Source organism: Lepidochelys kempii, chromosome 14 (assembly GCF_965140265.1).
Source record: "Lepidochelys kempii isolate rLepKem1 chromosome 14, rLepKem1.hap2, whole genome shotgun sequence".
Taxonomy (NCBI): Eukaryota; Metazoa; Chordata; order Testudines; family Cheloniidae; genus Lepidochelys; species Lepidochelys kempii.
Window position 1 is genome coordinate 29730699 of NC_133269.1, and position 69899 is coordinate 29800597.

The window sequence follows — 69899 nt, forward strand, 5'->3', positions numbered from 1 at the left end:
AATTCCCAGTTAAATCATCCCAGCCAGGGCTTTGTCAAGCCTGACCTTAAAAACCTCTAAGGAAGGAGATTCTACCACCTCCCTAGGTAACGCATTCCAGTGTTTCACCACCCTCTTAGTGAAAAAGTTTTTCCTAATATCCAATCTAAACCTCCCCCACTGCAACTTGAGTCCATTACTCCTCGTTCTGTCATCTGCTACCATTGAGAACAGTCTAGAGCCATCCTCTTTGGAACCCCCTTTCAGGTAGTTGAAAGCAGCTATCAAATCCCCCCTCATTCTTCTCTTCTGCAGGCTAAACAATCCCAGCTCCCTCAGCCTCTCCTCATAAGTCATGTGTTCCAGTCCCCTAATCATTTTTGTTGCCCTTCGCTGGACTCTCTCCAATTTATCCACATCCTTCTTGAAGTGTGGGGCCCAAAACTGGACACAGTACTCCAGATGAGGCCTCACCAATGTCGAATAGAGGGGAACGATCACGTCCCTCGATCTGCTCGCTATGCCCCTACTTATACATCCCAAAATGCCATTGGCCTTCTTGGCAACAAGGGCACACTGCTGACTCATATCCAGCTTCTCGTCCACTGTCACCCCTAGGTCCTTTTCCGCAGAACTGCTGCCTAGCCATTCGGTCCCTAGTCTGTAGCTGTGCATTGAGTTCTTCCGTCCTAAGTGCAGGACCCTGCACTTATCCTTATTGAACCTCATCAGATTTCTTTTGGCCCAATCCTCCAATTTGTCTAGGTCCTTCTGTATCCTATCCCTGCCCTCCAGCGTATCTACCACTCCTCCCAGTTTAGTATCATCCGCAAATTTGCTTGTGTTGCTGGAACTTGTGTTGCTGGAACTGCCAGTACAATTTTTGCTAGTTGATATAGCGTGAGCATGACATTTTTCCAATGTTCCCAGTAGTTCGGTATGTTTCTTTCTTATGGAGATGTGGCCCATCTGCGAATAAATCAGGAGTTGGCCCAATCCTTTTTTGGGGCTTTCCTTCATCCAGATATCGCTTCCTGTTTGGAGATTTCACAAGAAGTTCCAATTCATCTTTCAATTTCAGACATGTCTGACATTGGTTCTGTAACATCATTATTTCTGACTCAGACATTTCCATCTACATCCATGTTCTGGTGTAATGAAATTTTGCCTTGACTTTGTCCGGTGCTGACAGTGGGGACTGATATCTAGCATCAAGATATATGTATGAGAGAAACTATCTATCTGGGGTAGGGGTGGGAGGGTTGGAGGCGGGTATCAGACAGTGCCCTGGAGGGGTGGGAGTGGGCCCTGCACCTGGCTTCAGTGGGGAAGGGAGTTTGGAGCATGAACCCTACCTCAAGTGGAGCAACTAGAGGGAGGAGCTGCCCCAGGGGCTGGGGATGGTGGGAGGAGGCCTGTCTAAGGGGAGAAGGTTGGGGAGCCATTACCTTTGCCCTTGGACTTGAACAGTTATGAACTTCAGGGCCCAGGGAGCATCCCACCCCTTCTGTCCCCACGGAGCCTTCTCAGAGGTGGCTCATCTACCTCTGGTCCCCCTTCTGCCTCCCATGGTGTGCAGGCAGCTCCCAAGCTTCCCCTCTCCCTCCCTGGTCTGGTGGTCATCCCCTGTCTCTTCTCACTATCCTGGTGCCCGCTGTTCTGGGGCAATCACCAGCCTATTGGCTAGTTTGCTGTGTCTCTTAAATGAAACTAAGATCTCTGTTGGTTTTTTGTTTTTGTTTTTTTAAATAATGAGCTTAAAAAATGCTGAATCTTTATTTTAACTGGTAACACCACTGCTTTTTGTTCAGTTCCGTTGAGGTTGAGTTGGGAAAACAAATTTATGATTCAGATTCAATTCTAGTTAATGTATGAAATACCGGTTTGAACTGGTTCTCCGATTCCACTATGAGTCCAGATGGGCATATGAGATCAGCATTGGCCTGACTGTCCCTGGGGGCTGCAGGAGCAGCACAGGGCGGCTTGGTCATTAGTTGTCCCCAGCAGAGGGCTCTGGTAATTGCTAAGGCCAAAGAGGTCAGTCAGTGTCAGTCTCTCTCTGTGCTCAGGATACTGGAACCCTAGAGCTAGCTGGGCTTCCTGGGGCAGATGCTGCTGCCTCCATTGTGATCTGGGAGCCCGGGCTGAGCAGCTGCTGCTGCAGAGTGGATCTGTGCTGGGACAGACCATCACTAAGGCCCTCTCTGTGCCCAGCCGAGGGAGTGCTTCCTCCTGTGGCTGGAACTATACCCCGGGGGCAGCTCCGGGCTTTGCTGGCATCGACTCCTGAGTCAGAGACTCCAGGTGATGAAATTGACCTCTGGGGGTAAGTGCAGGGGGCAGGCAGGAAAGTGACTCTGCACAAATGGCCCCTTGTTGGCCCATCTCTGCTCCCGGGTGTCTGCGAGTCCCAGAGCTGCTGCCCCCAACACACCCAGGCTCACACTCCTGTTAGCAGTGACAGTAGCTATTGGAGAGGAAACGCTCACAGGAATGGCAGGACAGGAATCAGCTCTTCCATGCAGAAGGGAGAGGGGAGAGACTGAAAGTGGCAGCAGGAGCAAAAAGTGAGGAGGGAGGTTCCAACCCAGTTTCCAATTCAGATTGACTTTCCTGGGAAGAAGGTGAGGAGCAGAAAGAGGAAAAGCCAAGTCCTGCCTCTGCCTAGTCCCCGCGCTGCTGGGGGAATGTGCTGCCCTGGAGACAGTGTCAGGGGGGATTCCCCAAAGTGGAGCTTTTGATTCTGCTCTTTTCTAGCATTTGGCTTAGAGACTCTGTTCCTGGGAGGGTTTAAAAGTGTCTCGTGGATTTAGTCCTGGTGGGAAGGGTCAGGTCTGTGTTGTACAAAGGTAACTGAGGTTTTCCCAGCATGGCAGAGTCTAGAGTTTCAGAGTAACAGCCATGTTAGTCTGAAGCTTATGCTGAAATAAATTGGTAAGTCTCTAAGGTGCCACAAGTACTCCTTTTCTTTTTGAGAGTCTAGAGTGTCTTGTCTGCAGGGAAAGAGCCTGGGAGGAATCGAGGTGTGAAATGGACTAATGCTAATTCAAAAACCTCCCCAGTTGCCCTTCTCACCCTGACAGGCTGGAGAATAACGACCCGTTTTGCTCCAGATCATCCCATCTTCCTAGGGTCCTGGGCAGGGAAATGGCTGTGGTGGATCCAGCTCAGGTAGGGGATTTTGGGGGGAACTGCTGGGGAAGGTTGTTGTAAAGGGGGAGGGGGAGGAAATACACAGGGTGAGATAGGGAGGGGGACAGAGTGCGATAAACCTGCTGGGACATGCTCAGCCTAGGGCCTGATTTATTAACAGGCCCATTGTGGGACCAGGGGGTGAAGAGTCCCCCATTTCTGAAACAGGAAACAACCCCCTGGATAGGGCTGGGGAAACAGGCTAGAGTGCTGGAGCCTGAACCCATCGGCAGAGACTGCGATGAAATACAGAGGGAAGGTGTTGGGATTCCTGTCCCCTGCACATAGCTCTGTTTCCCATGTTAGCCTGTGCCTTGTAGGTGTGTGGCAAATGTGAAAACCCTGCCCTCCTCTGCTGAGAGGGACAAGGAGCCCTCACCACCTCTCTGGTCCCTGCAGCCTCCTGGCCACTCTGAGCGGGGGGAGTGATATTCTCCTCTCGCGCTCCCAGAGCTGTCGTATTATTGTGCTTCTTCCCACAATAGTGGGATTGTGGCTGGGGCAGCAGGTACTGAGTGGGGAGCACCTGTTTTTTCAGATGCCGGTGACCTTTGAGGAGGTGGCTGTGTACTTCACCGAGGGGCAGGGAGCTCTGCTGGAACCCGGTCAGAGAGCCCTCTACAGGGACGTCATGCAGGAGAATTATGAGACTGTGACCTCGCTGGGTAAGGATTCCTGTCCCCTCAGCGATTTGAAGCCAGGGGCTTGCATTTCTGCATCTGGTCAGGTTCTTCCCTGATCAGTTACATTAGAGGGGAATGGGTCACATAGTCCACAGCTCCAGTGTGTGAGAGAGCCGTTCACCTCCAAACCCCTTACAATGGTATAGGGGAGTCATGAACCTGATGGACATGTTAATTCATCCCCATCCCATCAGCTTTCACAGGGGCAGGAGCAATGTGTTAACCTATCTGCACTAATTCTCACTCACACACAAGATCTCTATGCACCTCCTTCCTGGGAGTAGTTCCATCTGTGGGGAGGACTCTGGGCTCTGGATGTTTAGATGTATGCAGGGGTATAACACCAGAGCTGTGTGTGCCTCAGAAAGTCCCCCAGAGCACACATCCTGATAACTCCTAGAGAGGGGTTGACAACTCCCCCTCCCCCAGACATCGGCCTCTCCCAAGGGGACTCAGTGACCATGTTCCCATCTGTTCAGATCCCACAACCCTCCAGCAAATCATGGGGTCAGTTTAAACTCAAGATGTGCCCTTTGTGACAAATAGTCCACCGATCCTCAGTGCTCTCTTATCATGCCTGATTTCATCCCCTGAGCAGGACTCCCCATTCCCAAACCTGATCTGATCATCCAGCTGGAAGCAGGGGAAGAGCCGTGGGTCCCAGATCTCCCAGCCTCCAAGAAAAGGAAGATCATAAGAGACACCTGCACAAGTAAGGAGTCAGTGACTCTGACAAAGAAACTATATGGCAAGTGAAGGAAAAAGCTGAAAATCCGAGCCCCCTCAGTTCTGCCTCATCTCACCTAGGTCAGGCTGTGTTCAGCAGGTGTCAGGTCATCATGGCAGATACAGCTCATAGATTCCCACCCACCCTTTTAGCTGTCAGGAGTTTTTTCCATGACTTCACTTCCCTGTGAATGTTTGGATGGGATTTGGGAGCAGAATACAAATTCTCAGTCTCCCCAACAGTTGCTGAGTTGTGTTTTCCCTCTTTGTTTTCCCCTTTCTGTCCTTTGTACTAACCCAGGCAATGACTCCTGCCTATATTCTCTCTCTCCCCCAGCAGGTGATGAGACAATGAATGAGAACGAGGACGAGAATCCACTGCAGGAATGTCCTGAACAAGTGGAACTGCAGGGGACCTTATTGAGACAAGGTGAAGGGAATTTTTCCCAGTGCTTGGAACAGAGAAAAGCCTGGAGTAATTGGCACAGGTCAGAGAGGAAGCTGGGAAACTGCCAAAGGAATAAAGTGTATGAATCTATTGAATGTGGGGAAGGAGGCAAGGATCCCAAAGAAACCACAATTCAGCAGACAAATGAGAATGAAAAGAACGCCTATAAATGCTTGGACTGTGGGAAAAGCTTCAGTCATCGCTCAAATCTTACTAGACATGGGAGAATCCACACTGGAGAGAGACTTTATAAATGCTTAGACTGTGGGAAAAGCTTCAGTCGGAGCTCAAATCTTATTAGCCATAGGATAATCCACACTGGAGAGAAACCCTATAAATGCTTGGACTGTGGGAAGAGCTTCAGTCAGCGCTCAGGCCTTATTAACCATGGCGGAGTCCACATGGAAGAGAACCCCTATAAATGCTTGGACTGTGGGAAAAGCTTCAGTCATCGCTCAAATCTTACTAGACATGGGAGAATCCACATGGGAGAGAGACTTTATAAATGCTTAGACTGTGGGAAAAGCTTCAGTCGGAGCTCAAATCTTATTAGCCATAGGATAATCCACACTGGAGAGAAACCCTATAAATGCTTGGACTGTGGGAAGAGCTTCAGTCGGAGCTCAAATCTTATTAGCCATAGGATAATCCACACTGGAGAGAAACCCTTTAAATGCTTAGACTGTGGGAAGAGCTTCAGTCAGCGCTCAGGCCTCATTAGCCATAGGATAATCCACACTGGAGAGAACCCCTATAAATGCTTAGACTGTGGGAAAAGCTTCAGTCGAAGCTCAAATCTTATTAGCCATAGGATAATTCACACTAGAGAGAAACCCTATAAATGCTTGGACTGTGGGAAGAGCTTCAGTCAGCGCTCAGGCCTTATTAACCATGGTAGAATTCACATGAGCAAGAACTCCTATAAACGCTTGGACTGTGGGAAGAGCTTTAATCAGCGCTCAGGCCTTATTAGCCATGAGAGAACCCACACAGGAGAGAGACCCTATAAATGCTTGGACTGTGGGAAAAGCTTCAGTCGGAGCTCAAATCTTACTGCTCATAGGAGACTGCACACTGGGGAGAGACCCTATAAGTGTTTGGACTGTGGGAAAAGCTTCAGTCGGAAGGCACATCTTATTAGACATGGGAGACTCCACACTGGTGAGAAACCCTATAAATCTGTGGTTCTCAAACTTTAACAACCCGAGGACCCCCCCTTTAATTGAAAAATTTTCAAGGACCCCCGCAAGCCCACTGCTCAGCCACAGGCTCCGATCCCACTCCACCCCTTCTCCCAAGCCCCCACCCCTGCCCCTCCTCTTCCCTGCCTCTTTCTGCCTCCTCCCCCAAGTGCACTCTGTCCCCACTCCTCCCTCTCCTACACACTGCTGAACAGCTGTTTTGTGGCATACAGGAGTGACTGGGAGGGAGGGGGAGGAGTTAATCAGCGGGGACAGCATCCTCGGACATGACTCGTTGACCCACTGGAGTACCCTTACGGACCCCTGGACCCCAGTTTGAGAAACCCTGCTATAAATGCCTGTACTTCAGGAAGAGCTTCATTTATTGCTCAAGTCTTAATTAACCGCGAGAGAAACCATGCAGGAGAGAGACCCTATAAATGCTTGGACTGAGGTAAAAGCTTCATTCAGCACTCGGGCCTTATTAACCATGGGAGAATCCATATGCGGGAGAGACCCTAAAAATGCCTGCAGTGTGAGAAAAGTTTCAATGCACCATCAGCCCTTATTATACATCAGAGAACCCATAGAGGAGAAGAACCCTATAAATACTTGGATTGTGGGACAAGCTTTAATCATTTCACATCTGAGAACACACACAGGAGATAAAACCTGTAAGTGCCTGCACTGTGGGAAAAGCTTCAGTGAGAGCTCAAATGTGGACACAAGAATAAATGGATATAAACTGGCAATCAGGAAGTTTAGACTTGAAATTAGACAAAGGTTTCTAACCATCAGAGGAGTGAAGTTCTGGAACAGCCTTCCAAGGGAAGCAGTTGGGGCAAAAGACCTATTTGGCTTCAAGATTAAACTTGATAAGTTTATGGAGGAGATGGTACGATGGGATAACATGATTTTGGCAATTAATTGATCTTTAACTATTCATGGTAAATAGGCCCAATGCCCTGTGATGGAATGTTAGATGGGATGGGATCTGAGTTACTACAGAGAATTCTTTCCTGGGTATCTGGTTGGTGAGTCTTGCCCACATGCTTAGGGTTCAGCTGATCGCCATATTTGGGGTCAGGAAGGAATTTTCCTCCAGGGCAGATTGGAAGAGGCTCTGTGGGTTTTTCACCTTCCTCTGCAGCATGGGACACGGGTCACTTGCTGTAGGATTCTCTGCACCTTGAAGTCTTTAAACCATGATTTGAGGACTTCAATAGCTCAGACATAGGTGAGAGGTTTATTGCAGGAGTGGGTGGGTGAGATTCGGTGGCCTGCTTGTGCAGGAGGTCAGACTAGATGATCATAATGGTCCCTTCTGACCTTAATATCTATGAAATCTTATTATACGTAAGACAATCCACACAAGGGAGAAATCCCATAAATGCTTAGGTGATGGGGAAAAGCTTCAGTCCTAGATCATACCTTACTAAACATTTCAGAATCCACATGGCACAGTATCTACAAAATGCCTCAACTGTGGAGAAATTTTAATTTGAAGATCAAACCTTACTTCGCATCAGACAATCCACATGGGAGAGAGAACCCATAAATACTTGGATTCTGGGAAAAGCTTCAATAACTGCAGGGAAAGATTCAGTCTAACTCACACATTATTCCCCATCAGATAATTCACAGAAGAAAGAGCTTGAATGTGGGGGTACCTTCTTTTGGTGCTCACACGGCATCAAGCATCAGCAAATCCAAACAGGGAGGAGCCCTCTCAGATCTGCTTAGCATGGAAAATGCTTCAGTTGGAGCTAACACCCCATTGAACATCAGAGACTCCGCCACACAGGAGAGAAATTCTCTCAGTGCCCTGACTAGGGTTGACCATAGTAAAAACTCCATTTCCTAATTCCCACACACAGCAGTGGCATTTGGCTCCCAGGTATCCAACTGCCCATCTCTGGGGACAGGTTCCAGCAGCAGCTGACCCTTAGCTGTTCAGGGACCCTCTGGCTTTGCTTGGTCTAAGAAAACCCCAGGCGGAGGAGGAGAAGTCCTTATCAGCCCCTCTTCCCTGCTGCAGTCCTGGCTGCTGAACTGATGGGCCTTCCTGCCTCCTGGGAACCTGCTGAGGAATGGGAGAGAGAAACTCCTCCGGAAGCTCCCTCTGCCTGGATGAAGTTCTCTTCTTTCCTTTCCCTTCCCTGATGTGATGCCCCTCCCATGGAGGCTAGGAGAGGGATATTTGAGCCAGGCCCAACATTCACCCTGAACACCTGTCCCCACCCCCATTTTCCTGCAGCCCCTGAGCTGGTTTCCTCCACTTACCTGGAGCTGGTACCTGCAGAGTGAGTATCCCTGGGGCTGACAACTCTTCCCCTCCCTAAATTCCTGAAGGTGCTGGATTCCGGGGAATCAAATGTGAAGGGACCAGGAGGGATGGGTTTTGGGGAGGAAACTGCTCTATCGGCATATAGAGATAAGCCCAACGGATGTGAAGGGCTTCAAAATATGCTTGCTTGGAAACTAACCCCAATAAACATTTCATTGTTTGCACTTCGGACTTCTGGTCTGCTTTCTGTCTATGTGACAAGAACCAGGGGAGAGGGTGAAGGGAAAGCCCTCTACCAGGGAGTTTGAGTATCACTGGTATTTAAATGTCAGATTCAGGTACCTAAAGTGAAAGTAGTAGCTGGGCACCAAAATCTTTTTGTGGCTTTAGCCCCTGGTACCTAACCTGTTTTGGAAACCCCGCTAGACCCCCATTTGCTTCATCAGGTGCCTAATACCTTTAAAAATCCAACTCTAAGTCATTTTTGAAAAAATGCTTTTGAAAAACTTACCCAAAATGTAATAGGCTTTCAAAATCAGTTTAATATAATCTGGGTCCATAAGCAGTAAAATACCTTCATCGGAACAGTATGGGGCTTTGAATGGTGTCACTCCATGGCAGGGTCTGACAGTCAGTGCTAAATGTCTGAACAGACCCATTGTTAATGATTATTGCTAAAGCCAGTAACATTGACTTTTCTCATAAAATGTGTTCAGCACTCTAGAAGAAAGTGCTGTAATTGTGGAGAACACGCTGTATTTGTCGCACATAACAGAAGTTGAATACCTGCTTTAGGTGCAGAGTTTCATTCTCTCAGCAATCGGGAGATGCTGTCCCCTCCCCTCATCATTCCTCTTGGGGCATCACTCGTAGCCCTTTAGATTTCAGGGTCGCTCCTCACATTTATAAAATCATTACATTGGCTGTTCTGCATATTGAGACTGTAAACTCTTTCCCTTAGGAGCTGTCTCTCATGATGTGTATATACAGTGCCTAGCACAATATAGACTTAGTCTTCTGTGGAGCTTCTGGCTACTGCTGTATTACAAATAACCATGGTATTCACTAAGACACAATTATTTTGTAACCAGAAAAGAATGAATTTGGGGAAAGTTGTGGTATGAGGAACAGGCCGAATATCAACAGAGAGAGACTCCCAAACCCAGCAATCTCTAGTTCCAGTCCTGCAAAATCTTAGTCACATATTTAATTGTACTGCTATCAATAGCCCCATTGATTTAAATGTGTCTGAATAAGGCAGGTGGTAAGGCTGAGAGAGGTGGGGTCTTGGTCAGAAACACAGCTCAGAGATCAGAAAAGCTTTAGCCATAATAGCTAGATAATATGGCTAAAGCGATTCTGAAAGCACCAATAGCTTACTTTGACAGGATGTAGCACAGATTTATTGAGGACTTAAGGAGACAAAAGATCTTTTGCCAGAAGGGTCCTTTTTATTTTATATAACCTTTCTTTTCCCTTTGTCATGAGATCTTTGTGTTGTGTGAATAATGAAAACTATCAATATCTTTCAGCACAAACACTAGGGATGAGTCCTAGATTCACACTCCGAGGGGCCGAGACTGAACAGGGCCTGGAGTTGCTACCTGAGCTCTTCAGGGATGTGAGATAGAGTCAGGAGGGAGTGAGGGTGGGAGGTGAGGGGAACAGAGCTGGAAAACTGCAGACTTTTCTCTTGAGAACCAGACAGCTGAGGCTGAGAACTGTGAACTTGCTACACCAATACCAGAGAGAGAGACAGGAATTGCCCTGTGACTGGTGGGTGAAGCCGTAGTTTGTCCACCTCTACGATAGTATCTGTTCCCCAGTGTTCTGTTCCCAGCTGTGATACCACAGAGCGTTTACCCTGTGTCCCCCTTCCCAGCTCTGATGCCGCAGAGCCTTTACCCCGTGTCTCCCTTCCCAGCTCTGACGCCGCAGAGCCTTGCCTGTGTCCCTGTTCCCTAATTTTTGTTCCCGTTCCCCCCCTTAGCAAACATGATTCCAATTTCCCTTCCCTCCCACTTCTTGTTTGACCCCAGTTTATATAGTAATATTCTTAGCTATACCTTAAACAATCATTTTACTGAAATTTAACTAACCAATCCTAATGTATTGTAACATGATTATGTAACCAATTATATCCCATTACCCTAATTAACTTACTGTAAGGGGACTGATGCCCCCTTACTAACATTCAGTGGGGGTGTTTTAGTTGCTAGCTCCCAGTACTAAAAAGGAGGAAGGGTCGATGGGAAACCAGGACCCTGAGACTGACAGTCTCCAGGAACAATGGGGAGACGCCAATGCTCCAGGTCAGCCTGAATGACAGGGCGGGCAGGCAAATCAGGGAGACAGGAGGCCAGGGAGGTCCCGTCCTCTGTGTGAGCTGGAATTGCCTGGGTCAGACAGAGTGGGGCTGAACTAAGGAGAAAGCTGGGGTGCAAGCTGAGCTGGGGAGCAGAGCTGTGCCAGATCCAGAGAGAGCAGACCGTGTCCTGGGAGTAGAGCTGCAGCCCCAAAGCCAGAGGCACAGCCCAGAGAGAGCAGACTTGCCCTGGGAACAGAGCTGCAGCAACCAGAGCCAGAGGGGCCAGAAAAGCAGCCCAGGAAGCAGGTCAGTGCTAAGAGCAGAGTCACAGAAGCAGCCTGCAGAGCAGACCTGTCCTGGGAGCAGAGCTGTAGCAACCAGAGGCAGAGAGGCCAAAGAAGCAGCCCGGGGAGCTGGAGACAGAGCCCAGCAGCAGTGCTGAAACAGAGTGGTGGAGCTGGGGCTGGAGCAGTCCGGAGCTGGGTGTGGTGAGCAGCTGGGGAGAGCGAGGGGGACCTTGGGCAGCAGGCCTAGCAGAGGGAGACACCTCAGCCAAGAGGCTCTGCAGGCCAGGCTTGGATCGTAACCCTGACAGGGCGGGGACAACACTGGGAAGACGGGTCCTACCACTTAGAGCTTGAGAGCATGAGGCCACCACCAGAGCAAGTGTCCAACCCAGAGCATCCCTACAGCACAGCCAGGGCCTGAGAAGGTGGCCTGGGACTTACAAGGAACAGACTGTGAACTGCCCTGATATTCCAGAGATACTGTTTGTTGATGTTCCAAGCCACAGAGCGGGTTGATGTGTTTCCTTTAAGCTTTCCCATTTCTCCTTATTCTTTTTAAAATTAATTGTTGATTAAATAACTTGCATTTGCTTTAACTTGTATGTAATGGTCAGTGGGTCAGAGAAGTGCCCAGTGCAGAGTCCTCAAGGGCAGGGAGGCCACTGGGTAAAAGAAATGGGAGCAAGGACTCAGATCCTTTTGCTAGCCTACTTCACCGGGGTAGTGCAGAAGCAAGGAAAGTTCCTCACAATAGCGGGACTATTCCCCTGCTTACATTACACCTAGCAAAATTAACTATACAGCAGACAGAAACAATTAGACAACCACACAGATTAACAATAGAAAAGTGGGGGCCATAAAGATAAAACAATACAGAAATGAGGGTTTCACAACCACAACCATCGATAAGTGATTTCTTGCAAGACAGGATGCTATTAAACTAAGTTTTCTTTAACCATTATAAGATCTGTTACTTTATCTGGTGATAATGGGCACTATCAGGACAGCATTGTCTTCCTAACAGCCCAATACCACTTTATTTCAGTGTGACTGGTTTGGAATGTGAGGATGCGACCGGTGGCTTCCCAGCTTATGGCTGCCTCTGCTGCTTAGCCAAAGGCCTTAGCCTAAGAACAGGGCCTCAGACTGTCACAGTGAGAGAAGGACCTTACACCGGCAGACAGTGATTTTGATTCTTTGTTTTTTATACCCCCTGTAACTAGCTAAGTGATAAAAATACACCTAAGTTCTTAAAGTATATAGGCCTTTACAGGCAGGCGTGAATATCTATATTCTAAGCCCCTCCCCCTCTGCTGCTGCCTAACTCTGAAGGTGTCTAAAGATCCTATTCACCTAAATTTTGGCTGTTAAAATCCCCCAGATGCCTAAATCCCTCAGGTGCTTCTCAAACTAAGTTTTCCCTGGCCTGTCTCGCATGTGGCTGCCCCACTGCCCGCTCAGGTTTGTTCCAAGCATGTGCCCCATTTCACAGGGTGTGGGGAGAGCTGAGGCCAAATTTGGTATTGCAACCCACGTGGCACAATGCCACTCACTCAGCTCCCTCCCTCCAGTATCATAATGGGGATAGGACACTGGGGCCTATCCAGAGTGCGTAGAGCAGCAGCCCTGGAACCAGACCAGCTGGTGCTTCACCACCAACATCCAGGTGAAGCATGGGGAGTGGCTGTTAGTGCCCACATGGGGAAAGGAGCCAGGAGGGGGGCAGCGGGGGACTGGCAGGGGGCAGACATGGGAGGGGGTTGCCTAGAGCTCAGGGATGGGTTAATCCAGCCCTGCGAATACCCAGAGGAACCTGGTGGCAAAGCACTGATAGCTACATGGCCTGAGTTAGGGGAGCAGAGCTTGTAGCTCAGGCCCAGGGCTAGTAGCCAGTGAGCCTGGTGTGGAGACAAGGGGCTGTCTCTGACAAACTGCTCCCTTTGCCCGTCTGTTACCGAAGTGAATCATACAGAGAGTCAGTGTCACTGAGAAATGTGTTCTCTGCATCTCTGGGCTGCCTCACTAGGATCAGGAGCCATCACTCCTTGTCCCCATTGATATTGTGGACTCTCTAGAACAATCCCCAGTCTCCATAGAAACCTCCCTTTTCCTCCTTGCCTGGTATCTGGATGTCTCTTTTATGCCCATCTTTGACATGGTGGCTTCTATGCCCGATGCCCCCTTAATGCTGAGAGAAGCTGCCTGTGCCCAGGGGAACTGGGGCCCCAGGAGGCAGGGTCTGGGGCAGGGGGCTGCAGTGCAATCCCTTGATCAGTAGGACCCAGGAGCAGCTGGGATGTGGCTCTGGGAGTGATCGCTGGGGTCACTCAGTCCAGGCAGCAGGAAGTGAATCGCTCTCGCTGCAGTGACTGAGGTGCTGTGGGAGCCCACGCTCCTTGCAAGATCCCTGAGCCCTGGTGGCTGCTACTGGGACCCTGGAGCCCTGGCTGCAGCCGGGAGAGAGGAATCTCGAGCAGTAACATTCCCGCTGCTCCTCAGGAGCCTCTCCCGGTGCAGAGACCCCAGCCTGGCCAGGACCCCCCACCCCGGGCCCCAGCCCCTGCTCCCGGGGAGGGCACCGCTTGGAGGGAAGGTAAGCGCGTATTAAGATACTTGGGGAGGCTGTTTCCCCAAAATAAAAAAGGCTGCCCATGCAAGGGGCAAATGCCCAATGCAGCACAGATCAGCTCCCTTTGAAGGAGTGCCAGCTGCTGCCTTTGTGCATTGGAGCACAGGAAGCTCCCTACAGGGGGGGCACTGGTGCCCCCTGCTCTTCCCAGAGACCTTTCCCCTACTCTGCCTCTTTCCCCCAAGACCTGGACCTTGGTCTGCCTCTTCTTACCCCCGCTCTGCCTCGCCCCTGAGGCCTTGCTGACTGCTCACTCATCTCTGCCCCTTCCCTCTCCCACATAGCTGTCCCTTAAGACAGGAAAAAAGTGATGGGGCCATGACCCCCTGGCTGAGGTAAAGTGAGGGCAGGGCCTCAGGAGAAGAGGTGGAGTGGTGGGGGGAAGAGGCGGAGTGAGGGTAGGGCCTTGGGGGCAAAGGCACAGTGGGGTTGGGGAGGGATAGCCCAGTGGTTTGGGGTTTTTTGGGGGGAGGGATAGCTCAGTGGTTTGAGCATTGGCCTGCTAAACCCAGGGGTGTGAGTTCAATCCTTGAAGGGGCCATTTAGGGGTCTGGGGCAAAAATTGGGGCTTGGTCCTGCTTTGAGCAGGGGGTTGGACTAGATGACCTCCCAAGGTCTCTTCCAACCCTAAGATTCTATGATTCTATGATGGGGCCTTGGAGGAAGAGCTGGAGCATGGGCAGGGTCACAGTGGTGCCCCCCATTCTAGGGAGCTTTCAGTGCTTCTGCTCCCAGGGCGCAAAGGCCGGAGGCCGGCACACCTCCAAAGGGAGATGACCTGCACCACATCCAGCATTTACCTCCTGCATGGACATCCTCTTTATTTTGGGGAGACTTAGCCTCCCCAAATCTCTTATTTACACCACCATTGATGAGAGACCATTCAGACAGGCTTGTCAGGGGAGATTTTATGCAGTGGAGCACCAATGAATCATGTTTGAATCTGTGAAGGGCGAAGTAAAGTTCATATGCAGGGGTTAAACCTTCGCCTCTGGCTAAAGGAAGGAACACAGCTGCCTGTCCTGAGTCCATGCACTGTAATTGTAACCGCTCTACCTTGAATGGTCCCTTACAGTATGCACTAACTATGTAAGCTAACCAATCTGTTCCCATCTGGCATTTAGCTGTGACTGTGCAGCATGCCTTTCCCACACCTGAAGAGTTCTGTGTGGCTTGAAAGCTTGTCTCTCTCACCAACACAAGTTGGTCCAATAAAAGACCATTATGTCCATCAAGTCTGACCTCCAGTATAAACAGGCCGTAGAATGTCACCAAGTGGTTCCTCCATCAAACCCATAACACGTGACTGAGCTAGAGAATGTCTTTTGGAACGAGAGCCACATGCATTAGAGCCAGATGGCTTACAGAAAATCCTTCTTCTGCAGTGATGTGGCATTAAGGGACATGGAGAAGAAGCAAATCTTTAGCTGGGCTGTGATTAAAGTTAGAGCCGAGAGGCCAGGATAATCAGAGCTAGGGCCCAGGACTGGCAATCAGAAGACCAGTCGTTTTCTATTCCTGGCTTTGTGACTATGAGTAAGTCTCTTCACCTCTGTGTGCCTTTGTTTCCCCCTCTATAAAATAGAGATAATGAAGATTTTGTTTCTTATCCCCATTTTACGGAGTGGGAAACTGAGACACAGTTGTGGCCTGTCTACAATACAGAACTGTAGTGTACTTGTAAACTGTTGACCTCCACATGTTGTTCAGAGCCCATGGATAACACAGCTCCTAAGCATGTGTTTGTTCTGTGCTGAACCCCTATGTAACAGCAGGGCTAGATGGGAGCCAGTACTTGGTACTGGGGTCTGAAGAGGCTCTCAAGAACGAATTTTTAAAAATATTTTTTATTTGTGAACTAGAAGAAAATATAAAATCACTGCTGATAAAATTTGTGGGTGACAAAATACTGGCAGAATGGTAAATAATGATGAGGACAGGGCAGTCAAACAGAGTGGCCTGAATCACTTGGTAACCTAGACCCATTCAAACAAAACAAGTTTTAACAGCCAAATGCAAGGTCATATCCCTAGCAACAAAGCATGCAGGCCACACCTACAGAATGGGGAACTGCATCCAGGAAAGCAATGACTCTGTCAAGGATTTATGGTCATACTGGGCAAGCACTCAACATGAGGTAACGCTACAGGGGTAACACCGTCGTTAGACACATGAACAGAGTAGTGAATCGGGTAAAGAAGTGATACAGCATCAGTGAGACATATTGACATACTGCATCCAGTTTTGGTATCCACATTTTAAAAAGATGTTGAAAAATTGGAGATGGTGCAGCAAAGTGCCATAAAATGTTCTGAGGGGTGGAGAAAACTGCCTTCTTGTGAGCTATTGAAAGAGCTCAATCTGTTTAGCTTATAAAAATGAAGATTGAGAAGTGACTTCATTGAAGTGTTTAGGTGCCTTCATGGAGAGAAAAAATCAAGAATTACCGGGCTCTTTAATCTCGCAGAGAAAGGCATAACAAGGCACAAATATTTAACAATGAGGATAATTCACCATTGGAACAAACTACCAAGTAGTGGATTCACCATCTCTTGAAGCCTTCTAATGAAGACTAGATGCCTTTCTGAAAGGTGCTTTAGTCAAAAAGCAGCTATTGTTATATACAGGAGGGCTGGGATATACAGGGCAATGGATTAGATGCTCTAATGGTCCCGTCTGGCCTTAAAGTCTACTAATTTATGAAAAACTGAGTGTGGCATGGGAAGCAGCCTCTGATGTTTTACTGCAGCGGTTCTCAAATTGTGGGTTGGGACCCCAAAGGGGGTCATAACCCCCTTTGAATGGGGTTGCCAGGGTTGGCTTAGACTTGCTGGGGATGGGGTCATTGGCCCAGCATCTGCACCGACCCATTGATCCCAAACTGCCTCCTTCCCCCACAGCACGTTAACTTCACAGTATCCCAAGAGAGCCAGAACCATAAGGTAGAGCATAGCCCTGCTCCGATTCACCATCACTCTCCCTGAATTTGACATAAGCGACCTCTGACCCCAGCTTCCTGACTCCAGACATAAGAGGGCTGGCTCCCACAGGCTATACGATCTGCTGCTGCAGGGGCTGTGGGTTGGGAGTGTTCCCTTTGGGGAGGGGAAGTCAGAGCAGGGAATGAAATAGGCTTGAGTCAAGTTCTTCTTTTCCTGGTTCAGTGGTGACCCTGGGCCTTTAAGGGGACCATGCTCCAGCCCCTGCTCCAGCCAGGGTTGTGTCTGGCTTTGGGTCCCTTCTTGTCACCCTGGAGCATCTGGGGGTACAAGTCCGCATGGAGGGCCCTGTCCACTTCCCTTTGCTCCAGGCTCCCTTGGGGGCAGAGAGAACTAAGGGTCTAGCTCTAGCTCCTCTCCCCCAGCATCTCTTGCAGAGGGTTCTCAGGGGAGAGAGACTCCTGGCCTAGGGAAGACTGGGAGTTGTGGGTAGGATGCCTGCAGAGGCCCCAGGGAAGGTAGGAAGGAGCTCAGGGCACAGTTAGAGTCAGCAAACCCTGACTCTCCTTGTTCAGCTTGAGGGCCCTGAGCTCGAACCCCATGGGGGGGGGGGGCAGACCTGGGTTCCTCTAACATCCCCGCAATGGACATTAGAACAGAGATGTCCAGATTACTGAACACCACAAGTGGACTGACAGCTGTGCTGAGCTGAGTGAGCAAGAGCCACGCCCATGCCCCCAGGTTGGCTAGGGGAGTTACCTTTGCACTGATGAATCACCTTCCAGAACAAGACAGCTCAGAAGAGGAAGAGCCAGCAGAGAACGACTTACCTTGGGAGATCCCGGATAAGGGTGCAGTAGTCCGGGCTGCAGGAGAGAATCTGCTAGCAGCAGCTACCCCAGGCCTGAGAGAATCTGGAGGATCACGAGAGAGGCATTTGACCGTGTGCCCAGTGGCAAGGGAGGGTCCGGACTCCCATACTAACCACCTTTTTTCACAGAGGGGACACTGACCCCTTTTCCCTCCCTTGGAGAGGATAGAGACATTATAAGCCCTGAGCCAAGGGAGTGCCACACACAGGCAACCAGAGGTTGGTTGAAGACCCTTTATTTTGTGAGGACATTGGACTGCGCACATTTTCTTGGACTCTATTAACCTGGAACTGAGGAAATTGTGAAAATTTAAATTGACAAAAAAATTAAAAAACTGCAAAATTAAACATCAATGTTATTCATCAAAATTATTTGAAAACATAACAAGTGACTTTTACCAAGCTTATTCATAGCTCAGGGTTTAGAACTCTCTCCTGAGACTCTTGTTCAGATCTTTTCTCCCCATGAGAGAGGGACATTGAATCCTGGACTCCCACATCCTGGTCGAGTACTTTAAATACAGTAAGTGAGGCAGCAGCACCATAACCTCTTCCTTCTCTGGTGCCTTGTTTTTGCACAGAATGACCTAAGCACCTAACTCCAGGAGAGGGGTTCCCAGCTCTGGATCCCAAGCAGACACAGGCATCTTCCTCCAGGCCAGATTTAGGTGCCTAAGTTCCAGAGAGGGGTGGGGCTCAGGACACACCCATCTCATCAGCATTTCCCATTGGCTAGCTTTTTTCTTTTTTGGGGGGGGGAGGGATAGCTCAGTGGTTTGAGCATTGGCCTGCTAAACCCAGGGTTGTGAGTTCAATCCTTGAGAGGGCCATTTAGGGATCTGGGGCAAAAATTGGGGCCCTGCTTTGAGCAGGGGGTTGGACTAGATGACCTCCTGAGGTCCCTTCCAACCCTGATATTCTATGATTCTATGCCCAGCTTGCTGGTTTTTGTGGATCCCATTCTCAGGCACCTCCTTCTCCCCATTCATTGTACAGGGAGCCTGGGTGCCTAACTCAGGCTTTGTGGGTTCTAGTGATTTTCTTGCTGCCTAAAAGTTTGGTGCTGTCCCTTTGTATCTCCAGGCCTTAGTTCCTTTAGTCCTTAGCTAGAGCGGGCGAGTCTCACCCCAGCCCCCAGGAGCTGTACCACTGCCTAGAGCCTCACTCCAGTTCAGCAAGCTCCAGGGAGGGGACCATCCAACTGTTGTTCCAGGCTGAGGCTCAGAAGGAAATCCAGGGGCGGCTCCTCTCCCGAGGAGCCATGACTACTGCCAATCCAACGGAGAGTCTGCAGGAAGAAGCTCGTTGTCCCATCTGTCTGGAGTTATTTAAAGTCCTGCAGTCCATAGACTGCAGACAATTTCTGCTGGGCCTGCAGCACCCAGTGCTCAATGGCCTGTCAAACTGGGCCCCACATTTGAGATAGGCAAGGGAACACTTAATTTGAGGAGCGTGCTAGGACTGAGGTATGAAATAGGGGTGTGGCTGCCTAGCCTGAGGCAGCAGTGAACATGCCAAGTAGCAGATTTTTAGGCATCTGGGTGATTTCAACCTCAGAAATTTAGCTGTGATGGGGCTTTAGGGTATGTCTACACTACGAAATTAGGTCGAATTTATAGAAGTCGGTTTTTTTTAAATCGGTTTTATATATTCGAGTGTGTGTGTCCCCACAGAAAATGCTCTAAGTGCATTAAGTGCATTAACTCGGCGGAGCGCTTCCACAGTACCGAGGCAAGCGTCGACTTCCGGAGCGTTGCACTGTGGGTAGCTATCCCACAGTTCCCGCAGTCTCCGCTGCCCATTGGAATTCTGGGTTGATATCCCAATGCCTGATGGGGCTAAAACATTGTCGCGGGTGGTTCTGGGTACATATCGTCAGGCCCCCGTTCCCACCCTCCCTCCCCCCGTGAAAGCAAGGGCAGACAATCATTTCGCGCCTTTTTTCCTGAGTTACCTGTGCAGACGCCATACCACGGCAAGCATGGAGCCCGCTCAGGTAACCGTCACCCTATGTCTCCTGGATGCTGGCAGACGCGGTACGGCATTGCTACACAGTAGCAGCAACCCCTTGCCTTGTGGCAGCAGACGGTACAGTACGACTGGTAGCCGTCATCGTCATGTCTGAGGTGCTCTTGGTCGCCTCTGTGAGGTCGATCAGGAGCGCCTGGGCAGACATGGGCGCAGGGACTAAATTTCGAGTGACTTGAGCAGGTCATTCTCTTTAGTCCTGCAGTCAGTCCTATTGAACCATCTTATAGTGAGCGGGCAGGCGATACGGACTGCTAGCAGTCATACTGTACCATCTTCTGCCGAGCAGCCATGAGATGTGGATGGCATGCAGTCCTTCTGCACCGTCTGCTGCCAGCCAAAGATGTAAAAGATAGATGGAGTGGATCAAAACAAGAAATAGACCAGATTTGCTTCCCCCCCTCCCCTGTCTAGGGGACTCATTCTTCTAGATCACATTGCAGTCACTTACAGAGAAGGTGCAGCGAGGTAAATCTAGCCATGTATCAATCAGAGGCCAGGCTAACCTCCTTGTTCCAATAACAACGATAACTTAGGTGCACCATTTCTTATTGGAACCCTCCGTGAAGTCCTGCCTGAAATACTCCTTGATGTAAAGCCACCCCCTTTGTTGATTTTAGCTCCCTGAAGCCAACCCTGTAAGCGCCCCTCCCAGCGTCAGAGCAATGGCAAACAATCGGGCATGTGAGAGTGCTGTCCAGAGCACTCACAATGGAGCACTCTGATGGGGCTAAAACATTGTCGCGGGTGGTTCTGGGTACGTGTCGTCAGGCCCCCGTTCCCTCCCTCCCTCCGTGAAAGCAAGGGCAGACAATCGTTTCGCGCCTTTTTTCATGAGTTACCTGTGCAGACACCATACCACGGCAAGCATGGAGCCAGCTCAGGTAACCGTCACCCTATGTCTCCTGGGTGCTGGCAGACGCGGTACGGCTTTGCTGCACAGTAGCAGCAACCCATTGCCTTCTGGCAGCAGACGGTGCAATACGATTGGTAGTCGTCCTCGTCGTGTCCGAGGTGCTCCTGGCCACGTCGGCTGGGAGCGCCTGGGCAGACATGGGCGCAGGGACTAAATTTGGAGTGACTTGACCAGGTCATTCTCTTTAGTCCTGCAGTCCTATTGAACCGTCTTATGGTGAGCGGGCAGGCGATACGGACTGCTAGCAGTCGTACTGTACCATCTTCTGCCAGGCAGACAAGAGATGAGGATTGCTAGCAATCGTATTGTACCATCTTATGCCAGGCAGGCAAGAGATGAAGATGGCTAGCAGTCGTACTGTACCATCTTCTGCCAAGCAGCCATGAGATGTGGATGGCATGCAGTCCTTCTGCACCGTCTGCTGCCAGCCAAAGATGTAAAGGATAGATGGAGTAGGTCAGAACAAGAAATAGACCAGATTTGTTTTGTACTCATTTTCCTCCTCCCCTGTCTAGATCACACTGCAGTCAGTCACAGAGAAGGCGCAGCAAGGTTAATCTAGCCATGTATCAATCAGAGGCCAGGCTAACCTCCTTGTTCCAATAACAACGATAACTTTGGTGCACCATTTCTTATTGGAACCCTCCGTGCAGTCCTGCCTGAAATACTCCTTGATGTACAGGCACACCCTTTGTTGATTTTAGCTCCCTGAAGCCAACCCTGTAAGCCGTGTCGTCAGTCGCCCCTCCCTCCGTCAGAGCAACGGCAGACAATCGTTCCGCGCCTTTTTTCTGTGCGGACGCCATACCAAGGCAAGCATGGAGGCCGCTGAGCTCATTTTGGCAATTAGGAGCACATCAACCACCACACACATTATCCAGCAGTATATGCAGCACCAGAACATGGCAACGCGATACCGGGCGAGGAGGCGACGTCAGCGCGGTCCCGTGAGCGATCAGGACATGGACACAGATTTCTCTGAAAGCATGGGCCCTGCCAATGCATGCATCATGGTGCTAATGGGGCAGGTTCATGCTGTGGAACGCCGATTCTGGGCTCGGGAAACAAGCACAGACTGGTGGGACCGCATAGTGTTGCAGGTCTGGGACGATTCCCAGTGGCTGCGAAACTTTCGCATGCGTAAGGGCACTTTCATGGAACTTTGTGACTTGCTTTCCCCTGCCCTGAAGTGCATGAATACCAGGATGAGAGCAGCCCTCACAGTTGAGAAGCGAGTGGCGATAGCCCTGTGGAAGCTTGCAACGCCAGACAGCTACCGGTCAGTTGGGAATCAATTTGGGGTGGGCAAATCTACTGTGGGGGCTGCTGTTATGCAAGTAGCTCACGCAATCAAAGATCTGCTGATATCAAGGGTAGTGACCCTGGGAAATGTGCAGGTCATAGTGGATGGCTTTGCTGCGATGGGATTCCCTAACTGTGGTGGGGCTATAGATGGAACCCATATCCCTATCTTGGCACCGGAGCACCAAGCCGCCGAGTACATAAACCGCAAGGGGTACTTTTCGATAGTGCTGCAAGCTCTGGTGGATCACAAGGGACGTTTCACCAACATCAACGTGGGATGGCCGGGAAAGGTGCATGACGCTCGCATCTTCAGGAACTCTGGTCTGTTTCAAAAGCTGCAGGAAGGGACTTTATTCCCAGACCAGAAAATAACTGTTGGGGATGTTGAAATGCCTATATGTATCCTTGGGGACCCAGCCTACCCCTTAATGCCATGGCTCATGAAGCCGTACACAGGCAGCCTGGACAGTGGTCAGGAGCTGTTCAACTACAGGCTGAGCAAGTGCAGAATGGTGGTAGAATGTGCATTTGGACGTTTAAAGGCGCGCTGGCGCAGTTTACTGACTCGCTTAGACCTCAGCGAAACCAATATTCCCACTGTTATTACTGCTTGCTGTGTGCTCCACAATATCTGTGAGAGTAAGGGGGAGACGTTTATGGCGGGGTGGGAGGCTGAGGCAAATCGCCTAGCTGCTGGTTACGCGCAGCCAGACACCAGGGTGGTTAGAAGAGCACAGGAGGGTGCGGTACGCATCAGAGAAGCTTTGAAAACCAGTTTCATGACTGGCCAGGCTACGCTGTGAAAGTTCTGTTTGTTTCTCCTTGATGAAACCCCCCGCCCCTTGGTTCACTCTACTTTCCTGTAAGCTAACCACCCTCCCCTCCTCCCTTCAATCACCGCTTGCAGAGGCAATAAAGTCATTGCTGCTTCACAGTCATGCATTCGTTATTCATTCATCACACAAATAGGGAGATGACTACCAAGGTATCCCAGGAGGGGTGGTGGAGGAGGGAAGGAAAATGCCACACAGCACTTTAAGCACAGCACTTTAAAAGTTTACAACTTTAAAATTTATTGAATGACAGCCTTCTTTTTTTTGGGCAATCCTCTGTGGTGGAGTGGCTGGTTGGCCGGAGGCCCCCCCACCGCGTTCTTGGGCGTCTGGGTGTGGAGGCTATGGAACTTGGGGAGGAGGGCGGTTGGTTACAGAGGGGCAGCAGTGGCAGTCTGTGCTCCAGCTGCCTTTGCTGCAGCTCAACCATACACTGGAGCATTCTGGTTTGGTCCTGCAGCAGCCTCAGCATTGAATCCTGCCTCCTCTCATCACGCTGCCGCCACATTTGAGCTTCAGCCCTGTCTTCAGCCCGCCACTTACTCTCTTCAGCCCTCCACCTCTCCTCCCGGTCATTTTGTGCTTTCCTGTACTCTGACATTATTTGCCTCCACGCATTCGTCTGTGCTCTGTCAGTGTGGGAGGACAGCATGAGCTCGGAGAACATTTCATCGCGAGTGCGTTTTTTTTTCTTTCTAAGCTTCACTAGCCTCTGGGAAGGAGAAGATCCTGTGATCATTGAAACACATGCAGCTGGTGGAGAAAAAAAAAGGGACAGCGGTATTTAAAAAGACACATTTTATAAAACAGTCGCTACACTCTTTCAGGGTAAACCTTGCTGTTAACATTACATACATAGCACATGTGCTTTCGTTACAAGGTCGCATTTTGCCTCCTCCCACCGCGTGACTACCCCCTCAACCTTCCCCCCTCCCTGTGGCTAACAGCGGCGAACATTTCTGTTCAGCCACAGGCAAACAGCACAGCAGGAATGGGCTCCTCTGAGTGTCCCTGAAGAAAAGCACCCTATTTCAACCAGGTGACCATGAATTATATCTCACTCTCCTGAGGATAACACAGAGAGATAAAGAACGGATTTTGGTTGAATGCCAGCAAACATACACTGCAATGCTTTGTTCTACAGTGATTCCCGAGTACGTGTTACTGGCCTGGAGTGGTAAAGTGTCCTACCATGAAGGACGAAATAAGGCTGCCCTCCCCAGAAACCTTTTGCAAAGGCTTTAGGAGTACATCTAGGAGAACCGCAAATGCCAGGGCAAAGTAATCCTTTCACATGCTTGCTTTTAAACCATGTATAGCATTTTAAAAGGTACACTCACCAGAGGTCCCTTCTCCGCCTGCTGGGTCCAGGAGGCAGCCTTGGGTGGGTTCGGGGGGTACTGGCTCCAGGTCTAGGGTGAGAAACAGTTCCTGGCTGTCGGGAAAACCGGTTTCTCCGCTTGCTTGCTGTGAGCTATCTACAACCTCCTCCTCATCATCATCTTCTTCGTCCCCAAAACCTGCTTCCGTATTGCCTCCATCTCCATTGAAGGAGTCAAACAACACGGCTGGGGTAGTGGTGGCTGAACCCCCTAAAATGGCATGCAGCTCATCATAGAAGCGGCATGTTTGGGGCTCTGACCCAGAGCGGCTGTTCGCCTCTCTGGTTTTCTGGTAGGCTTGCCTCAGCTCCTTCAGTTTCACGCGGCACTGCTTCGGGTCCCTGTTATGGCCTCTGTCCTTCATGCCCTGGGAGATTTTCACAAAGGTTTTGGCATTTCGAAAACTGGAACGGAGTTCTGATAGCACGGATTCCTCTCCCCAAACAGCGATCAGATCCCGTACCTCCCGTTCGGTCCATGCTGGAGCTCTTTTGCGATTCTGGGACTCCATCATGGTCACCTGTGCTGATGAGCTCTGCATGGTCACCTGCAGCTTGCCACGCTGGCCAAACAGGAAATGAGATTCAAAAGTTTGCGGTTCTTTTCCTGTCTACCTGGCCAGTGCATCTGAGTTGAGAGTGCTGTCCAGAGCGGTCAGAATGGAGCACTCTGGGATAGCTCCCGGAGGCCAATACCATCGAATTGTGTCCACAGTACCCCAAATTCGAGCTGGGAACGTCGATTTAAGCGCTAATCCACTTGTCAGGGGTGGAGTAAGGAAATCGATTTTAAGAGCCCTTTAAGTCGAAATAAAGGGCTTCACTGTGTGGACGGGTGCAGGTTTAAATCAATTTAACGTTGCTAAATTCGACCTAAAGTCCTAGTGTAGATCAGGGCTTAGACACCTACAGAGCTAGGCAGCCACTGAGTGGTGATTTGTGGATTGGCAGCATCTAAATATCAGATTCAGGTACCTAAAGTGAAAGTAGTGGCCAGGCACCTAAATCTTTTTCTGGATCTAGCCCCTGGTGCCTAGCTTGCTTTGAACACGCCACTGGGCCCTTATCTGCATTGTCAGGTGCCTGATACCTTTAAATACCCAGCCCTACGTCATTTTGCAAAAGATGCTTTTGAAAATCTTACCCAAAATCTAACTACTGCCAATAGCCCCATTGATTGGAAAGGGTCTGAGTTAGAATTAGGCGGGTGGTAAAGATGAGAGAGCGGGGGTCTTGGGCTGAAACCCAGCTCTGAGATCAGAATCACTTAAGAATTGTGAGTATACTACCTGCAACTGAGCCTATGACAAGGCAGAGGTCAGGTTGTATGGGTGACCTCACTGTGCATTTTCATACCAGACCACATCTGCATTGCTTTTACATTTAACCTCCACTCTGAATCTGGTCGGTATTTGATGCAAAATAAAAGGACAGCAGGAGTGTGAAAAACTAAATTCTACTTTATTATTCCAAAGGACGAACAAAGAGAGACTGCTTTCCTCATCCCCGGCCCAACACATTGCTGCATCCAAATCCCGCATGCACCAGTAACATTTACAAACTGGTAGAAAAGTGCAGAGAATCCAGGAGAGATGTTGGGACTCAGGCACAAACTACGATTTTGGGTCGAATTTAGCAGTGTTAGATGGATTTAACCCTGCACCCGTCCACATAACGAAGCCCTTTTTGTCGACTTAATGGGCTTTTAAAATCTATTTCTGTACTCCTCCCTGACAAGGGAATTAGCGCAGAAATCGACATCACCGGGTCGAATTTGGGGTAGTGTGGACGCAATTTGACGCTATTGGCCTCCGGGAGCTATCCCAGAGTGCTCCATTGTGACCACTCTGGACAGCACTCTCAACTCAGATGCACTGGTCAGGTACACAGGAAAAGCTCCATGAACTTTTGAATTTCATTTCCTGTTTGGCCACCATGGCAAACTAATCAGCACAGGTGACTGTGCAGATCTCATCAGCAGAGGTGACCATGGAGTCCCAGAATCACTAAAGAGCTCCAGCATGGACCGAACGGGAGGTACTAGATCTGATCGCTGTATGGGGAAATGAATCTGTGCTATTAGAACTCCGTTCCAAAAGACGAAATGCCAAAATATTTGAAAAAATCTCCAAGGGCATGAAGGACAGAGGCTATAACGGATCCGCAGCAGTGCCGCATGAAACTTAAGGAGCTCCGGCAAGCCTACCAAAAAACCGAAGAGGCAAACGCCTGCTCGGGGTCACAGCCCCAGACATGCCGCTTCTATGATGAGCTGCATGCAATTCTAGGGGGTGCACCTACAACTACCCCACACCTGTACGTGGACTCCTGCGAGGCAGGAGTGTCACACAACAGGGATGAGGATTTTGAGGACGAGGAAGATGATGAGGAGGGGGAGGTTGAAGATAGCGCACACCAAGCAAGGGAGAAACCGTTCTCGCCGACAGCCAAGAACCGTTTATCACCCTGGAGCCAATACCCTCCCAACCTGGGCTCCTGGATTTTGAAGGTGGAGAAGGCACCTCTGGTGAGTGTACCTTTGTAAATATAATACATGGTTTAAAAACAAGCGTGTTTAATGATTAATTTGCCCTGAAGACTTGGGATGCATTCACGGCCAGTACAACTACTGGAAAAGTCTGTTAACATGTCTGGGGATGGGGCAGAAATCCTCCAGGGACATCTCAATGAAGCTGTCCTGGAGGTACTCCCAAAGCCTTTGCAAAAGGTTTCTGGGGAGGGCAGCCTTTTTGCATCCTCCATGGTAGGACACTCTACCACACCAGGCCAGTAGCACGTAGTCTGGAATCATTGCATGGTAGCATATGGGCCCGGTGTTTGCCGGCATTCAAGCAACATCTGTTCTTTATCTCTCTGTGTTATCCTCAGGAGAGTGATATCATTCATGGTCACTTGATTGAAATAGGGGAATTTTATTAAGGGGATATTCAGAGGTGGCCGTTTCTGCTGGGCTGAAAACATCAGCCCCTCCTTTTAAATGGCCAATGTGTCTTTTTCAATTTTAATCTCCCTTTCTTTCCTCCCGCAGATGCAAATGTTTCAACACTGCCACTCGCATCTCCATCCCAGAGGCTAGCACAGATAAGAAGGCAAAAAATGTCAGACAATGTCAGAGCCCAGGAAAGCACAAAATGAATGCGAGGACAGGAGGGCCGTGTGAGAGGATAGATGGCTGGAGCAACAGGAGAGGTGGCGGCAGCGTGATGAGAGAAGGCAGGATGCAATGCTGAAGCTACTAGAGGATCAAACTGATATGCTCCGGCATATGGTTGAGCCGCAGGAAAGGCACAGACCGCCACTGCAGCCCCTGTGTAATCAACCGCCCTCCTTCCCAAGTTCCATAGCCTCCTCACCCAGATGCCCAAGAACGCGGCGTGGGGGCGGCTCTGGGCACCCAACCACTCCACCCCAGAGGACTGCCCAAGCAACAGAAGGCTGGCATTCAATAAGTTTTGAAGTGCAGTGTGGCCTTGTCCTTCCCTCCTCCCCCATTCCACCCGGTGCTTCCCTCCTCCCCCACCCCGCCCGGGCTACCTTGGCAGTTATCCCCCTATTAGTGTGACGAATTAATAAAGAATGCACGAATTTAAAACAACGACTTTATTGCCTCTGCAAGTGGTGATCAAAGGGGGGAGGGGAGGGCGGTTGGTTTACAGGGAAGTAGAGTGAACCAAGGGGGTGGGTTTTCGTCAAAGATAAACAAACAAGAACTGTCACACCGTAGCCTGGTCAGCCACAAAACTGGTTTTCAAAGCTTCTCTGATGCGCAGCATGCTCTGCTGTGCTCTTGTAATCACCCTGGTGTCTGGCTGCGTGTAATCAGTGGCCAGACGATTTTCCTCAACTTCCCACCCCGCCATAAACGTCTCCCCCTTACTCTCAAAGATGTTGTGGAGCACAGAGCAAGAAGTAATAACGATGGGAATATTGGTTTAGCTGAGGTCTAACTGAGTCCGTAAACTGCGCCAGCGCACTTTTAAACGTCCAAATGCACACTCTACCACAATTCAGCACTTGCTCAGCCTATAGTTGAACAGCTCCTGACTACTGTCCAGGGTGCTGTGTATGGCTTCATGAGCCATGGAATTAAGGGGTAGGCTGGGTCCCAAGGATAACTATAGGCATTTCAACATCCCCAACTGTTATTTTCTGGTCTGGAAAGTCAGTCCCTTGCTGCAGCTGTTCTTCAGGAACTCTGGTCTGTATGATGTGAGCGTCATGTACCTTTCTCGGCCATTGCACGTTGATGTTGGTGAAACATCCCTTGTGATCCTTGTGATACTTGCAGCACCATTGAAAAGTACCCCTTTCGGTTTATGTACTGGCTGCCTTGGTGGTCCAGTCCCGAGATGGGGATATGCGTTCCGTCTATCGCCCCACCACAGTTAGGGAATCCCATTGCAGCAAAGCAATCCACTATGACCTGCACATTTCCCAGAGTCACTACCCTTGATAGCAGCAGCTCAGCGATTGCGTTGGCTACTTGGATCACAGCAGCCCCCACAGTAGATTTGCCCACTCCAAATTGATTCCCGACTGACCGGTAGCTGTCTGGCGTTGCAAGCTTCCAGAGGGCTATCGCCACTCGCTTGTGAAGTGTGAGGGCTGCTCTCATCTTGGTATTCTTGCACTTCAGGGCAGGGGAAAGCAAGCCACAAAGTTCCATGAAAGTGCTCTTATGCATGTGACAGTTTCGCAGCCACTGGGAATCATCCCAGACCTGCAACACTATGTGGTCCCACCAGTCTGTGCTTGTTTCCCAGGCCCAGAATCGGCGTTCCATGGCATGAGCCTGCCCCATTGCCACCAGGATAGCCAAATTGCTGGGGCCCATGCTTTGAGAGAAGTCTGTGTCCATGTCCTCATCACTCTTGTCACCGTGCTGCCATCGCCTCCTTGCCTGCTTTTGCAGGTTCTGGTTCTGCATATACTGCATGATAATGCGCGAGGTGTTTACAATGCTCATAACTGCTGCGGTGATCTAAACAGGCTCCATGCTTGCCATGGTATGTCGTCTGCAGGAGAGCAGAGTTGCAGGGGAAGCGGTGATTGGATGACCAGTTTTGCAAACCTACTGCACCATCTGCTGCCAGGACACAACACCTGAGTGGGCTGTATGCTTGCCGTGGTATGGCGAGACAAGAGGAGCCGAGCAGAGTTGCAGCGGAAGCGGTGGATGACGACGGTCATATAGAGGACCTGCGAGACCACCAGGAGAGAAGGAGAGCAGAGTGGCAGCAGAAGCGGTTGTTTGATGACGACGGTTTGCAGCCCTACTGCACCGTCTGCTGAAAACAGCATGGCGCCTGCATGCAAAAAGGCGTAAAATGATTGTCTGCCGTTGCTTTCACAGAGGGAGGGGTGACTGACAACATGTACCCAAAACCACCCGCGACAATGTTTTTGCCCCATCAGGCATTGGGAGCTCAACCCAGAATTCCAATGGGCGGCGGAGACTGCAGGAACTGCGGGATAGCTACCCACAGTGCAATGCTCCGAAAGTCGACGCTAGGCTCAGTGGACGCACTCCGCCGACTTAATGAGCTTAGTGGGGACACACACAATCGACTGTATAAAATCGCTTTCTAAAAAATGGACTTCTATAAATTTGACCTAATTTCGTAGTGTAGACATACCTTCCGAGAGCAGGGAATCCAAGCAGCTGAGATTAGCAGGGTGTAGGATGAGGTGAGTGAGGCAGACAGAGTCTTTGTCATCCCCACACAGGACACTCTGGTAGATGGGGAGGGGTGACCAGCTGGGCTGTCAGTCTCCTTAGCCCACTCTGGCCTCAAGGATGGGGGTCAGCCTGGCTCCAAGGTTGGCCCAGGTGGCCTGTTGTCTTCTCCAGCTTCCTTCTTGTCTCTGCCCAGTCTCGTCCTCTCAGCATTCGGGAGATGCTGCCACCTCCCCTCTTTATTCCTGTGGGGGCATCATTTGTAGTCTTTTAGATTTCAGGGATGGCTTCACCCAACACTCATAGGACAATTCCTGTGTCTCTCTGGCATTGATGCAGCAAGTACAGACTTCTCGGCCTCCACTGTCTGGCTCTCAAGAGGAAAGTCTGTTGTTTCCCAGCTCTGTTCCCTATACCACCCATCCTCTACCCCTTCTCACTGCATCTAACATCTCTGCAGGGATCAGGCAGTAACTCCATGCCCCATTCAGTCTCTGCCTCTCTGAGTGCGAGTCTAGCACTCACCATCAGTGTTCGTGCTGAGACATATTGATAAGGTTCATTGTTCATAGAATCATAGAATATCAGGGTTGGAAGGGAGCTCAGGAGGTCATCTAGTCCAACCCCCTGCTCAAAGAAGGACCAATTCCCATTCCCCCCCCCCCCCCGATCCGTAAATGGCCCCCTTAAGGATTGAACTCACAACCCTGGGTTTAGCAGGCCAATGCTCAAACCACTAAGCTATCCCTCCCCCAAACACACAATTGTTCAAACACACAAACATCTCATGACAAAGGGTAAAGAAAGGTTAAAATAAATAAAAAAGACTTCTGGCAAACAAGCATTTATCTCGTAATATCCTCAAAAAAAGCTATGCTAAATCCTGTCAAACTAAACTAATATCAAAGCATGTGACCAAATGGCCTCCCTAACATTTGATTTCCCCGGCACTGAGTACCCTACGCTCCCCACATCCACCGGACCCAACCATTCAATCACCCACTGTCTTCCCCAACCCATCCCTCCTGGTCCCTTCCAGAACCCAGCACCGTAGGGGATTTAGGGAGAGGAAGAGTTGCCAGCATTCAGGGACATTCACCCTGCAGGGACTAGCTCCAGGTAAGTGGGGGAGCCCAGCCCACAGGCTACTGGAAAATGAGGGGTGGGGACAGGTGTCTAGAGTGAATGTGGAGCCTCCCTCTCCTAGTCTCCATGGAAGGGGCATCCTGACTGGGAAGGGAAAGGAAAGAAGAGAACTTCATCCAAGCAGAGGGAGCTTCTGGAGGAATTTCTCTCTCCCGTTCCTCAGCAGTTACCAGGAGGCAGGAAGGCCCATCAGTTCAGCAGCCAGGGCTACAGCAGGGAGGAGGGGCTGATCAGAACTGCTCCTCCTCTGCCAGAGGTTTGCTTAGACCAGGCAAAGCCAGAGGGTCACTGATCAGATTGGGGTTAGCTGCTGCTGGAACCTGCCCCCAGACATGGGCAGCTGGATACCTGGGAGCCAAATGCCACTGCTGTGTGTGGGAATTAGGAAATGGAGTTTTTACTAAGACCGGCCCTAGTCAGGGCACTGAGAGAATTTCTCTCCTGTGTGGAGGAGTCTCTGATGTTCAATGTGGTGTTAGCTCCAACTGAAGCATTTTTCATGCTAAGCAGATCTGAGAGGGCTCCTCCTTGTTTGGATTTGCTGATGCTTGATGCTGTGTGCGCACCAAAAGAAGGTACCCCCACATTCAAGCTCTTTCTTCTGTGAATTATCTGATGGGGAATAATGTGTGAGCTTAGACTGAATCTTTCCCTCCAGTTATTGAAGCTTTTCCCACAATCAAAGTATTTATGGGCTCTCTCTCTTGTGTGGATCGTCTAATGTGAAGCAAGGTTTGATATTCAAATGAAACTTTTTCCACAGTTGAGACATTTATAGATTCTGTCCCATGTGAATTCTCTGATGTTTAGGAAGATATGGCCTGGGTTTGAAGCTTTTCCCACCATTCAAGTATTTATGGGGTTTCTCTTTTATGTGGATTGTCTAATAAGGTGTGAGTTCTGTTGGAAGCTTTTCCTACAATGGAGGCATTTTCACAGTTTTCCCCCCTTGTGGGTTCTCCCATGCTTAATAAGGCCTGTGCGCTGACTGAAGCTTTTCCCACACTCCAAGCATTTATAGGGTTTCTCCCCAGTGTGGATTCTCCCATGTCTAATAAGGATTGAGCGCCGACTGAAGCTTTTCCCACAGTCCAAACATTTATAGGGTCTCTCTCCTGTGTGGATCCTCTGATGTACAATAAGGGCTGATGATCCATTGTAACTTTTCCCACAGTCCAAGCATTTATAGGGTCTCTCTCCCGTGTGCAGTCTCCGATGGGTAGTAAGATTTGAGCTCCTATTGAAGCTTTTCCCACAGTCCAAGCATTTAAAGGGTTTCTCTCCTGTGTGGGTTCTCTGATGTACAATAAGGGTTGATGATTCAGTGAAACTTTTCCCACACTGAAGGCATTTATAGGGTCTCTCTCCCGTGTGGGTTCTCTGATGTGTAATAAGGGCTGATGTTACAATGAAACTTTTCCCACACTGAAGGCATTTATATGGTCTCTCTCCCATGTGGATTCTCCTGTGGTTAATAAGTCCTGAGTGCTGACTGAAGTTTTTCCCACAGTCCAAGCATTTAAAGGGTTTATCTTCCATGTGGATTCTCTGATGTGTAATAAGGGCTGAGGGTACACTGAAACTTTTCCCACACTCAAGGCACTTATATGGTCCCTCTCCCGTGTGGATTGTCCCATGGCTATTAAGGGCTGAGTGCCGACTGAAACTTTTCCCACAGTCCAAGCATTTATAGGGTTTCTCTCCCGTGTGGGTTCGCTGATGTACAATAAGGGCTGATGGTGCACTGAAACTTTTCCCACACTGAAGGCATTTGTATGGCCTCTCTCCTGTGTGGATTCTCCTGTGACAAATAAGACCTGAGCGCTGACTGAAGCTTTTCCCACAGTCCAAGCATGTATACAGTTTCTTTTCCTTCTGATTTGTCTGCTGGGCTGCAGATTCCTTGGGATCCTTGCCTCCTCTCCCACATTCAATGGATTCCTCCACTTTCTTCCTTGGGCATTTTCCTAGCTTCCTCTCTGACCTGTGCCAATTACTCCAGGCTTTTCTCTGTTCCCAGCACTGGGAGAACTCCCCTCCAGCTTTTCTTAAAAAGGTCCCCTGGAGTTCTACTTGCTCAAGTCCTTCCTGCTGTGGATCCCCCTCCTCGTTATCACTCATTGTCTCATCACCTGCTGGGGAAGAGAGTCCAGGGAGGAGTCATTGTCTGGACTGGCAGAAAGGGGAACAACAAAGAAGGAAAACACAACACAATAACTGTTGGGGAGATTGAGAAATTGGATTCTGCCTCAACATCCCACCCAAACACGCACAGGGAAGTGAAGTCAGGGAGAAAACTCCTGACAGCTAACAGGGTGGGTGGGAAGCCATGAGCGATATCGGCCATGATGATATGACACCTGCTCACCACAGCCTGATCTGGGTGGGATGAGGCAGAACTGAGGGGGCCACACCACATTTTGGGGATTTTCAGCTTTTTCCTCCATTTGCCATATAGTTTCTGTGTTAGTGTCACTGAATCCTCACCTGTGTGGGTGCCTCTTGGGATCTTCCTTTCCTCAAAGACCTGAAGATCCGGGACCCATGGCTCTTCCCCTGCTTCCAGCTGGGCAATCAGGTCAGGTTTGGGAATGGGGAGTCCTGCTCGGGGGCAAAATCAGGCATGTGAGTGCACTGAGGATCGGTGGAGTACTTGTCACAGAGGGCACATATTGAGTTTAAACTGACCCCATGATTTGCTGGGGGGTTGTGGGGTCTGAACAGATGGGCACATGGTCACTGAGCCCCCTTGGGAGAGGCCGATGTCTGAGGGAGGGGGAGTTGTCATACCCTCTCTAGGAGTGTTCAGGATCTCTGTGCTCTGGGGGACTTGCTGAGGCACACACAGATCTAGTGTTAAACCCCTGTCTCTGTGTAAACCTCCAGAGCCCTCCCCACAGATGGAGCTGTGATGGGATCCCAGCCTGGGACTGTGGGACCGCTGTGCCCTGCTGAACTCTCTCCAGCCTGGGATATCTCTTACAATGCCTTGCTAGTGACCAGCAGCAACCCCTCCATGCACTATTATCACTCAGCACAACCACATGTGGAGCCCCCCACACACAGCTAGATTGCATGAATAATCCCAGAGCCACTCATGAATCACACAAGGAAAGGCACCAGACCCAAATCCCTGTAGTTCCCAGCACTGTACCTCAGGAATATACCATCTAATTTATTAATTGGTTCACCACTTTATCAATGGAAAGTGGATATACAACAGCCTTTGATATCTGAGCAATTTACCATTCACTTCAGGCAAACTCACTGGTAAAGTTAAACAGTTAAACAAGTTTATTGACTATGAAAGATAGATTTTAAGTGGTATTAAGTGATAGGCAAAAAATCAGAGTTAGTTACCAAAAAAATAAAATATAAGTACGCAGTCTAAACTCTCGACCCTATTAGACTGGGCAACATCTAGATTAAGCAGTTTTTTTCACCCCACTGGATATTGCAGTCCACAGTATACAGATTTCACCTTCAGTGTCCTTGTTGCTTTCAGTGTAGGTGAGTGAAGAAGAAAGGCCCAGCATGTGGCCACTGTGTTCTGTTTTATATCCTCAGTCCCATGTGCTCGGGAAGCACAAATCTAGTCATGTCTGGGGGCTTTGCTGAGTCTCCAGGGCCAGGCTGAGCAATTCCCCTGGTGTGGCCTCATACCGGTGAGTCACTGAATTGTAACTCCCTTGCTGGAGAATGGCTGGTGATTTCTGCGCAATAGCACCCACCCGGCTGTTGGTTACCTCCCTTTTCATTGTCTCCGTAGAGCCAGTATCTGGGCACCTCCCAAGCCCACAGCATATTTTAGTTACAACCATATAAAACAATCTCATAACTTCATATGCACTAAAGATACACATATTTAGATAGAACAGTGACCTTAAGCCGATCAGAACCTTTTCCCTAATACCTCACATGGCATGCTTTATATGCAATATCACAATTACATACAGAAGAGGAATATGGGGGCTATAGGGGGCTCCCCCAAGGTATAGAGTGTCACAGGAGCCAGTTCCAGGAAGGGAGGTGCGCAGAGATCCTGCATGTGAGTAAGAATTAATGCACATAGGATAATAAATGGCTTCTGCCCCTGGGAAAGCTGGAGGGATGCGGATGAATTAGCAGGTCCATTAGGTTCATCCCATTGGAGAGGGTATGGAGGTAAATGGCTCTCTCAAACTGGAGCTTTGGACAATGCCATTCCGCTCTAATCTAACTGACCAGGGAAGAACCTGACCAGATGCAGAAACACAGACCCCGTGGCTTCAAATACCTGAGGGGACAGGAATCCTTACCCAGCGAGGTCACAGTCTCATAATTCTCCTGCATGACGTCCCTGTAGAGGGCTCTCTGACCGGGGTCCAGCAGAGCCCCCTGCCCCTCCGTGAAGTACACAGCCACCTCCTCGAAGGTCACCGGCATCTGAAAAAACAGGTGCTCCCCACTCAGTACCTGCTGTCCGAGCCACAATCCCACTATTCATGGGGGAAGAAGCACCAAAATACAACAGCTCTGGGAGGCCTGGAGGAGCAGAATTCTAGCCCAACCCACTCAGAGTGGCCATGAGTCTCCAGGGAACACAGAGAAGGTGAAAGCTCCTTGTCCCTCCCAGCAGAGGATGGAAGGCAGGGTCTTTTCATTGACCACACACCTACTAGGCACAAGCTGACATGGGAAGCAGAGCTCTGTGCAGGGGACAGGGACAGGAATCCCAGCACCTTCCCTTTGCATTTCACTTCAGTCTTGGGCCAGTGGGTTCAGGATCCAGCACCCTGGTCTGTTTTCCCAGCACTGTCCAGGGATTGTTTCCTGTTTCAGAAATGGTGGAATTTGCACCCCACCCCCACTGCGCCTGTTCATAAATCAGGCCCTAGGCTGAGCATGTCCCAGCAGGTTTATCACAACCTGTCCCCCTCCCTGCCTCATCCTGTGTATTCCCGCCCTGCCCCCTCTCCAACAATCCTCCCGAGCAGCTCCCTCCAAAATCCCCCACCTGAGCTGGATCCACCACAGCCATTTCCCTGCCCCGTCCCCTAGGAAGATGGGATGATCTGGAGCAAAACATGGTCATCATTCTGCAGCCTTTCAGGGTGAGAAGGGCAACTGGGGAGGTTTCTGAATTAGTGTTAGTCCATTTCACAACCGATTCTCCCCAGGCTCTTTCCCTGCAGACACACACTCTAGACTCTGCCATGCTGGAAAAACCCTGAGTTACGTTATTACAGCACAGACCTGACCGCTCCCACCGGGACTAAACCTATGAGACACTATTAAACCCTCCCAGGAACAGAGTCTCTGAGTCAAACCCTAGAAAAAAGCAGAATAAAATGAGCCACTTTGAAGGATCCCCCCCGATATTGTCCCCAGGCCAGTATTTTGTACTGGAACTGGAACAAAAAGTGAACCATCATTTTGTTTTACTGACTGAACCTGAACTGAACAAAAAAAGAGAGGGGGGGTGGACTATTACCAGTTAAAATAGATATCCAGCATTTTTAAAGCTCAATATTAAAAAAACTACAGTGATCTTATTTTCATTTCAAGAGCAGAAAACAAATTAGCCCATGGGCGGATGATAGCTCCCAGAATGGCCTGGCCCAGGACAGTGAGACGAGAATGAGAAGAGAAGGGGGCCAGCCCACAAGCGCGGGGAGCGAGAGGGGATGCTTGGGAGCTGCCTGCACACCATAGGAGGCAGAAGGGGGGCCCAGAGGTACAGAAACCATCTCTGAGATGCCCCCCATGGGGAGAGAAGGGGTGGGATGCTCCTTGGGCCCTGAAGTTCATAATAACTCTTCAAGCCCAAGGGCCAAGGTCATGGCTCCCCAACCTTCTCCCCTTAGACAGGCCTCCTCCCACGATCCCCAGCCCCTGGGGCAACTCCTCCCTCCAGTTGCTCCTCTTGAGGCAGGGTTCATGCTCCAAATTCCCTTCCCCACTGAAGCCGCCTGCAGGGCTCATTCCCAAGCCCCCCAGGACACTGTCTGATACACACCTCCAATCCCCCACCCCTACCCCTGATAGTTATGTTTCTCTCATACGTATGTCTTGATTCTAGATATCAACCCCCACTGTCAGCAGAGGACAGAGTCAAGGTAAAATTTCATTATACCATAACATGGATGAAGATGGAAATGTTTGAGTCAGAAGCCAGAAATAATGATGTCACAGAATGAATGTCAGTCACGTCTGAAATTGAAAGTTGAATTAGAACGTCTTCTGAAAGCTTTTGAAATCTCTAAAACGGAAGCGATATCTGGACGAAGGAAAGCCCAAAAAAGGAATGGGCCAATTCCTGATTCATTCACAGATGGGCCACATCTCTATAAGAAAGAAACATACCAAACTACTGGGAACATCCAAAAAATGTCACGCCTAAGCTGAATCAACTAGCAAAAATTGTACTGGCAGTTCCACCAACACAAGTGAGTGTTGAAAGAAAATTTCCAGGCCTCAAATATATCCTTTCACTGCAGAGGTCCAATATGGCAAAGCAAAAATGTTACTTCATGCTCAAACAAATTGTGCATGAAAAAAAAATCTTGTTAATTTCACAACACAAAAGCACTTGGAAAACTCAAGTAATGGTAAAGTAAAAAACAAATAAACAGCCAATAATCAAAACATTTTAAGTTGCAGCTCTCTTTTTTGAATTTACCTCCACTAAGATTTGACATAGGATTTAAACTGGTATCTGAACTTTTATTTTTGTTTCCTTGGGTGGCTAGAACCAGAAATGAAACTGAACAAATTGAATGGAACAGAACCTGAACCAAACCAAAATAAATACCAGTTGGACTGGTTGCCTGCTGTTGCTAGCAGTAACTCTGGTTTAACACAGAATCTGCACAGGATTCAGAGCAGGGCCCTGTTCAGTCCTGTCAACCCCAAACATTTAACATGCTGAAGTCAGACCCACAAATAATGAGACTGTCTTAAAAAAACAAAGACTAAATTTGGAGCAAGATGTGTGGGAGGTGGATATTTGCCTTGTAAATGCTGAGCCCTTGGGGGGAAGTCCCCTGCCTACCCCAATACTTGTTTGACCATTTCTAGGGGAAAAGATTCCACACTGGCTGCTGGAAAAGGGCAGCCCCCTCCCCTACCCCATGGGCTGGGGGAGCTGCCGTTGTATCTCTCACCATCCCGCTCCCTTCTCCTACTCTCTGGCTCTCCCTTCCCCAGCCGGTCTCTGCTTGCTCTCATATTCTCCTTCCAGCCTCCCTACAGCCCCTTCTCCTCACATCCCCCCTTTCCTTCCCTTTATCCCCACACTCCAATTTCCCTCTATTCCAGCTCTGTTCCCCTGAGCCCCAGAATCCTCTCCCTGATTCCTGGGTATTCCCTCAGCCCCCCTTCAGCAGCCCCACATCCCCATCCCGCCCCCTGCACCCCCGTTTACCTCCCTCCTGCCCCCTCACACGTCTCTGTTCACCATCACCCCTCAATGCCCTCTGGCTCTCAGAGCCCCCTGCCCTCTTCAGCCCCCTCTCTCTGTCCCAGCCCTCCCCACGGCGCGCGCTGGCTTCACCGGCCCCGCAAACACCGGGAGCTGGCGGCAGCTTCCCCGGGCCCAGGGCAGGGAATCGCAGCCAGCCCCGCTGGGAGCAGCCTGGGGCCAAACCCTCCCCCTGCAGCCAGGATGGCACCGGGGGGCACCGCTCCCTGGGGATGGGCAGGTCTCTCTTACCTTCCCTACAAGCGGTGCCCTCCCTGGGAGCAGGGGCTGGGGCCTGGGAAGAGGGGTCCTGGCCAGGCTGGGGTCTCTGCACCGGGAGAGGCTCCTGGGAGCAGCGGGAATGTTACTGCTGGAGATTCCCCTCTCCCGGCTGCAGCCAGGGCTCCGGGGTCCCCAGCAGCAGCCGCCGGGGCTCGGGGATCTTGCAAGGAGCGTGGGCTCCCCACAGCGCCGCAGAGTCACTGCAGCGAGAGCGATTCACTTCCTGCTGCTGGACTGGGTGACCCCAGCGATCGCTCCCAGAGCCGCATCACAGCTGCTCCTGGGTCCTAGTGTTCAAGGGATTGCACTGAAGCCCCCTGCCCCAGACCCTGCCTCCTGGGGGGCCCACATCCCCTGGGCATGGGCAGCTTCTCTCAGCATTAAGGGGACATCGTGCATAGAAGCCACCTTGTCAATGGGCAGAAAGGAGACGTGCAGATCCGGGGGAGGGGGGATAAGGAGCAAAGACTGGGAGCGCCGGTGAACCAGCTGAGCAGCAGGGGACAGCAGAGCAGCTCACAGCAGGAGTTTGCCTGGGACTGGGAAGCCTGGCTGTTTAAAAATAGCCAGAGCTTCCCGAACCAGCTGAGCAGCGGGGGACAGCAGAGCAGCCCACAGCAGGAGTTTGCCTGGGAGTTTGCCTGGAGTGAGCCCAGTGAGGCTTACGTCTTGCAAACTGCTCTGAGGAAGCTCATAGTAGGAAGGTGATATGGAAGGGGGGGGTTCAGCTGTTGTGACCTGCACTGGATGTGCCATGTTTGTCTTTCTTCCACAGGACAGAAGCGACTTTGTCTGTACAAAGTGCAAGTTGGTCTCCATACTGGAAGAGAAGATTGAAGGTCTGGAGCAACAGATAACGACCCTGCGTTGCATACGAGAAACTGAGGATTTTCTGGACAAAACTCAGGATAGGCTTCTAGGGGCACAAAGCTCTACAGATATAGAGCAGGTTGCACAGAGGAGCCAAGAGGCCACTGAAGAAGCTTGGCAACATGTGACCTCCAGAAGAGGTAAGCAGAATGTCCGGGTTCCAGTAACACAGACACAGGTAACTAACCGCTTTCATGTTCTCTCCACAGGTACCGTTGCCGAGAGTGGACCAGATGATATGTCTGGGGCGAGAAAGCAGAAGGAGACTCCGCTGGTTGGAAGGCATGAGATGCGATGTCCTGAGGTTGGGGGTTCCACGACCACCACTCCCAAGAGGAGAAGGCGGGTGGTGGTGGTCGGGGACTCTCTCCTCCGGGGGACTGAGTCATCTATCTGCCGCCCTGATTGGGAAAACCGAGAAATCTGCTGCTTGCCAGGGGCTAAGATTCGCGATGTGACGGAGAGACTGCCGAGACTCATCAAGCCCTCGGATCGCTACCCCTTCCTGCTTCTCCACGTGGGCACCAATGATACTGCCAAGAATGACCTTGAGCGGATCACTGCGGACTACGTGGCTCTGGGAAGAAGGATAAAGGAGTTGGAGGCGCAAGTAGTGTTCTCGTCCATCCTCCCCGTGGAAGGAAAAGGCCTGGGTAGGGACCGTCGAATCGTGGAAGTCAACGAATGGCTACGCAGGTGGTGTCGGAGAGAAGGCTTTGGATTCTTTGACCATGGGATTGTGTTCCATGAAGGAGGAGTGCTGGGCAGAGACGGGCTCCATCTTACGAAGAGAGGGAAGAGCATCTTTGCCAGCAGGCTGGCTAACCTAGTGAGGAGGGCTTTAAATTAGGTTCACCGGGGGAAGGAGACCAAAGCCCTGAGGTAAGTGGGAAAGCGGGATACCTGGAGGAAGCTCAGGCAGGAATGTCTGTGAGGGGAGGGCTCCTGCCTCATACTGAGAATGAGGGGCGATCAACAGGTTATCTCAAGTGCTTATATACAAATGCACAAAGCCTTGGAAACAAGCAGGGAGAACTGGAGGTCCTGGTGATGTCAAGGAACTATGACGTGATTGGAATAACAGAGACTTGGTGGGATAACTCACATGACTGGAGTACTGTCATGGATGGTTATAAACTGTTCAGGAAGGACAGGCAGGGCAGAAAAGGTGGGGGAGTAGCACTGTATGTAAGGGAGCAGTATGACTGCTCAGAGCTCCGGTACGAAACTGTAGAAAAACCTGAGTGTCTCTGGATTAAGTTTAGAAGTGTGTGCAACAAGAGTGATGTAGTGGTGGGAGTCTGCTATAGACCACCGGACCAGGGGGATGAGGTAGATGAGGCTTTCTTCCGGCAGCTCACGGAAGCTACTAGATCGCATGCCCTGATTCTCATGGGTGACTTTAATTTTCCTGATATCTGCTGGGAGAGCAATACAGCGGTGCATAGACAATCCAGGAAGTTTTTGGAAAGCGTAGGGGACAATTTCCTGGCGCAAGTGCTAGAGGAGCCAACTAGGGGGGGCGCTTTTCTTGACCTGCTGCTCACAAACCGGGTAGAATTAGTGGGGGAAGCAAAAGTGGATGGGAATCTGGGAGGCAGTGACCACGGGTTGGTTGAGTTCAGGATCCTGACGCAGGGAAGAAAGGTAAGCAGCAGGATACGGACCCTGGACTTCAGGAAAGCAGACTTCGACTCCCTCAGGGAACGGATGGCCAGGATCCCCTGGGGGACTAACTTGAAGGGGAAAGGAGTCCAGGAGAGCTGGCTGTATTTCAAGGAATCCCTGTTGAGGTTACAGGGACAAACCATCCCGATGAGTCGAAAGAATAGTAAATATGGCAGGCGACAAGCTTGGCTTAATGGTGAAATCCTAGCGGATCTTAAACATAAAAAAGAAGCTTACAAGAAGTGGAAGGTTGGACATATGACCAGGGAAGAGTATAAAAATATTGCTCGGGCATGTAGGAATGAAATCAGGAGGGCCAAATCGCACCTGGAGCTGCAGCTAGCAAGAGATGTCAAGAGTAACAAGAAGGGTTTCTTCAGGTATGTTGGCAACAAGAAGAAAGCCAAGGAAAGTGTGAGCCCCTTACTGAATGAGGGAGGCAACCTAGTGACAGAGGATGTGGAAAAAGCTAATGTACTCAATGCTTTTTTTGCCTCTGTCTTCACGAACAAGGTCAGCTCCCAGACTGCTGCGCTGGGCATCACAAAATGGGGAAGAGATGGCCAGCCCTCTGTGGAGATAGAGGTGGTTAGGGACTATTTAGAAAAGCTGGACGTGCACAAGTCCATGGGGCCGGACGAGTTGCATCCGAGAGTGCTGAAGGAATTGGCGGCTGTGATTGCAGAGCCATTGGCCATTATCTTTGAAAACTCGTGGCGAACCGGGGAAGTCCCGGATGACTGGAAAAAGGCTAATGTAGTGCCAATCTTTAAAAAAGGGAAGAAGGAGGATCCTGGGAAATACAGGCCAGTCAGCCTCACCTCAGTCCCTGGAAAAATCATGGAGCAGGTCCTCAAAGAATCAATCCTGAAGCACTTGCATGAGAGGAAACTGATCAGGAACAGCCAGCATGGATTCACCAAGGGAAGGTCATGCCTGACTAATCTAATCGCCTTTTATGATGAGATTACTGGTTCTGTGGATGAAGGGAAAGCAGTGGATGTATTGTTTCTTGACTTTAGCAAAGCTTTTGACACGGTCTCCCACAGTATTCTTGTCAGCAAGTTAAGGAAGTATGGGCTGGATGAATGCACTATAAGGTGGGTAGAAAGCTGGCTAGATTGTCGGGCTCAACAGGTAGTGATCAATGGCTCCATGTCTAGTTGGCAGCCGGTATCAAGTGGAGTGCCCCAACGGTCGGTCCTGGGGCCGGTTTTGTTCAATATCTTCATAAATGATCTGGAGGATGGTGTGGATTGCACTCTCAGCAAATTTGCGGATGATACTAAACTGGGAGGAGTGGTAGATACGCTGGAGGGGAGGGATAGGATACAGAAGGACCTAGACAAATTAGAGGATTGGGCCAAAAGAAATCTGATGAGGTTCAATAAGGATAAGTGCAGGGTCCTGCACTTAGGACGGAAGAACCCAATGCACAGCTACAGACTAGGGACCGAATGGCTAGGCAGCAGTTCTGCGGAAAAGGACCTAGGGGTGACAGTGGACGAGAAGCTGGATATGAGTCAGCAGTGTGCCCTTGTTGCCAAGAAGGCCAATGGCATTTTGGGATGTATAAGTAGGGGCATAGCGAGCAGATCGAGGGACGTGATCGTCCCCCTCTATTCGACATTGGTGAGGCCTCATCTGGAGTACTGTGTCCAGTTTTGGGCCCCACACTTCAAGAAGGATGTGGATAAATTGGAGAGAGTCCAGCGAAGAGCAACAAAAATGATTAGGGGACTGGAACACATGACTTATGAGGAGAGGCTGAGGGAACTGGGATTGTTTAGTCTGCAGAAGAGAAGAATGAGGGGGGATTTGATAGCTGCTTTCAACTACCTGAGAGGTGGTTCCAGAGAGGATGGTTCTAGATTATTCTCAGTGGTAGAAGAGGACAGGACAAGGAGTAATGGTCTCAAGTTGCAGTGGGGGAGGTTTAGGTTGGATATTAGGAAAAACTTTTTCACTAGGAGGGTGGTGAAAAACTGGAATGCGTTACCTAGGGAGGTGGTAGAATCTCCTTCCTTAGAAGTTTTTAAGGTCAGGCTTGACAAAGCCCTGGCTGGGATGATTTAATTGGGGATTGGTTCTGCTTTGAGCAGGGGGTTGGACTAGATGACCTCCTGAGGTCCCTTCCAACCCTGATATTCTATGATTCTATGGGTCCCTTCCCAGTGTGGGCCCAGCGCCAAAGTGCCATTTGGCGCTAGTGTAAACCCTAAGGGCTGTGTGATAGCATACGGCCTTCCCCACTGAACACGGGGACTCTGGGGCACAGGGAACCCTGGTTACTCTGCCTCACACATTCACCCAGTGACTCCCCCAAGCTGCTGGATACCAGCCCCTGGGATCAGAGCATGGGGAGTCAAGTGGCACTGACTGATCGGGGATTAGTGGGGTAGGTGAAAGGAAAGGGTTAATCCCAGCATGCTGGCACTTTGCTGCCTGGCCCTGGCTGGTCTCTGCCCTCTGGGTGCTGCACAGGGCGTGTGTCTCTGAGCCCTGTGCTGCCCACTCATCCTGGCCATTTGTCCCAGACATAGATAATCCAGGTGCCAAGGGAAGGAGCAGCCCCAGCAGAGCCGCATTGGCCCTGGCACGGGCTGAGCCTGCGAGCACAGCAGGAGGGGCAGTGGCAGAGAGAGGGGGGTCAGCCAGTTAGAGCAGCAGGGTCCCCACCTGCAGGGGAGGGGTCAGCACTGGGACAACGGGCCGGGCTGGATCAGGGGCTGGGAGCTCTGGTAGCGAGTGCGGCACCAGCATCAATGGCCCTGCTGGATACCCTGGGCCTGGCCAACCTGCAGCAGCCAAAGAGTCTCTAAGGGTCTGAGACCCTGTCTGGGGCGGGGCAACTGGGGAGGCAGGAGGCTCCTCAGGGGCTGGTGAGTCCCTAGAGTGAGGCACCAAGGTGACAGGTTCAGGATCCCAATAGGCTCATGAGCGGGGAATGAAATGGTCCAGTGCCCAGGTGAGCCCAAGGCCCAATGGACACAGACTGCACTGGGCTGGGGATAGTGAGGGGGGAGGGGAGCAGGGATGTGCTGGCTCCAGCCGATGACACAGAGGAAGCAGTTTCTTAAATTTACGTGCGAGCGACCATCTACGATTCTCTACTTTTTCCTTCAGTAAAAAATGGAGAGGGAACAAACCCAGAGTTGAGTACATGCTGTGCTGAGTCTGCCTTATGGATCGGGAAGCAGGGCTGCTAGTCATGGGCTGCAGGGAGGATCGTGAACCCAGACGAGTTTTTAGAGTAATGGATCATGGTAAAGGAACTTAAAAAAGTCCTTCTGGCAAAAAGTAATGGGGTCACACCCCAACCACTGCCCTTCTATCCCCAGCCCCAGCCCCTCCCCTGCTCTGTGCGGAGGGTCTGAGGGCTGTGACCCTCTCCTGAAGATCCTGGTGCTCTCCATGGATTGGCAGCAGACAGTGGCCACCTTGGTGCCTCTTGGACACTTAAGCTGGGGTAGGAGCATCTGGCCACTCCCTGAAACCAGAAGCTCCTCAGAAGACCCCTGTAGTAAGCGGGAGTTGAGACCTGTGGGCTAGGTGCAGGGACAGATCAGAGAAGGACAGGGGTTAGCATATGGAGGCAGTGGTACTTGGGAAAATAAGGGGCAGGGGGAGCCCTTTATTTGCACAGCCAGGAAGCAGGAGCTCTACCTGCTACCGAGGCAGAGGGACCAAGCTGTTCATCAGTACACGTTGTATCTCTGATTGGCTGCCCAACCAGGCAGGGGAAAAGCAGCCAATCAGAGGGGATTTTTCCCAAAATAAGGGGAGTTCCCAGGCCACCTATAAGAAGGGTCTGAACACTCCCAGAGTTGGCTGCTCTGGGGGCAGGTCTGGCTGCATGAGGAGCTAGTGAGTATGTGTGTACAGGATAGTGACTAGCAGTAGCATGATGAGTTGGGGTGGGTGCAACATGGGATGTGTCTGGGCAGGGTGTGTGCAGTACAGGTGGGTGGTTGCAGAGGTCAGGTGAAGTGACAGTGGCAATGCAATGAGTGTGGGTTGGGTGTATGGAGAGCCCTGGTATGAGTCTGTGCCCCTGCCCTCAGGCCAGGAACTGCCCCTCCCCCCAGGGATGCTGCCCTGGGATCCCCACCAGAGATGTTTCCTGCTCCTGGTGTTATACCAATAAAATAAAAACCAGCAGGATCTTATTAAAGGGACAAGGCAAAATGTCACATTTATTGTAAATATAATAAAGAAATATAAAACTCACACTGTCCTATCGTTACTTATTCCTTACTTAACTATATATATGAATATATAGTATTATGGTATACATATATAATATATACATATATGATATGAATGAATGAAAGAAAGAATATACATATATATATATATATATACTTTCATTCATACCAGTTCTGCATAGGGGTTTATAGTTACCAGCCTAGAAGTTGCTCGTGACAGAGTCCTGGCCAGGTAACCTGTACACGAGAGTGGAGCCGAGTCCGTGTCAGATGCGCATCCCATGCTCCTGAAGGGTAGTGGCAGAACTGGAGACTCAAAGTTCTCAGTCCTTAGTGTCCATTTTTGTAGGAATTTCTTCCTATGCCAGTCTGTGGAATTTGCTTTGTCATATTGTTAGTCATGACTGCTCCAGGACGGCTGTCAGGTGCTCATCAGCTTTCTTCATCCTTTGAATTGGTCAGGTGGATCCCAGTTTGCTCTCCGGTGCGGTTCTCTGGTTGTCTCCACCTGGCGTCTTCTTCAGCCAATTGATGTTAAATTCCTAGGCTGGCACTTCCCTGATTATTCAAAACCCACCATTCATTCACATACATTCCTTACTTTAATAAAAACACATTTCTCATTTCACCGACTGTTGTTATTTTATTTGAGACTCCCTGTCTCTTAACATTCCTTCGGTATTGCCTTTCTTTTATTATACAAAGGTGTTATTTATTTGAGACTTCCCGTTTTTTAACATTCCTGATCCAAACTATAGAGGGTGGGAGTCTCTATGTGACATTTCTATGAGTGCTGCTCCAATTCACGGTTCTTCATGAGTGTTACAAACAAGCATGTCAATCTCCATTACAAAGTATCCCTTTGCAAAGTAGAGCCATTTGAACATAACCATTTGAGAGAGTAACGTTAATTGATTGGTTTACATTTATAAGCATCAATCTCAATTACAATCAATGGAAAGCGCCAATACAGAGAAAGCAGAGTCAATTAAGCCGTTTAGTTTTACAAGCGTCAATCTTAATAACAAGTGAGAAAGTATCAATTCAGAGTCAAATTGGGGGGTTTAGTTTTACAAGCGTCCATCTTAATAACAAGTGAGAGAAAGTATCAATTTAGAGAAAGCAAAGCCAACTGAGCAGTTTGCAAGGTATGGTTTGCAAGCTTTAATACAAAAAGAAAAGGAGTACTTCGTGAGCTACAGCTCACTTAAGCTCATGCTCAAATAAATTGGTTAGTCTCTAAGGTGCCACAAGTACTCCTTTTCTTTTTGCAAATACAGACTAACACGGCTGTTACTCTGAAGCTTTAATACAGAATTGTAAATCAATATTGCAGATTTACAATTATGTCAAATAGAAGAATTATAAATGAAGATTTAATAAATATTATAAATCAATATTGCAGGTTTACAATTTATTATGAACAGAATCACAAATATTGGAATATGCCTACACTGGCACCATGGCACCAACCTGGGCAAATAGCTAGAGCAGGTTATAACTCCAGCCTGCAGCTTTACAGCCCTTATCCCTGGTAACACTGCAGGGGGAAGGGCTCAGGGAAAGATAAACCCAGACACCACCTGCCACTCTGTGGTTTTTCCTCCTGTTCAAACATTAGCTCCAGGGTCTTTCCCAGCTCCTACCTCAGAGGGCCCAGGGTCAGATGAAACAGAGGTGCTACAGACACATGTCTAAACCCCCGCTCCTGGAGTCATGTGATTACATCAGCCTCTTGGCTTCCATGAAAAAGAGCATGTTTCAGATCCTTAGGGCTGCAAAGAAAATACTGAAACAGTGTAACAAGACATAGCAATGCCTGCCTGAGTCTGCAGAGAGCCTGAGCCAATCACCCTGAGAGGGAATTGTCATGTGTCTCTGTGAGGTGTTAGCCTACCAACCGCACCCCAGCATAAGGGTCTATGTGACAGGAAGAGGAAAACACAGTTATTCTGTCCCCCACACCCAAACAGAGACACCCAGCTGCTGGGGTCAGTGCCCTGCCCCTGGTCCCAGGGTCCGAAGGGGACTGAGCCCAGCAGCTGCTCCCCCTGTCCAAAGAGGTTTTCAGGCCCCATCCCCAGCAGAGAGCCCTTGGGTGGTTGGCCCCTTCCACAGCCACTCTCATTGGACAGGGTCACAGCAGGGCCCCATGTCAGGGAATGGTATCTGGGGCCCTGGGTTGCTTCAGTCCAGCCTTGTGTGAAACACACATTGTAATAACAAAGCCAGGAGTTGCAGGGCCTGGGGCATCATCTTGCCGAGATGCTGATCCCAGGGGAGACTCTTCCTACTCGGCTGCTGCTCTCAGAACTGTCTCAGGGATGCTGGAGTTAAGCTGAAGTTTCAGAACACTGAGCCCAGCTCCAGCCCTGCAGCCCCTAGCAATTCGCTGGACATGTGATGCCTCAGGAGGGAGGCAGATCTGTGTGTTTAAGGAGAAACACAAAGCAGCCATCCTGGGGTCCAGGATCTGGCTACTTCTCTGTTCCCCTTACCTCACTGCTGCACTTCAAGGGTGCCCCTCATTCCTGTCACTCATCTCAGTGTCAGAGCTCCCTGCACCCTCTCAGATCTGGTGCCCCCTGCACTTTATGGGTGAAAATTATTAACTTCAGAAACAAAGAGTCCTGAGACTGAAGATGGAGAGAGAAATTTACACTGATGGGGAGTGAACCCCACAACCCCCCTGCACCTGGGAGAGGGGAAGTGAACTCTGCAGCACCCATGAACCAGGGGTGGGGCATGAGCTCCACAGCCTCTGAACTCTGGAGGGTGGAAGTGAACCCCATAGCCCTCTCTGGTCATGGGGGAAGGGGAGTCTGTCCCAGTTTCAGGGTAACTGCACCTGGATCCTGCCTTTCCACAGATCACTCCAGCAGTGCCCAGTCAGGTCTCAAGTCTCCAGCCATCCTCTGTCTCTGGGCAGGACCCATGTCTCACTCCCTTCTGACTGGGTGGTTTTAAGACTGCACTGCTCCCAGCTTTACACTGCAATATCCCAGCAAATGGCCAAATGTCTGCCAAATGGTCTGTGCCTGTACTCTGCTCTGTCTGTGAGGTTACAGCCCCTGGCACAGTGGTGTCTCAGGCATGTTGGTGCCCCAATGCAAACACCCAGTGCAGACGTGCTGCGCAGGTGTGACTAGGACTGGCACCCAGTGAAGCTTATCCCAGATGGAAGGGGCAGGAACTGGGAAAATACCCCCTCCCCTCCCCACTTCCCCGGTCTCATTAGCAACAGCTCCTGATTCCCCCCAGTACTCAGTTACACCCTCCAGCATGCCCCACTGCCCATCCCCCACCCACTGAGCCCAGACCTGACACACTGCCTCTGTCCTGGGAAGGGACTGGGCCGGACGAGACAAAGGGCTGGCTGTGGGTTTGCCTGGAAGAAAGGGGATGTCTGTGGGGCTGGCAGGCATGGAGAGTCCTAGCTGTGTCCCCTAGGGCAGTGTTTGTGGGGGTGGCATCGACCTGCTCTTAGCAACAAACACTGAGGGGCGCGCCGCAGACTCGGGCTGGCGCTCGCCTGCCTCAGGGGCACGCCACAGGCTCGAGCTGGCGCTCACCTGCCTCAGGGGCGCGCCGCAGACTCGGGCTGGCGCTCGCCTGTCTCAGGGGCATGCCACAGGCTCGGGCTGGCGCTCACCTGCCTCAGGGGCACGCCGCAGGCTCGGGCTGGCGCTCACCTGCCTCAGGGGCACGCCGCAGGCTCGGGCTGGCGCTCGCCTGCCTCAGGGGCACGCCACAGACCGTGGCCAGCGTTCGCTTGCCTGAGGGGCGCGCCGCAGACTCAGGCCGGCGCTCGCCTGTCTCAGGGGCGCGCCGCAGACTCGGGCTGGCGCTCGCCTGTCTCAGGGGCGCGCCGCAGACTCGGGCTGGCGCTCGCCTGTCTCGGGGGCGTGCCGCAGACTCGGGCTGGTGCTCGCCTGTCTCAGGGGCACGCCACAGACCGTGGCCAGCGTTCGCTAGCCTGAGGGGCGCGCCGCAGACTCGGGCTGGCGCTCGCCTGTCTCAGGGGCGTGCCGCAGACTCGGGCTGGCGCTCGCCTGTCTCAGGGGCACGCCACAGACCGTGGCCAGTGTTCGCTTGCCTGAGGGGCGCGCCGCAGACTCGGGCTGGCGCTCGCCTGCCTCAGGGGCACGCCACAGACCGTGGCCAGCGTTCGCTTGCCTGAGGGGCGCGCCGCAGACTCAGGCCGGCGCTCGCCTGTCTCAGGGGCGCGCCGCAGACTCGGGCTGGTGCTCGCCTGTCTCAGGGGCACGCCACAGACCGTGGCCAGCGTTCGCTAGCCTGAGGGGCGCGCCGCAGACTCGGGCTGGCGCTCGCCTGTCTCAGGGGCATGCCGCAGACTCGGGCTGGCGCTCGCCTGTCTCAGGGGCACGCCACAGACCGTGGCCAGTGTTCGCTTGCCTGAGGGGCGCGCCGCAGACTCGGGCTGGCGCTCGCCTGCCTCAGGGGCACGCCACAGACCGTGGCCAGCGTTCGCTTGCCTGAGGGGCGCGCCGCAGACTCAGGCCGGCGCTCGCCTGTCTCAGGGGCGCGCCGCAGACTCGGGCTGGCGCTCGCCTGTCTCAGGGGCACGCCACAGACCGTGGCCAGCGTTCGCTTGCCTGAGGGGCGCGCCGCAGACTCGGGCTGGCGCTCGCCTGTCTCAGGGGCATGCCGCAGACTCGGGCTGGCGCTCGCCTGTCTCAGGGGCACGCCACAGACCGTGGCCAGTGTTCGCTTGCCTGAGGGGCGCGCCGCAGACTCGGGCTGGCGCTCGCCTGCCTCAGGGGCACGCCACAGACCGTGGCCAGCGTTCGCTTGCCTGAGGGGCGCGCCGCAGACTCAGGCCGGCGCTCGCCTGTCTCAGGGGCGCGCCGCAGACTCAGGCCGGCGCTCGCCTGTCTCAGGGGCACGCCACAGACCGTGGCCAGTGTTCGCTTGCCTGAGGGGCGCGCCGCAGACTCGGGCTGGCGCTCGCCTGTCTCAGGGGCATGCCGCAGACTCGGGCTGGCGCTCGCCTGTCTCAGGGGCACGCCACAGACCGTGGCCAGTGTTCGCTTGCCTGAGGGGCGCGCCGCAGACTCGGGCTGGCGCTCGCCTGCCTCAGGGGCACGCCACAGACCGTGGCCAGCGTTCGCTTGCCTGAGGGGCGCGCCGCAGACTCAGGCCGGCGCTCGCCTGTCTCAGGGGCGCGCCGCAGACTCGGGCTGGCGCTCGCCTGTCTCAGGGGCGCGTCGCAGACTCGGGCTGGCGCTCGCCTGTCTCGGGGGCGTGCCGCAGACTCGGGCTGGCGCTCGCCTGTCTCAGGGGCACGCCACAGACCGTGGCCAGCGTTCGCTTGCCTGAGGGGCGCGCCGCAGACTCGGGCTGGCGCTCGCCTGTCTCAGGGGCGCGCCGCAGACTCGGGCTGGCGCTCGCCTGTCTCAGGGGCACGCCACAGACCGTGGCCAGTGTTCGCTTGCCTGAGGGGCGCGCCGCAGACTCGGGCTGGCGCTCGCCTGCCTCAGGGGCACGCCACAGACCGTGGCCAGCGTTCGCTTGCCTGAGGGGCGCGCCGCAGACTCAGGCCGGCGCTCGCCTGTCTCAGGGGCGCGCCGCAGACTCGGGCTGGTGCTCGCCTGTCTCAGGGGCACGCCACAGACCGTGGCCAGCGTTCGCTTGCCTGAGGGGCGCGCCGCAGACTCGGGCTGGCGCTCGCCTGTCTCAGGGGCATGCCGCAGACTCGGGCTGGCGCTCGCCTGTCTCAGGGGCACGCCACAGACCGTGGCCAGTGTTCGCTTGCCTGAGGGGCGCGCCGCAGACTCGGGCTGGCGCTCGCCTGCCTCAGGGGCACGCCACAGACCGTGGCCAGCGTTCGCTTGCCTGAGGGGCGCGCCGCAGACTCAGGCCGGCGCTCGCCTGTCTCAGGGGCGCGCCGCAGACTCAGGCCGGCGCTCGCCTGTCTCAGGGGCGCGCCGCAGACTCGGGCTGGCGCTCGCCTGTCTCAGGGGCGCGTCGCAGACTCGGGCTGGCGCTCGCCTGTCTCGGGGGCGTGCCGCAGACTCGGGCTGGCGCTCGCCTGTCTCAGGGGCACGCCACAGACCGTGGCCAGCGTTCGCTTGCCTGAGGGGCGCGCCGCAGACTCGGGCTGGCGCTCGCCTGTCTCAGGGGCGCGCCGCAGACTCGGGCTGGCGCTCGCCTGTCTCAGGGGCGCGCCACAGGCTCGGGTTGGCGCTCGCCTGTCTCAGGGGCACGCCACAGGCTCGGGCCAGCGCTCGCCTGTCTCAGGGGCGCGCCGCAGACCGTGCCCAGCGTTCGCTTGCCTGAGGGGGGCGCCGCAGGCTCGGGCTGGCGCTCGCCTGTCTCAGGGGCACGCCACAGACCGTGGCCAGCGTTCGCTTGCCTGAGGGGGGCGCCGCAGGCTCAGGCCGGCGCTCGCCTGTCTCAGGGGCACGCCACAGGCTCAGGCCAGCGCTCGCCTGTCTCAGGGGCGCGCCGCAGACCGTGGCCAGCGTTCGCTTGCCTGAGGGGCGCGCCGCAGACTCGGGCTGGCGCTCGCCTGTCTCAGGGGCGCGCAGCAGACTCGGGCTGGCGCTCGCCTGTCTCAGGGGCACGCCACAGGCTCGGGCCGGCGCTTGCCTGTCTCAGGGGCACGCCACAGGCTCAGGCCGGCGCTCGCCTGTCTCAGGGGCACGCCACAGGCTCAGGCCAGCGCTCGCCTGTCTCAGGGGCGCGCCGCAGACTCGGGCTGGCGCTCGCCTGTCTCAGGGGCGCGCCGCAGACCGTGGCCAGCGTTCGCTTGCCTGAGGGGCGCGCCGCAGACTCGGGCTGGCGCTCGCCTGTCTCAGGGGCACGCCACAGACCGTGGCCAGCGTTCGCTTGCCTGAGGGGCGCGCCGCAGACTCGGGCTGGCGCTCGCCTGTCTCAGGGGCACGCCACAGACCGTGGCCAGCGCTCGCTTGCCTGAGGGGGGCGCCGCAGGCTCGGGCTGGCGCTCGCCTGTCTCAGGGGCACGCCACAGACCGTGGCCAGCGCTCGCTTGCCTGAGGGGGGCGCCGCAGGCTCGGGCTGGCACACCTTGTCCGCTAATTCCCCAGTGACCGAAAGGTGTGACTAAAGCCTGCCAGTGGGACAGTAGCTCTCCATCGCCCCCTAGTGGCTCGGTGGACCGATTGAAACCTGTCACAGCCATTATCAGGACAGGATTGTATTCCTAACAGCCCAATAGCACCTCATTTCAATGTGACTAGTTTGGAATGCGACCGGTCGCTTCCCAGTTTATGGCTGCCTCTGCTGCTTAGCCAAAGGCCTTAGCCTAAGCACAGGGCCTCAGACTGTCACAGTAAGAAAAGGCCCTTACACCCGCAGACAGTGATTTTGATTCTTTCTTTTATACCTCTATAACTAGCCAAGTGATAAGAATACACCTAATTCTTAGAGTTTGGCATTTACAGACAGGCCTGAATATCTATATCCTAACATAGCTCACAAAACCTTATGCTCAAATAAATTTCCTAGAATCATAGAATCATAGAATATCAGGGTTGGAAGGGACCCCAGAAGGTCATCTAGTCCAACCCCCTGCTCGAAGCAGGACCAATTCCCAGTTAAATCATCCCAGCCAGGGCTTTGTCAAGCCTGACCTTAAAAACCTCTAAGGAAGGAGATTCTACCACCTCCCTAGGTAACGCATTCCAGTGTTTCACCACCCTCTTAGTGAAAAAGTTTTTCCTAATATCCAATCTAAACCTCCCCCACTGCAACTTGAGACCATTACTCCTCGTTCTGTCATCTGCTACCATTGAGAACAGTCTAGAACTTATACTTATACCCATTATGGACCCGTCTAACCCATCCACATGGTTGGATCTGTCTCCTTGCCCAGGGCAGTCCAGAGCCCAGGCCTTGCTGTGTGAGCAACTCCCAGCCAGCAGGTCTTGTTTTCCTGAAGTTTCTAGACTGTAGGGGGCTCACTGCCCAGCAGCTGGACTCTCACATGCAGGCTCGGCAGGGCAGCTGTCCGCAGGGCCGGCGGGCATGGCTGGGTCTGGTGGACTCTTGGGGGTCACGTCCGAGGGGTTTGCCCCACTCCCCAGTGCAGCTTTGACTCTGAGCAGTCTCTGCTGCCCACCACCTCACTCCCTTCCCCAGGGCCAAGCCACCTGGGACTGGTGCAGAGATTGGGCAGTGGGTGGGAGCAGCATGGGAGGCTTGGCTGGGCCCTACCAGGCAAGTGGGTCCTGAGAGAGCCTGGCCCAGGCAGTTCCCCCCCGCGCACACACACACACACACACACCCCGCTCCAGGTCCAGCCTGGCTGATCACACCACTCCTGAGGGGCTGGAGCAATCCCTGTCCTGGGACCATCCCTGGTATGCTGCTGGCTCAGCCTGGAGGACACAGTCACCTCCCAGTATGGCTGGGGGGCAGGGCACAGGGGAGTGGGTCTCTGGGTAGAGTGGGGAGCTGGGCAGTGGGGAGTGGGGAGTGGGGAGTGGAGATGTCTGTGTGTGTTGGGGCGCTGTTCAGTGGGAGGTCTGTGTGGGGGTGGGGCTGTGGATGGGGTGCGCTGGGCAGGGGATGTGGTGTTGCAGGCACTGTGCAGTTGTGGTGGGAGGTCTGTTGGGGGCTGTCTCTGGGCAGGGGCATGTTGGGCATAGCGGGTCGGGGGGGATGCTGGGCATAGGGGGAAGGGATTGTTGGGTGGGGGAGTAAACGGAGGCATGGGCCCACCCCGGGGGGAAGGGGCACACTAGCTGTGCAGGGCTGGGTGGTCCAGTGTGTGCCTGGTGGCTGATGGTTTGGAAACAATGCCCTCATGCTGGGCTTCACGGAGCAGGGCCACACCCGGCTCACCATGCCTCATTGCCCCGGCCAGCTTCTTGTTCTGGAAATTGCCCCCACCTGCACCATGCCTCAGTGCCCCCTTGGGGCCCATAAATATGTTTGGTGCCAGGCCATAAAAGGTTAATCCAGCCCTGCTGAGCAGTGAGCATTGTTATTGACAAAAAGAAAAAAGAGTGAGTCAGGAGCTGCAGAGACAGAACAAGGGGCTGCCAGCCCCAAAGGGCTCCCGCTGTGAGCGCAGACAAGGTCCAGTGAGGGAGCAGCAAACACTGGGGAGGGGAGTGAGGGTCCCAGTGTGGGGCTAGCCACAGGCACAGTCCTGTGCCTGTCTGGTGGGGTGTGGCAAAGAGTATTGTACTGACCCTGCGGGCTCTATACTGGGCCCTGGGTCACCTCCAGTTCAGCATCCAGCCAGCAAGGGGCTTTATGCTCCCAGGACATAGAGCAGGGGCAGCCTGAGTTAAGTGGGGAGCAGGCTCTGGGGCAGCTGGAGGCTGTGGGGAAGCGGGAGCAGACGGGACTCTGAGATGTATTATCTGCTCTGGGAGACACCCAGGGGCAGCTGCAGAGGGTCTGTGCTGCTTGCAGAGTCCATAGGACAAATCGCTCTGGGCAGAGAGTTCAGGCTGGAGCTGAATCTAAATTTTCAGCCTGATTTTGGGGGTGAGATCGGGGCCTCCAAGGGGGAATTTTCTACCAAGGGCAAATTTAACAGAAGCACTGGAGTATTTCATAGCTGATGTCCTGAGCCTGGCCTGCCCCTAACTGTATGTTTCTGAGGATGTTGACAGTCACTCACTGAAAGTCACTGGGATTTGGACTCCTAAGTTTTTCAGACAGGTTTGAAGTGGAGCTGGGGGAAATGTTTTGGACAAATAGTTTATTTGCTGCAAAATTATATTTTGCATCAACTGAAACTATCCATGAACCCATGTGGAGTTTGCTGAGTAGTTTCAATGAACAGAAAAAGGAGCCATCACTTCCCTCCTACCCTTTAGCCACCTGGCCGGGCCCTCACATGGGAGCCCCCGGTTCAATCCCCCCATGTGACATGGGCCAGGAACTGCAATGTGTGTCTCCCCCATCAGGTGAGGGCTGGAACCACTGGGCTCTGGGGTATCTGATGTGGGGCTCCCTCAATCTCTCCTACAAAGATGCACCCTGTGTCTAAATACTGACATGGGAACTTGATGAATAGCATAAGGCCCCACTAATTTGAATCCATTCAAATTGTTCAGAAGATCTGATGTGTTTTTTACTTATTCCGATCTGCATCCCTTCCCCTTTATTGTCTATGGTAACTTCACTAGTCACCCTTTTGGGAGAAGACTGAAACAAAGTAGGCATTCAGCAGCTCTGCCTTCCTATCATTTTCCGTTACCAGCTCACCTTCTCCATCGAGCAGCTGACCCACACGATTCCTAATCTTTCATTTTTGTCTGACATATTTGAAGAACCACTTCCTGTTGTCTGTACCATTTCTTACCAGCTGTAACTGAGACTTATTCTTTGCCTTGGCTTTTCTGTTTTTGTCCCTATACACTCATGCTATCCCCATGTATACTTCCTTGGTGACATGCCCCTCCGTCCATTCCCTGTATTTATCCCTTGGGGTTTACAGTTGCTAAAAAGCTCCTTGTGCTGCCACATTGGCCTCCTGTGGCTCCTCTTATCTTTCCTCTTCATGAGACTAGCTTGAAGTTGAACCTCTAGTACTACACTTTTTAGGAACTGCCAGCCCCCTTCAACATCCTTACTTGCTCCCTCGCCCCTCACTCTACCCCTTGGTGCCTGCCCCTCCCCTTCTACCCTCCTTGCATCTTCCCTCAACCTTCCTGGTGCCTACCACTTCCATCTCCCCCACCCCTTGTGCCCCTGGCACCCATCCCATATCCTTCCTTCTCCCCTTTGACAGTTGCCTCTTACCTTGCTCCCCTGGTGCACCCTGGAGTCTACCCCTCCTCTTGCTCCCCCCTCTGCTCCCCTGATACCTGCCCCTCCCCTTCCCTCCTTTGCCCCCCGTCACCTGTACCTTTCCCCATTCCCCCTTTTAGCCCTCCTGGCATCTGTCACTCCCCTTGTGAACCCTCTGCCCCTGATGCCCACCCCTTCCCTCACTCCCTCTAACCTCCTGGTGCCAGCCCCTCCTTTTGCTCTCCCTGGGGCCCACCTGCTCCTCTTCCCCATTAGCCCCTCTGGCAACTACCCCTCCCATCTCCCTTATCTGCCTCCCTGGCATCCTTTATGCCCCAGTTCCACCCCTTCTTTCCCCCACTTTGGCCCCTGGTGCCCAACCCTCCCCTCATTCCCTTCTACCTTCTAGGTCCTGCCTATACCCTCACCCTCCCTCTGCCCCCTAGTACCCAAACCTCCCTTCACTCCCTTCTGCTCCACTAGGGCCTGCCCATTTCCACACCCTCTCTGCCCCCCTTCTGCTCACATTCTCCTTCACCCCCCACTCTGCTCCCTGGCACCCACCCCTCTACTTCTGCCCTCCTTGCATCTGCTCCTCCACTCAACCCCTGCTCCTGGTGCCTACCCCTTGTATCCCCATGGCAAGCACCCCGACCATCCTCCCCTTCTCACTCTTGATCACTGCCACTTTCTTGCTCCTCCATGTTCCTCTTGGTGTCTGCCCCTCCCCTCTCTCCTCCCATGCCCATATGGTGCCTGCTCCACCCCTCACCCCCGCTTTGTCCCCTTGTCACTTGCATTTACCCCTGCCCTATCCTTTGCCCACCTGGTGTCTGCCACTCCCCTCCCAAACACTCTGCCCCGGTGCCTGCCACTTCCTCATCCTCTTCTACCTCCCTTATGTCCACTGGTTAAGCCCCTTCCCTCTCCACTCCTTTGTGCCCCATTGCATGCCCCTTCTCTTGCCCCCCTTTGGCCATCTTGTGCCCACCCCTCCCCTTGCCCCTCCTTGCCCTTTGCTCTAGCCCCTTCCCTCACTCAACTTCTGCCCCATGATGACTGCCCCTCTTCCTCCTTAGCCCCTAGCACCTGGGCCTCCCATCACCCCACTCTGTCCCCCCGGCATCAACCCCTCCTCTTGCCCTGATCTGACCTCTGGTGACCACTCCTGTCCTAGCCATCCCTTCTGCCCCTGGGGTCCTGACTCACTGTGTCCCCCTGGTGCCTGCCCATTCCCTTCCCCCCTCCCATAATCCTGTTGCCTGCCCATTGCTCATCCCCCTGCCACCTGACCTTCCACTCAATTCCCCTGTGCCACTCTGGAGCCCACCCATTCCCACACACCCCTCTGCCCCCTGGTGACCACCCCTTCCCTCTTACCCCTGGAGTCTGTCCTCTTCTTCTCCCTGGGCCCCACTCCTCCCCTGACTCCCCTCATACACCTAGAACCTGTCCTTCCTTTCATCCCTCCTCTGTGCTCCTGGTGCCTGCTGCTTCCCTTACCCTCACCCATTGCCCTTCTGTCTGCCCCTGTCCTCACTCCCCCACATCCCCTCTATCCCTGTCGCCTGCCCCTCCCCTTTCCTCTCCCAGCATCAGCCTGTCCCCTCCGCATCCCTCTGCTACCCACCCCTTCCCCACACCTTCCAATCTCTTCCTCAGCCACTTCGTCTGTCATTCCCCTCAAATTCGCTTTCTTGGGCAGACGGGCCCTGACTCCCCTTAGCAGGCAACAATCCCCCGACGTAGCTTAAGAAGTGCTCCTGTCTCTAGCACCCAGACACCCAGCTCCCAATGGGATCCAAACCCCAAATAAATCAATGTTACTCTGGATAAAGCTTATACAGGGTAAACTCATAAACTGTCCACCCTCTATAACATTGATAGAGAGATATGCACAGCAGTTTGCTCCCCCAGGTATTAATTACTTACTCTGTGTTAATTAATGAGGAAAAGTGATTTTATTAAATATAAAAAGTAGGATTTAAGTGGTCCCAAGTAATAACAGACAGAACAAAGTAAGTTACCAAGCAAAATAAAACAAAACAAGCAAGTCTGAGTCTAATACATTAAGAAACTGATTACAGATGAAATCTCACCCCCAGAGATGTTCCAATAAGCTTCTTTCACAGATTGAACTCCTTCCTAGTCTGGGTCCAGCAATCACTCACACCCCTGCAGTTACTGTCCTTTGTTCCAGTTTCTTTCAGGCATCTCTTGGGGTTGGAGAGGCCATCTCTTGAGCCAGATGAAGACCAAATGGAGGGGTTTCATATTCTTGGTCTCATTTCATGGAGATCTTTTATATTCTCTCATGGGCAGAACCCCCTTTGTTCTCCTGTGCAAAATCACAGCAACAAGATGGAGTTTGTAGCCGCCTGCAAGTCACATGTCCATGAAGATTCAGCTTTTTGCAGGCTGATGCCATTGTTTACATGTTAGTTTGAATGTTCCCAGGAAACCTCAGATGTGGATTGGTGTCTCCCAAAGTCCATTGTCAGTTAAGTGTTTCTTGATTGGGCACTTACTGAGAATAGTCCTTTCTCAAGAAGCTGACCAAATGCTTCACCGAGGCTACTTAGAATCAAACACATTGAGATACAAGTACATAGCCAATATTCATAACTTCAAATACAAAAATGATACACACATACAAACAGCATAATCATAACCAGCAAACTACAATCTTTCCACAGACATCCCACTTCACCTCCTCTGTACAAGATCTGGTGCAACCATAGGACCCTGTTTGCAACAATGATCTATATGATCACAGTTCATGTCAATAACATCACACCGGAGACTTCTTGTAACTTTCCATTGGAAGGGAAGGGGGGGTCAAGTTCAGGAAACAAAAGATTCCTGCCTTATGTAAATCCAGTGTAAGAAGGTAGACAGGAAGGCAAACGGGACTCTTCCTCTCCCTGGCCTGTCTGCCCAAGAAGAAAGACTGTTAAAGCCACCAGAAGGGAATGCAGGGGGTGAGGGTCCAGACTGAGACAGGGGTCCAGTCTGAAAAGAAATATAACTGGAACTCTGAACCACAAAAACTTTGCAACCTGCTTACAATAAATTTAGAGTAAAAATTTACATTTTGTAACCCGTTTCTTAAGTATATTGAGCTTAGCTTGCTTATTTTGTTTTATTTGGTCAGTAATCTCTTATATTCACTTAAAATTCACCTATTGTAGTTACTAAACGTATTTCTTGTTTATAATATAATGCAGTTTATGCCATTTCTAACTGGGGGGGGGGAGAGAATTTGTGCATATCATCCTCCACATTGAGGGAGGAGGCAAATTTCATAAAAACTTTGTACCCCTTAAAGGGAGTGGCACCAGAGTTTTGGGGCAAGCCCCTCAGGCTGAATCTTTCCAGAGGAAATCTCTGTCTCTCTGTGAAGCTGGGTGTGGCCCTGCCAGTGTGCTTGGCTGGAAAAGGCTTGTGAGCCTAGCCCAACAAGACCAGGTAAAAGGATGCCAAGGCTGGAGTAACAGGCAGGCTTACTAGTATCTCAGCACATCAAGTGACACCCCAAAGGGCCCAAACCAGTCGCACTCTGAAGGGCAGATGTGGGTATTGGGGGGCAGAATTTACAGCTGGGCTGGGGACAGGCAGATGTGGGGGTGGTAGGGACACAGGATTAATCAACCAGGCAGTTGAGGGGAAGCTGGAAGCTCTGTAGCAGCAGGGAGCATTTTGTACAAATCTGTGTCATTAGATCTCACTGGGGTCTCCTAGCCAGAGCTCCTGCCACAGGGGCCAAAGTCACCTTCCCCTATAACCATGGGGGAGCTGGTAACATGGTAATTGTCACACACCTGGGGGATGGGCAGGGGTGCATATTGACCCAAAATGATGGGGGGGGGGGTTCAAGATTATATAATCATTTTTGGTTGGTCTCATGATTAAAAAAAGCAAAAACACCTGAGACTGGCAATATGGGAGAGGCATGGACAGGATGGGTTTAACCAGAGGGAACAGAAGCAAGAAGAAAATGTGAATTAAAATAAAACAAGAACAAACAGAATCCTGGAGAAATAGTGAAGAACAGAAATGAAAAGAATGAAAGGAAAATATCCATGACAAGGGAACCAGCCAAGGGGCAGCAATAGAGGAAGGGATAAAATCAGGGAAAAGAATGGAGAAGCAAAGAGGGATGATCTGTAACAGGGAGGAGAGAAGAGTGGGAGAGACACAGGAAAACAAACAGGGAAGGGAAGTGAGGGCTAGAAAAATTGTGAGTAGAAAAGGACAGTATGAAAGAAAGGGAGGGAGAAAGGGAATGTGACAAGGGCAGATAGCAGTATTAAATGTTACTGAAAAGTGAGACTCACTCATTATTTCCCTATATGAATTCCTGGACATTGTTGCTAATATAGTGCCATTAAGAAAACTGTACTCAGTAGCTGTGGATCTCCTTTCCATACGTTGTGATTATTAAAGCTCCTTCTCAGCTCCTTTTACTTTCCTGCTTTCCAGTTACTTACTGTAAATAAAACATTATAAATGATTCTTCTTGGTCATTCCACTTAAATGTCCCAGCTGCATTTGTTGGGGGCAGAGTCATGGGATTTGCTTCCTGACTTGGTTGTGTCTCTCCAGCACCCAAAGGGAATATTGTGCCTCTAGGAAGAGAATTTGGGTTTTACTGTGATGTTTCACTAGCCAACCTGTGCTCTGTCTTTTGCCCTGTACATCAGAAATTCCTCAGCTGTGCTCTGCAAAGAGCTGACTGGTTACACAGGGTGCAAACCATGAAGGGACTTAGGCATTGCAATGCTGAGCATCATGGGGCCTAATTTTTAGGCAGCTAGAAAATCACAAGAACAACAGTATGATCCGCAATGCTGAGCAAGGTGCCTAAACTCCCTATACAATGCATGGGCGACATAGGCACCTTACAATGAGATTCATAAAAGCCAACTCAGTAGGCAGGGAGACATCTAAACTAGTCAATGGGAGTGGCTGACAAGGGGAGAGGGGTATCCTAATCCCTCTCCTCGCTCACACAGAGGTGCCTAAATTTGGCCTGCAAAGGAGCATCAATCTCCACTTAGCAATTCAATACTAACACACAGGTGACCCAGACTGATATCCGGCCATGCATTTGTCAGTGAGGCCTATGGGTCTGGGCATGAGCTGGTGCTGAGTCTGCCAGCATCACATCCACCATTGCTTGTGAGGGAGAAAGGATCAGAAGAAGTGCCCCCTGCTCCCCTTCAGGCAAGCATGCTGTCATTAAACTTTGGAATATTCGGATTTGAGGTTCCTTCCATCTCTCCTTTTGTAGTTGTTCCACTGTGGCTAAATAATGAAAGACTGATTGAAGCAGTGGTTTGGATGCTCGCGGTGTCCTACCTCCTAGATGGGTTCCCTAACCACTGGACACTCATAAAAATAACATTATTACAAATAAATAATTAAAAAGTGTGAAACTACATTTCCAGGGGATTTCATGAAACAGAGGCCAATTCAGGCAAGCAGAGCAGATAAGACAAATTTGTGAGCTGCTATTGATACCCAAGAAACTCCATTTTAAAGTCCCAGATTCCATTTTGTATCCCTGGCTTCCATCTGAGAGAAAGATATTAGCAGAAGTGACTAGAAAGTTCTGACAGAACTGTATAAAGGTCTACGTGTCAGCTGACAGTTGAGAGAGGGGCAGTTGAGAACCAATGGTTGAGAGTGCTCACAGAGAGAGAACAGCAGCAGAGGGAGCCCTGCCCTGTCACTTGAGCAGAGGGAGAAGAGACAGAGAGAGTGCGTGCATAGGAGAGACAAAAAGAAAAGGAGTACTTGTGGCACCTTAGAGACTAACCAATTTATTTGAGCATGAGCTTTTGTGAGCTACAGCTCACTTCATCGGATGCATACTGTGGAAACTGCAGAAGGCATTATATACACAGAGACCATGAAACAATACCTCCTCCCACCCCACTCTCCTGCTGGTAATAGCTTATCTAAAGTGATCATCAAATTGGGCCATTTCCAGCACAAATCCAGATTTTCTCACCCTCCGCCCCCCCCCCCCCCTCCACACACACACAAACTCACTCTCCTGCTGGTAATAGCCCATCCAAAGTGACCACTCTCTTTAAAATGTGTATGATAATCAAGGTGGGCCATTTCCAGCACAAATCCAGGTTTTCTCACCCCCCCCAAACTCACTCTCCTGCTAGCAATAGCTCATCCAAACTGACCACTCTCCTTACAATGTGCATGATAATCAAGGTGGGCCATTTCCAGCATAAATCCAAGTTTAACCAGAACGTCGGGGGGGGGGGGGAACAAGGGGAAATAGGCTATCTTGCATAATGACTTAGCCACTCCCAGTGTCTATTTAAGCCTAAATTAATAGTATCCAATTTGCAAATGAATTCCAATTCAGCAGATCTGATGTCAAGAATTATAACATTCATAAACCAGTCGGAGAACACTTCAATCTCTCTGGTCACGCAATCACAGACATGAAGGTCGCTATTTTACAACAAAAAAAACTTCAAATCCAGACTCCAGCGAGAAACTGCTGAATTGGAATTCATTTGCAAATTGGATACTATGAGAGCAAGGGGAGATAGCTGAGGAAGGGAGAGCTAGAGAGTGGGGAGAAGGGAGAGGGATGGTGAGAGATACAATGGCAGGTCCACCAGCCCATGGGGTAGGAGAGGGAGAGGGAGAGGGGGCTGCCCTGCCCAGCAGCCAGTGGGGAATCTTTTCCCCTAGAAATGGTCAAACAAGCATTGGAGATGGCTGGGCAGGGGAATTCCCCTTAAGGGCTCAGAATTTACAAGGCAAATATCCCCCCTCCCCACCATACACACCCTACTCCCAGTTTAGTCTTTGATATTTTTAAGACAGTGTTGTTATTTGGGGGTCTGACTCCTGAATGTTAAATGTTTGGGGTTGACAGAACTGAACTGGGCCCTGCTCTGATTGCTCTGCAGGATTCTGGGTCATACCAGCGTCACTGAGAGCAACAGCAGGCAAGGAGTCCAACTGGTATTTAATTTGGGTTTTTTTCTGTTCAGTTCGGGTTCAGTCAGTAAAACAAAACTTTGGTTCAGGTTTGGTTCCGGGTCACATACGAAATCCCTGTTTGAACTGGTTCTCTGGTTCCAGCGTGAGTCCAGATAGCAAATGAGATCAGCATCGGCCTGACTGCCCCTGGGGGCTGCAGGGGCAGCACAGGGAGGCTCAGTCATTAGCTGCCCCCAGCAGAGGGTTCTGGTAATTGCTAAGGCAGAGGAGGCTGGTGTCAGTCTCTCTTTGTGCTCAGGATACTGGAGCCCTGGAGCTAGCTAGGCTTCCTGGGGTAGATGCTGCTGCCTCCATTGCGATCTGGGAGCTCGGGCTGAGCAGCTGCTGCTGCCCAGCGGCGCCTGTGCTGGGACAGACCATCACTAACACTCCCTCTATGCTCAGCCGAGGGGGGACTTTCTGCTGTGACTGGAGCCAGTCCCCTAGGGCAGCCCCGGGCTGTGCTGCCACCAGCTCCTGAGCTGGAGACTCCAGGTGATGAGAGAGAATTTGGAGAAAGTGCTGGGGCCTGACGGGAAAGTGACTCCACAAGCGGCCCCTCCTCACTCCGTCTCTGCTCCCTGTTTGTCCTTGACTCCCAGAACTGCTGCCCTCACTGGTGCAGCCAGGCTCACATTCCTGTTAGCAGTGGCAGTAGGTAATGGAGAGGAAACACCCACAGGAATGGCAGGACAGTAACCAGTTCTTCCATGCCAAAGGGGGAGTGGAGGGACAGAAAAGGGCAGCAGGAGCAATAGCTGGGGAGGAAGGTTCCCTGGTCCCAGTCTTGCCCAGCCCCATTCCCTGCAGCACCCCGAGGCAGATTGACTTTCCTGGGACAAGGTGAGGAGCAGAGAGAAAAGCCAGTTCCTGCCTCTGCCTAGTCCCCATGATGCTGGGGGAATGTGCTGCCCTGGGAAGGAATCCTTACCCAGCGAGGTCAGGGGAGATCCCTCAAAGTTACTCCTTTGATTCTGCTCCTTTCTAGCATTTGGCTCAGAGACTCTGTTCCAGGAAGGTTTAAAAGTGTCTTGTAGGTTTAGTCCCGGTGGGAGGGGTCAGGTCTGTGTTGTAATAATGTAGCTGAGGGTTTCCCCAGTATGGCAGAGTCTAGAGTGTCTGTCTGCAAGGAAAGAGCCTGGGAGGAATCAGGGTGTGAAATGGACTAACGCTAATTCAGAAACCTCCCCAATTGCCCTTCTCACCCTGACAGGCTGCAGAATAACAACCCCGTTTATTAGGGGGCTTATTCCTTCACCCACTTACTTCCCTGGTCCTTCTCGCATGAACAGAGAGCAACAATACCTGAAGTCCAAAGGTGCAAACAATTCGATGTTTATTGGGGTGAACTTCCAGCAAGCATGATTCCAGTTTCCTTCCTTAGTGTCCCCCTTTCCAGCTCTGACAACCACAGAGCCTTATACCTGTGTCCCTGTTCCCATTCCTGCCCTTAGCCAAACATGATTCCAATTTCCCCACCCCCATTCCAATGCACCGCTACAGACTAGGGACCGAATGGCTAGGCAGCAGTTCTGCGGAAAAGGACCTAGGGGTGACAGTGGATGAGAAGCTGGATATGAGTCAGCAGTGTGCCCTTGTTGCCAAGAAGGCCAATGGCATTTTGGGATGTATAAGTAGGGGCATAGCGAGCAGATCGAGGGACGTGATCGTTCCCCTCTATTCGACATTGGTGAGGCCTCATCTGGAGTACTGTGTCCAGTTTTGGGCCCCACACTACAAGAAGGATGTGGATAAATTGGAGAGAGTCCAGCGACAGGCAACAAAAATGATGAGGGGTCTAGAACACATGACTTATGAGGAGAGGCTGAGGGAGCTGGGATTGTTTAGTCTGCAGAAGAGAAGAATGAGGGGGTTTTGATAGCTGCTTTCAACTACCTGAAAGGGGGTTCCAAAGAGGATGGCTCTAGACTGTTCTCAGTGGTAGCAGATGACAGAACGAGGAGTAATGGTCTCAAGTTGCAGTGGGGGAGGTTTAGGTTGGATATTAGGAAAAACTTTTTCACTATGAGGGTGGTGAAACACTGGAATGCGTTACCTAGGGAGGTGGTAGAATCTCCTTCCTTAGAGGTTTTTAAGGTCAGGCTTGACAAAGTCCTGGCTGGGATGATTTAACTGGGAATTGGTCCTGCTTCGAGCAGGGGGTTGGACTAGATGACCTTCTGGGGTCCCTTCCAACCCTGATATTCTATGATTCTATGATTCCCTATTCCCATTTCCCCCTTTAGCAAAACATGATTCCAGTTTCCCCACCCCCATTCCCATTTCCCCCATCCACCCACCCACTTCCTGATTGACTGCAGACTATACAGTAAAACTTGAGTTCTGCTTAGCTATACCTTAACCAATCATTTTCCTGAAATTTAACTAACCAATCCTAACATGTTGTAACATGATTATTTAACCAATTATATCCCATCACCTTAATTAGTTTACACCCAGCAAAATTAATTATACAGCAGACAGGAACAATCACAGAACCAGACAGAGATTATACAGACAAACAATGGGGAAATCAGGACTACAGTGATAGAATGATGCATCTGAGGAAGTGAGCTGTAGCTGTAGCTCACGAAAGCTTATGCTCTAATAAATTGGTTAGTCTCTAAGGTGCCACAAGTCCTCCTTTTCTTTTAGTGATAGAACAAACACAGAAGTGAGGATTTCACATCCCAGCTATTGATAAGTGAGTTCTTGCCAGACAGGATGCTATCAAACTAAGTTTCCTTTTACATCTTCTAGGCACTTCCCTTTCTCTGCAGGCAATAGGCATTATCAGGACCTAACAGCCCAATAGCACCTTCTTTCAATGTGACTAGGTTGGAATGTGAGGATGTGACCGTTCACTTCCCAGTTTATGGCTGCCTCTGATGCTTAGCCAAAGGCCTTAGCCTAAGAACAGGGCCTCAGACTGTCACAGTAAGAGAAGGCCCTTACACCTGCAGACAGTGATTTTGATTCTTTCTTTTATACCTCTATAACTAGCCAAGTGATAAGAATACACCTAAATTCTTAGAGTATAGGCCTTTACAGACAGGCCTGAATATCTATATCCTAACACCGTTTTGCTCTAGATCTTCCCATCTTCCTAGGGAACAGGGCAGGGAAATGGCTGTGGTGAATCCTGCTCAGGTAGGGAATGTTTGGAGGAGCTGCTGGGGAGGGTTGTTGTAGAGGGGGCAGGGCAGGAAATACACAGGTTGAGGCAGGGAGGGGGACTGGGTGTGTTAAACCTGCTGGGACACATGAACAGGCCCATTGGAGGGTGGGGTGAAAATTCTCCCATTTCTGAAACCGGAAACAAGCCCCTGGACAGGGCTGGGAAAACAGACCAGAGTGCTGAAGCCTGATCCCACTAGTCAGACACTGCGGTGAAATACAAAGGGAAGGTGCTGGGTTTCCTGTTCCCTGTGTGGAGCTCTGTTTCCCACATCAGCCTGTGCCTAGTAGTTGGGTGGCAAATGAGATTAAACCCTGCCCTCCTCCATCTGCTGGGAGGGACAAGGAGCTCTCACCTTCTCTCTGTTCTGTGGAGCCTCCTGGCCACTGTGAGCAGGGTGGGGGTGGGATTCTGCTCCTCTGGCCCTCCCAGAGCTGTTCTATTTTTGTGCTTCTTCCCCCATGAATAGTGGGATTGTGGCTGGAGCAGCAGGTACTGAGTGGGGAGCACCTGTTGTTGCAGATGCCGATGACCTTTGAGGAGGTGGCTGTGTACTTCACTGCTGGGCAGTTCAGAGAGCCCTCTACTGGGACATTATGCAGGAGAATTATGAGACGGTGACCTCGCTGGGTAAGGATTCCTGTCCCCTCAGCGATTTGAAGCCATGGAACCTGCATTTCTGAATCTGGTCAGGTTCTTCCCTCGTCAGTTTGATTAGAAGGGAATGGGTTGCACAGTCCACAGCTCCAGTGTATGAGAGCCGTTCACCTCCATACCCCCTTCAATGGGATAGGGAAGTCATAGACCTAATGGACATGCTAATTTATCCCCATCCCTCCATCTGTAATGGGGGCAGAAGCAGCGTATCATCCTATCTGTATTAATTCTCACTCACACACAGCATCTCTGTGCACCTCCCTTCCTGGGATGAGCTCCATGTATGGGGAGGGCTCTGGGCGTTTAGGCATAGGCAGGGGTTTAACACCAGAGCTGTGTGTGCCTCAGCAAGTCCCTCAGAGCACACAGGTCCTGAGAACTCCTAGTGAGGGTGTGACAACTCCCTCCACCCCCAGACATCTGCCTCTCCCAAGGGGAATCCGTGACCACATGCCCATCTGTTCAGATCCCACAACCCCCCAGCAAATTATGGGGTCAGTTTAAACTCAAGATGGTGTCCTTTGCAACAAATACTGCCCCAATCCTAATTGCACTCGAATCATGCCTGATTTCATCCCCTGAGCAGGACTCCTGTAGCCAGACAGCCAGCCCCCCGCCCCCCCCTCAGACCAGCATTGCTGGAAACACAGGAGGAAGCCGGAACAGGGCACTTAACATATATTCCAGCACAGCCTTTGAAGCTGTGAAAAGCACAGGTGTGCTGCTACAATGTGCCTCTGGGAACAGATACAAGGATTAAGCTCACAGCAGGCAGAGGCCCTGTGACAGACATGGCTCTTAGCCCCTACTAAATAGGGTGATGCACACACACCAACATCCTAGGTGGGAAAATATTTACCCTGATAAAAGAAATGTCCAGTAGTCGAAACTTATTGTTTCTCTCCCTTGCAAGTGTAAACTACTCTTGCGAAAGCTGGCGTCACCCAGACAGACCAGCCTCAATTTGGCATAAGAAAGGAGAAAGAGAATAAAGGAGTACAGAGGTATAAGTAGGGGACCTACAGCACCATGATTTTTGAGTGCTTTTCACTATCTATCTGCTGGTCAGATAAGTGACAGCCTCCCAAGGCTTCTGCAACTAAGAGGGTCCCTAAGCCTTGTCCCTTATTCATCTTTCCGCGGAACTGAGTGACCGATCCTGGCTTGGCACCGCTGGAATCGAGAGATGCAAGGAGGGTAAGAAGCACCCACACCTGATCTCCTATCTTTAGTGTACACATATTTTGAAATAGAGCTCTATACTTTGTTTTCTTTCTTTGGGATTGTGGCTTCAGTTTTGTAACTTGTTTGTGTGTGTAACATCTCTACATTTAAATAAGTAGGCACTAGCAGTTTTGTAACCACATGATTAGAATCTAGCTTAATAAATTTTGGTAACCATTTGTGCATAAGCCTGACTTGTTTTCTCTGGTTTACTGTAAAGCAGCCAACACAATTAAAGAACCTCAGCCATTTTGGCTCTAAAGCCTGGCCATTAGGTGAGAGTACTAAGAGCCTAGCGTTGAGTTGTGCCGCCTCCACGGGGCAAACTCTTGGGGCACCTGTCAGTCAATCCTGGCTGCCCGCTGCGAAGGAGCTCTGAGCTCTAGCAGTTAAAGTCACGGGTGGTTAGGACCTTGGGGCATCCGTCAGCCTAGCCCGGGCTGCCCGCCGCGAAGGGACAGTGCGTTCTAGCGGTTAAAGTCACGGATGGTATAAATGGGCATAGCTGGCACCTCACCAAACATCCTTGGCCGTCAGCTAACAACTCCCCATTCCCAAACCTGACTTGATCACCCAGCTGGAAGCAGGGGAAGAGCTGTGGGTCCCAGATCTCCAGGACTCTGAGGCAAGCAAGATGCCAAGAGGCACCCGCACAGGTGGGGAGTCAATGACACTGACACAGAAACTATAAGGCAAATGAAGGGAAAAGCTGAAAATCCCAAAAATGTGGTGTGAGCCCCCCTCAGTTCTGCCTCATCTCACCCAGGTCTGGTGCGCTCAGCAGCTGTGTTCCCTGTAAGCTGAGCGCTTGGATGGCGGCCCAGGAGAGCTTCAAATGCTGCCCAGCTGATTAGCAGAGAGCGCACATCTGGCAGCATGTGTTCAGGTGCCCATCCCCCCACGTTGCTCTGTCCTGCAGCTGCTCCCAGGAACCTCCTGCTGGCTTTGTAGAGTCTGGGGGGGGCAAATAGGGTGCTGATGTCAGGGTGTCCCTCTCCCCCCGCCCCTGTACCCCGTCTCTGCAGAGCAGTGGACACAGACTGGCTCAGGACTTGGAGCTGCTGCGGTGAACAGTGAGTGACTTTCTTAAAGAGACAGTGCACTGTTTCTGAGATTTCCACGGAGGCAGCTCACACAATCTCTGTCTGTCTCTCACACACTTTCTCACACTCACCCCCCAACACATACTTGTATTATTGTTTGTCAAGGTTCCTCCCCCACTCTGAACTCTAGGGTACAGATGTGGGGACCTGCATGAAAAACCTCCTAAGCTTATCTTTACCAGCTTAGGTCAAAACTTCCCCAAGGTACAAAATATTCCACCCGTTGTCCTTGGACTGGCCGCTACCACCACCAAACTAATACTGGTTACTGGGAAAGAGCTGTTTGGACGCGTCCTTCCCCCCAAAATACTTCCCAAAACCTTGCACCCCACTTCCTGGACAAGGTTTGGTAAAAAGCCTCACCAATTTGCCTAGCTGACTACAGACCCAGACCCTTGGATCTTAAGAACAATGAACAATCCTCCCAACACTTGCACCCCCCCTTTCCCTGGGAAATGTTGGATAAAAAGCCTCACCAATTTGCATAGGTGACCACAGACCCAAACCCTTGGATCTGAGAACAATGAAAAAGCATTCAGTTTCTTACAAGAAGACTTTTAATAAAAATAGAAGTAAATAGAAATAAAGAAATCCCCCCTGTAAAATCAGGATGGTAGATATCTTACAGGGTAATTAGATTCAAAAGCATAGAGAACCCCTCTAGGCAAAACCTTAAG

General features: G+C 51.5%; 3 protein-coding genes and 1 pseudogene across 7 annotated transcripts in view; 2 read left to right on the top strand and 2 right to left on the bottom strand.

Annotated features, from left to right (window-relative positions):
- LOC140898219 (uncharacterized) overlaps positions 1-8720 on the top strand; it is a 10229-nt gene extending 1509 nt beyond the window's left edge. Inside the window, exons 2-5 of one of the 4 annotated variants that reach the window (XM_073311742.1) lie at positions 2979-3150; positions 3710-3836; positions 4453-4566; positions 4918-8720. In XM_073311742.1, the coding sequence (XP_073167843.1) occupies positions 3127-3150; positions 3710-3836; positions 4453-4566; positions 4918-6227 (1575 nt within the window). In that variant the 5' untranslated portion in view covers positions 2979-3126 and the 3' untranslated portion in view covers positions 6228-8720. Of the gene's footprint in view, positions 1-1311; positions 3151-3709; positions 3837-4452; positions 4567-4917 lie in introns of those variants that run through there. The other 3 variants (XM_073311743.1, XM_073311744.1, XM_073311745.1) reach the window with 3 other exon arrangements.
- Positions 8721-22727: 14007 nt separating this feature from the next.
- On the bottom strand, positions 22728-24851 carry LOC140898237 (uncharacterized). The gene is made up of 2 exons (XM_073311790.1): positions 23953-24851; positions 22728-23365 (listed from the first exon to the last, which is right to left on the bottom strand). Exons 1-2 carry the CDS (start codon positions 24533-24535, stop codon positions 22845-22847), a joined length of 1104 nt encoding a protein of 367 aa, XP_073167891.1. The 5' UTR covers positions 24536-24851; the 3' UTR covers positions 22728-22844.
- A 5552-nt stretch (positions 24852-30403) lies between these two features.
- LOC140898225 (uncharacterized) lies at positions 30404-38783 on the bottom strand. Of its 2 annotated transcripts, none has more exons than XM_073311752.1 (4): positions 38531-38783; positions 35136-35262; positions 33325-33438; positions 30404-32969 (listed from the first exon to the last, which is right to left on the bottom strand). In XM_073311752.1, exons 2-4 carry the CDS (start codon positions 35260-35262, stop codon positions 31771-31773), a joined length of 1440 nt encoding a protein of 479 aa, XP_073167853.1. In that variant the 5' UTR covers positions 38531-38783; the 3' UTR covers positions 30404-31770. The 2 variants fall into 2 exon arrangements, with proteins under 2 accessions (XP_073167853.1, XP_073167852.1); XM_073311751.1 differs by having other exon boundaries at positions 30404-32972.
- Positions 38784-66186: 27403 nt separating this feature from the next.
- LOC140898205 (uncharacterized) overlaps positions 66187-69899 on the top strand; it is a 195417-nt pseudogene continuing 191704 nt past the window's right edge.

Bases quoted from the DNA above. Each gene is read 5' to 3' on its own strand.
- LOC140898225 (XM_073311751.1), bottom strand. From the start codon at position 35,262: ATGCCGGTGACCTTCGAGGAGGTGGCTGTGTACTTCACGGAGGGGCAG. The intron at 33,439-35,135 runs GTAAGGATTCCT...GCCCCCGAGCAG, and splicing joins TGAGACTGTGACCTCGCTGG to GACTCCCCATTCCCAAACCT. The intron at 32,973-33,324 runs GTGAGGATTCAG...TCTCTTCCCCAG, and splicing joins CCCAAGAGGCACCCACACAG to CAGGTGATGAGACAATGAGT.
- LOC140898237 (XM_073311790.1), bottom strand. From the start codon at position 24,535: ATGCAGAGCTCATCAGCACAGGTGACCATGATGGAGTCCCAGAATCGC. The intron at 23,366-23,952 runs GTGAGTGTACCT...TTTCTCCACCAG, and splicing joins AGGCGGAGAAGGGACCTCTG to CTGCATGTGTTTCAATGATC.